The sequence below is a fragment of the Carcharodon carcharias genome, chromosome 14 (assembly GCF_017639515.1).
Source record: "Carcharodon carcharias isolate sCarCar2 chromosome 14, sCarCar2.pri, whole genome shotgun sequence".
Taxonomy (NCBI): domain Eukaryota; kingdom Metazoa; phylum Chordata; class Chondrichthyes; order Lamniformes; family Lamnidae; genus Carcharodon; species Carcharodon carcharias.
This window is the reverse complement of record NC_054480.1, coordinates 125,466,056-125,527,003: the sequence shown is the minus strand read 5'-3', so window position 1 is coordinate 125,527,003 and position 60,948 is coordinate 125,466,056. Positions and strand designations below refer to the sequence as shown.

Below are 60,948 nucleotides of genomic sequence, written 5' to 3'. Positions count from 1 at the left end.
AGGCTGTAATGAGGTCAGGAGCTGAGTGGCCCTGGTGTAACCCAAATTGGGCATCAGTGAGCAGGTTATTGCTGAGTAAGTGCTTCTTGATAGTACCATTGATGACACCTTCCATTACTTTACTGATGTTCAAAAGAAGACTGATGGGGACGATAATTGATTGGTTTGGATTTGTCCTGCTTTTTGTGTGCAGGACATACCTGGGCAATTTTCCACATAGCCGGGTAGATGACAGTGTTGTAGCTGTTATTCAGAGATTACTGATCAAAAAGGAGTGCAACTGATCACAAACCCACTTGAAGAGAATTTACCTCCTGCAGGAGCAAGCTGCTCCTCCGACCTCTCGCTGCTCATCTCCAGAGCCCCAGCTCACAGTGAGGTTTCAGGAGATGGAAGTGACGAGCGGAAAAGTCTAGGATTGGGAGTCATTGAGCAGGTGAGGCACAAGTCAGAAGGCCAGCAGCAAGCGGGTAGGTTAGGGAGCAGGAGCGGCCTCTCCAACATGCCACTGATCAGACCAGCCGGAGATGATGTTAAAATGAATCTCAGGATGATAAACAGGAATACAGGCCCCATTAACCGACCAACATTAAAGTGAAACAACATAAAATGGGACAACGTTAAACTGGAAATTCCTGAACACTGTTTTGTTAAGCTTGTAGTTGACAGCTTTTGCTAAACAGTTGAGAGGTGTGAGTGACAGACAGGGCTGTATCGCTCCCAATGAAGGCTGAAATGTGCAATTGTGGCAAGCTGGGAGCAGTGCAACATCCAAATGTGTTCAATCTTCATCTTCATTAGATCTTTGAAATGGATGATTGAAAGGAATAGGGAGTTAATGGTGTAAAAGGAGAGATTACAGGAGGTTGGCCATGAGCTACAAGATCTATTAAATGTCCAAACACTGTGCTCAGAAATGGCCGGTGATAGAGTATCTGAGTGCAGAAGATAATACATTAAAAATTGTTGACTCTTTTCCCTCTCTGACTTTCTGAATATATCAATTCTGATAAAATATGGACAAGTTACTCTTGAAGAAATGTGTCTTTTAAAATAAACTGAAGTACAGTCAGAAACAGAAATTTTTCCCCAAAAGCACACTTTACTCATAACATTTGTAGAAGTACATTCCAAAACATTTCAAATTGATCGTTACAGAAAGTGCAATGAAATTTAACTTTTCTCCTTGCACTGTGAGTCGTCTCAATACAATTGCAAAACTCTTGATATTTACAATATACATTCCATGTCAGGCATATAGCCTGAAGGGTTCTACGGTTTCCTGCCCCTTGGTGCATGTTATGATCCCAGCTGAAGTTACCACTGGACAAGCTTGATCCCAGGATGGGACCCAGCTTTTTTATTATTCATTCATGGGATGTGGGCTTCGCTGGCTGGGCCAGCATTTATTGCCCATCCCTAGTTGCCCTTCAGAAGGTGCTAGTGAGCTGCCTTCTTGAACCAGTGCAGCTAGGGAGTTCCAGGATTTTGACCCAGCGACAGTGAAGGAATGGTGATATATTTCCAAGTCAGGATGTTGAGTGGTTTGGAAGGGAACTTCCAGGTGGTGGCATTCCCATCTATCTGCTGGCCTTGTCCTTCTAGATGGTAGTGGTTGTGGGTTTGGCAAGGGCTGTCTAAGAAGCCTTGGTGAATTCCTGCAGTGCATCTTGTAGATTGGACACACTGCTGCTACTGTGTGTCGGTGGTGGAGGGAGTGAAAGTTTGTGGATTGGGTGCCAATCAAGTGAGCTGCTTTGTCCTCGACAGTGTCAAGCTTCGAGTGTTTGATCCTAATTTTTATTTTTTGTTTAGAGACGTGGAGAATGGCTACTGAACAGAGTCACAGGAGTCAGCTGATGAACTTTTAACAAAAGAATAAAACATTTATTAAACAAGAGAAAATGAACTATATATAATGCTCTTCACCCACAAGTATACCTTCACAGATATATACAGATTTGTAAGGATAACACAAGTTACAAAAGTTATTTTATGCTCTAATGTTCACAGTAAGTACACAGTCTTTGTAAACCAATAAGCAACCTGTGGTTAGGCACCAGTACACTCTGAAACCAAGTGACAGATAACACCCTAAACAGATGCTATGAATTTCTGATCAACTATATCCCCACACGCCCTCTCCCCGACCCCCGCTCCCCCCCCACCCCCAGACGCTTATCACATCATGAGCCAACTGGTCTCACTGCACTCCCCCTCTCACACCAGGGTTTCCAATCTCCACTTTCGAAAAACTTGCTTTGAAATCTTCTACCAAATGACACTCTCAGACACTTTCCACAAGGGTCCATCTCCAGCATTTCGAACTCTCCTTCCAATGTTCCTCTCCCCTGGATCACCACGTGCATTCAAACTTTCTTCCATGTATTATCTCTCTCTCACTGACTCAGCTGTGCCAACAGAACACCACTGCTTCACATGCCCATAGTAAAGAGTTAGAGACCTCTGGCTGTCTCCTTGGATCTTCCAGCTTCTTGTACACCATATTGCTTTAAATCTGCATCCTGCAGCTTTCTTCTCTTTAAGTTTGAAGCCTTTCTCTCTGCTCCTTACTTTCACTTCCACAAAACAGGACTTTTTCCAGACTCCTGTCCTTGTCCTTTGTCTAGACTGTCCTCCTGGGACCTTTCCTGTTCCACCCCCCTGGATTTGGGGACCTTCTTTTTTAGTCTCTGGAACCTGCTCCTCTGCAGTTCCCTTTCCCGTCCAGCTTCTCTGGAATCCTGGTTTGGGACTTGCTATCTGTCCCTCCCAGGCTGCTTCTGTTGGCAGCTGCTTCCAGCTGAACTGAAACTATTTTCCTGTCTCTGTGGGGCCTCCTGTTGCTGAGCAACAGCACAGTTTTTTTAAACCTTGTGTTTGTTTTAACTTCCCTTCAATAGTTGTAAAACCTTCATTAAAATGCAAGCATCTTTTAAAGTGAAACTAAAACTCAATTTATTTTCTTAACGCACAAATACAGGAATACAAATCAAACTTAAACATTAAAGCTAAAACTCGTTCCTAACACCCACAAATACAAATATAACTTACTTAAACTATCTCTATTTCCTAACAGCGCACTATGCAGACTCTTCAGTTAACAGATTGTCACCACCCTGAGAAGTATTCAGTTGGATTGCAAAACCCTTTTGAAGTTGTCCTCCTGGCTCTGGTAGTGAGTGCATTGGTCTTGATTTCTGACAGTTTAAAATCTCAAAGCTATTTTCAAATATTACACCTTTGTTTTATGAATATTCCATATATTTTGTATCATGCGGCGAATATGGTGACCCGATCGCCACAAGCTGGGCGAGCATCAAGATCCTATTGGACAACAATGGGTTAGAGTGATAGCCACTGAGCCAGGCCTGACACCTGAAAGAAAGTGTCTTTTACACCGCAAATTGAGAAAACCTTTCTTAATCTGTCCATCAGAGCCTGGCTATGCCAGTGAGACCGGTTCCTATTCGCTTCTCCCATTCTGTCGGAATGTCAGTCATCCAGACGACTGCTGCAAACTGCAGAGTCATGCTGATATCTGTGAAAGTGCCGGAACATTCAATTACGTTCCAGGAACCGGCCTCAGGAACTCCCGATTGGACGGAACACGAGCAGCCACGCCCCCTACTTGCTGCGTACCGGCAGATCGACTGTGTGTGGCTGCACGCTGAGCACGTCTTAAAGGAGCAGCAGCCTCCGGTGCTCTGGGAGTGTGGGCGGGAGCTGCAGGTTTGAATAAGTGAATAAGTCATTAAACCAGTTCTTCCAACGTCCTCGTTTCCTCATTTCTGCGGCTGAATGTTTCTCAAAAGGATAAAAAGTTGAGACTCACCGCATTTGGGTAAATTGTTTCGTTTCTTAACGTATCGACGCTACAGTTGAATTATTGAGCTGGAGCCCAGTTTAAAGAGCTGCCCTGTGGCCAGCCGAGGAGCTGAGGGAAAAGTGAGGTTCGCTGGCTAATTTAGTGCAACTCTCCTGCTCCCGGGTGACTCCTGTGGGGTGTCTCCCTGTGCTGAGCGAGGACCAGCTTACTGGCTCGGTTGTGATGCTGCCACAGTCGAAGAAGAGCCCATCAGACACATTAGAAGAACAGACACTGGAGGGCGGGACTGGAGCCATAGAGAGAGAGTCAGCATCCTAAATTCCCAGGTAAGAAGGACTTGCATTTCTATCACACCTGTCACCGCCTGAGGACGTCCCAAAGTGCTTCACAGACATTGAAGTACTTCTGAAGTGTCCTCACTGTTGCGATGTACAAAACGCAATAGGCAAATTGGACACAGCAAGATCCCAAAAACTGGACCATGTTAATGACCTAATCTGTTTTGACTGATGTTGATTAAGAGATGAATATTGGCCCAAGACACCTGGAAGAACTCCCCTGCTCTTACCCCAGTAGGTGGCCATTGGAACTTTTACATCCACCTGAGAGGGCAGATGGGACCTCAGTTTAATGTCTGATCTGAAAGACGGCACTTCCCAATAGTGCAGCATTCCCTCAGTACTGATACTGGGATTGTCAACCTGGATTACATGTTTGAGTCTCTGAAGTGGGATTCAAACTCCACAACTTTCAGGGGGTTATACTCACTGAGGCAAGGCTGACATCTAACAAATTGTCCTAATGCGGGGACGGTGGATGATTCCTCCCTCCCCCAATAGCCAGGGACACTTTTACTGTCCCTACCACCTTCTAACACAGCCAGATGTTATTAGGCGGTGCCTGAGAGGTCAGGTGAATCTTGTGCTGATCCTGAGCCCCATAACAGTGTGACACAGATTTCCCCACAGTGTTGTGTATCCATCTAGACACCTCCTCTACCATACCTCCAACATTTGGATGAGTCTTTAAATTGAGGCTTGTCTGCTCTGAAGTGGTTCTAAAAGATCCCATGGTGACTATTTCAAAGAAGTACTGGGAGAACCCCCTCCCCCCGTGTTCTGAATTTATTTATTGATCAGCCAACATTGCTAAAAGCATGTTAATCAGGTAATGATCACATTTCTGTTAGTGGGGTCTTGCTGTGCGCAGATTGGCTCTACATTTCCTATATCACAACAGTGATTACACTTCAAAAAAGTACTTCATTGACTGTAAAGTGTTGAGGACACTGGAGGTCATGAAAGAATCTACGGATATGCAAATTCTTTCTCTAACTCCCTTTCTCCTCCTTTTTATCCTTTTCCTCCTGTCTTTTTTTCTTTTTCTCCAAATATGTTGATGCAAAATAGCTGAAAATTAAAATTTAAAATCAAAGCATTTTAAAAATGGGGTAATTGTTCTGGACTATTGTACTTACCTTAATTAAAATCCATTCTCTGCTCAAACTGATCACCAACTGCGGATCAGAGATTTTTTTTTATTATTTATTCATTTACGGGATGTGGGCATCACTGGCTGGGCCAGCACTTATTCCCCATCTCTAATTGCCCCTTGAGAAGGTGGTGGTGAGCTGCCTTCTTGAACCACTGCAGTCCATGTGGTGTAGGTACACCCACAGTGCTGTTAGGGAGGGAGTTCCAGGATTTTGACCCAGCAACAGTGAAGGAATGGCTGATATATTTCCAAGTCAGGATGGTGAGTGCCTTGGAGGCGAACTTCCAGGTGGTGGTGTTCCCATCTATCTGCTGCCCTCGTTCTTCTAGACGGTAGTGGTTGTGCATTTCTGTAAATAAAAGCTTGCAAAGTGTACAAAGGCTTAGCTCTAATGTTCAATCCTGGCGATCTGAGTTCCAACAACCACACCCTTGCCCTCTCTGTTCACTGAGCGGGCACTCTCTAATCTAACATCATGTTCCTGACAGTTTCAGGAATGTGAAAATTTAAATTGACCCTGCTCAGGTGTTATTGAAACAAAAGGAACTCTGTCCTTGATCCTGGTTTCACTTCATAGATATCTTTCACAGAACCCTGGGACTGGGAGAGATTGAGTGAATTCACCACTGTAATGGGAACAAGAGAGAGAGAATGGGGATATGGGAGAGACAGGTCTGGGAATGAGAGCGCAAGCGCAGGGAGCTACAATAAAGATCAGAAACCCAAGGCACTGGAATAAGAAAGACTGAGAGTCCAGAATGAAATGTGAAATTGAAAGAACTACCCGGAATTAGCATGAAGCAGAATCTGGCGTGTGTAATTCAAAACAGAAAATGCTGGAAACACTCAGAAGCTCTCGAAAGAGAGAAACAGAGTTAATATTTCAGGTTGATGACCTTTTATCATATACTCAACATCCACAGTATTTTGCTTTTGTCTGTCTTGTTTGTGTTGACTCCCCCAGTGCAGCACTGAGGGAGTCCTGCACTGTTGAAACATCTCTATTGATGGAGATGTTAAACATCTCAGGTAGCCACAAAAGATACTACTACCGCTATGTTGAAAAAGAGCAATGGAGTTATTCTCAGTGTCCTGACCAATAACATCCCTCAATTAATGGCACTAAAACACATTATCTGCTCATTATCACAATACCCAGGCTTAAGCTGACAAGTGGCAAGTAACATTCGCGCCACACAAGTGTCAGGCAATGACCATCCCCAACAAGAGAGAATCCAACCATTTCCTCTTGATGTTCAATAGCATCACCATCACTGAACCCCCATTATTAACATCCTTGGGGTTACCATTGACCAGAAACTGAACTGGGCCAACCATATAAACACTGTAGCTACAAGAGCAGGTCAGAAGCTAGGAATCGTGCAATTAGTAACTCACCTCCTGACTCCTCAAAGTCCATCCACCATCTACAAGGCACAAGTCAGGAACGTGATGGAATACTCCCCACTTGCCTGGATGACTGCAGCTCCCACAACACTGAAGAAGCTGGACACCATCCAGGACAAAGCAGGCTGCTTGATTGGCACCCCATCTACAAACATTCACTCACTCCACCACCGATGCATAGTAGCAGCAGTGTGTACCATCTACAAGATGCACTGCAGGAATTCACCAAGGTTCCTTAGACAGCACCTTCCAAACCCACGACCACTACCACCTAGAAGGACAAGGGCAGCAGATAGATGGGAACACCACCACCTGAAAGTTCCCCTCCAAGTCACTCACCATCCTGGGAAATATATCACTGTTCCTTCACTGTTGCTGGGTCAAAATCCTGGAACTCCCTCCCTAACAGCACTGTGGGTGTACCTACACCACATGGACTGCAGCGGTTCAAGAAGGCAGCTCACCACCACCTTCTCAAGGGCAACTAGGATGGGCAATAAATGCTGGCCCAGCCAGCAAAGCTTGCATCCCATGAATGAATTAAAAAAAAATTGGCTGCTCCATTTCCTACATTACAACAGTGACTACACATCAAAGAAAAGTATTTCATTGGCTGGAAAGTACTTTGGGATGAACTAAGCATGGGCACTGGGGTGTCAGTGTAAATTATGACTCAGATGACCATTCGTTTCAAAGAATTGTTATATTGCTCGAGCTGAGTCCAGACTGACTTACCCAGACTGACTCATTTTTCCCCAACTATTTACTAATTGACAGCAAATCCTAAGTGAACAATAGAATTATTTATTCCCACTGGTTTACAGAAAGGATCATCCAGACACTCCAACAGATTTGAATGCTTGTTTATCTTGAAAAATTACTAATCAATATCAAGACTGTATTTCAAAATTGTTTTTTTTGGGGGAGATTGCTTGTGAATCAGACATTTTTGATGAGTCCAGTTGTGGACTAATTGTTGTAGATATGGTGGGAAAATACAGCCCAGTCATTCAGGGACATGGACTCTAAATGCTGAGGGCTGTTCAGAGTCTCCTCAGAAACATCTACCCACCAACCTTTTCTGAAGGTGTGAAGTAAAAGCCACTCATATGAAGTTAGAAGTTGAGTTTCTCTCTACAACTCTTCCACCAACTGGTTCCAAACTTTTACCAGCTGCCTGTTATTCTTCCATAAGAAAGAAAGACTTGAATTTATGTAGCACTTACAATGTCTTATAGTGTTTCACATCCAATGAAATAAGCTTTGAAGAATGGTCACTGCTATAATGTAGGAAATACAGCAGCCAATTTGCACACAGCAAGATCCCACATACAGCACATGATAATGACTACATAATCTGTCTTACTTATGCTGGCTGTGCAATAAATATTGGCCCCAGGATATTAGGGTGAATTTCACTGCTCTTCTTCCAATATTGGACATGGGATCTTTTACACCAGCCTGGAGGAGGAGCTGAGATCACATCTCATCAGAAAGATATAGCCTCCAACAGCTCTGCACACCCTCAGTACTGCAGTGCAGTGTTAGTCTAGATTGTGTACTGTAGGATCTGGAGTAGAGGAACCCATACCCCAGTGAGAGTCAGTGTGTGTGGAACCCAAACCCCAGTGAGAGTCAGTGTGTGTGGAACCCAAACCCCAGTGAGAGTAAGTGTGTGTGGAACCCACACCCCAGTGAGAGTCAGTGTGTGTGGAACCCACACCCCAGTGAGAGTCAGTGTGTGTGGAACCCACAGCCCAGTGAGAGTCAGTGTGTGTGGAACCCACAGCCCAGTGAGAGTCAGTGTGTGTGGAACCCACAGCCCAGTGAGAGTCAGTGTGTGTGGAACCCACAGCCCAGTGAGAGTCAGTGTGTGTGGAACCCACAGCCCAGTGTGAGTCAGTGTGTGTGGAACCCACAGCCCAGTGTGAGTCAGTGTGTGTGGAACCCACAGCCCAGTGTGAGTCAGTGTGTGTGGAACCCACAGCCCAGTGTGAGTCAGTGTGTGTGGAACCCACAGCCCAGTGAGAGTCAGTGTGTGTGGAACCCACAGCCCAGTGAGAGTCAGTGTGTGTGGAACCCACAGCCCAGTGAGAGTCAGTGTGTGTGGAACCCACAGCCCAGTGAGAGTCAGTGTGTGTGGAACCCACAGCCCAGTGAGAGTCAGTGTGTGTGGAACCCACAGACCAGTGAGAGTCAGTGCGTGTGGAACCCACAGACCAGTGAGAGTCAGTGCGTGTGGAACCCACAGCCCAGTGAGAGTCAGTGCGTGTGGAACCCACAGCCCAGTGAGAGTCAGTGCGTGTGGAACCCACAGCCCAGTGAGAGTCAGTGCGTGTGGAACCCACAGCCCAGTGAGAGTCAGTGCGTGTGGAACCCACAGCCCAGTGAGAGTCAGTGCGTGTGGAACCCACAGCCCAGTGAGAGTCAGTGCGTGTGGAACCCACAGCCCAGTGAGAGTCAGTGCGTGTGGAACCCACAGCCCAGTGAGAGTCAGTGCGTGTGGAACCCACAGCCCAGTGAGAGTCAGTGCGTGTGGAACCCACAGCCCAGTGAGAGTCAGTGCGTGTGGAACCCACAGCCCAGTGAGAGTCAGTGCGTGTGGAACCCACAGCCCAGTGAGAGTCAGTGCGTGTGGAACCCACAGCCCAGTGAGAGTCAGTGCGTGTGGAACCCACAGCCCAGTGAGAGTCAGTGCGTGTGGAACCCACAGCCCAGTGAGAGTCAGTGCGTGTGGAACCCACAGCCCAGTGAGAGTCAGTGCGTGTGGAACCCACAGCCCAGTGAGAGTCAGTGCGTGTGGAACCCACAGCCCAGTGAGAGTCAGTGCGTGTGGAACCCACAGCCCAGTGAGAGTCAGTGCGTGTGGAACCCACAGCCCAGTGAGAGTCAGTGCGTGTGGAACCCACAGCCCAGTGAGAGTCAGTGCGTGTGGAACCCACAGCCCAGTGAGAGTCAGTGCGTGTGGAACCCACAGCCCAGTGAGAGTCAGTGCGTGTGGAACCCACAGCCCAGTGAGAGTCAGTGCGTGTGGAACCCACAGCCCAGTGAGAGTCAGTGCGTGTGGAACCCACAGCCCAGTGAGAGTCAGTGCGTGTGGAACCCACAGCCCAGTGAGAGTCAGTGCGTGTGGAACCCACAGCCCAGTGAGAGTCAGTGCGTGTGGAACCCACAGCCCAGTGAGAGTCAGTGCGTGTGGAACCCACAGCCCAGTGAGAGTCAGTGCGTGTGGAACCCACAGCCCAGTGAGAGTCAGTGTGTGTGGAACCCACAGCCCAGTGAGAGTCAGTGTGTGTGGAACCCACAGCCCAGTGAGAGTCAGTGTGTGTGGAACCCACAGCCCAGTGAGAGTCAGTGTGTGTGGAACCCACAGCCCAGTGAGAGTCAGTGTGTGTGGAACCCACAGCCCAGTGTGAGTCAGTGTGTGTGGAACCCGTACCCTGTGGAACTGTCATGGTTTCAATCTTATTCTGTGATTTCCTATTGGTTTGAACAGCCCCAGCAAGAATGGTCCTGCATTGTTCAATGTCAAGTGTCAGCCTCTGCACACCTTCAGGTGCAGAGTTGAAAGGGTTAACCCCTGTGAGATATATTGTCGCTGACAGGCAATGACTAATCAAAAAAACAGTCACTCGCTTTATTGCATCAGCATGTGACCATGGTAATGTGAATGGATGAATAGGGAGGGAAAGTTCTGTAGTTAAAATAGGGAAAGAATCCTTTCTAAAATATTCATTGCAGAATGTTCCAAGTTGTTTATGTATACATTCAAATTTTGTTGCTTTTAATGCTTGGGCCCCCTTGCTGTGTAAAAATACAAAGCAGGTTCCCAGTCACTTCATTCCAGTCAGCAGACTTACTGAAGGATATGAACCCCTTCGCATGTCTCAACACAGTTTGTGCCAACAGCTAAAGTCTCTTTGACCACTCGCAGGCTGCCCAGTGGTGCCAGCTTGGTCCAGTGAAGGGCACATGTCGCTTCTGTGTGGGAAGGTTGTGCATTCAGATTCCAGCCCAGAAACCTGAGCACATTATCCCAGGCTGATTGTCCCAGGTCAGCACTGATGAAATGCTCTGATAGTCTCTCCCTCTCACTAGCTCTGTAATCGTCTTCAGCTCCACAAGCCTAACATCTCAGTGCTCTTTTAAATCTGGCCTCTTGCACAATCCCAATTTCTATCACCCCACCATTGGTGGCCATACTTTCAGCTGTACAGCTGAACTCTGAAATTACTTCTCAGCCTCTCTCTTCTCCTTGAAGATGCTCTTTAAAACCTATCTTCATGGCCAAAGTCTTGATTTTCAGCCCTCTTATCTCTTTAAGTGGCTCGCTGTCAGAATCTTGTGCTCGTGTGTAGCACTTGAGGCATTTTACTAACCTTAAAGATGCTTTATAAATGCAAGGTGTTGATGTTGCTGCACGGTCACTGTCGGAGATGCCTTTTTTAATATTCATTCATGGAATGTGGGTGTCACTGGCTAGGCCAGTATTTATTGCCCATCCCTAATTGCCCTTGAGAAGGTGGTGATGAGCTGTCTTCTTGAACTGCTGCCGTCCATGTGGTGTAGGTACAGTGCTGTTAGGGAGGGATTTCCAGGATTTTGACCCAGCGACAGTGAAGGAACGACCAATATAAGTCAGGATGGTGAGTGACTTGGAGGGGAAATTCCAGGTGGTGGTGTTCCCATGTGTCTGCTGTCCTTGTCCTTCTGGCTAGTAGAGGCTGCAGGTTTGGAAGGCGCTGTTAAAGGAGTCTTAGTGAGTTGCTGCAGTGCATCTTGTAGGTGGTACACACTGCTGCCACAGCGTATCTGTGGTGGAGTGGGTGAATGTTGAAGGTGGTGGATGGGGTGTCAATCAAGCAGCTGCCTTGTCCTGGATGGTATCGAGGTTCATGGGTGTTGTGGGAGCTACACTCATCCAGGCAAGTGGCAAGTATTCCATCACACTCCTGACTTGTGCCTTGTAGATGGTGGACAGGCTTTGGGGAGTCAGGAGTGAGTTACTCACATCAGGATTCCTAGCTTTTGACTTGCTTTTGTAGCCACAGTATTTATACAGCTAGTCCAGTTCAATTTCTGGTCAATGATAACCCCCAGGATGTTGATAGTAGGGGGTTCAATGATGGTAAGGCCATTGAATGTCATGGGGAGATGGTTGGATTCTCTCTTGCTGATGATGGTCATTACCGGACACTTGTGTGGTGCAAATGTTACTTGCCACTTGTCAGCCCAAGCCTGGATATTGTCCAGGTCTTGCTGCATATGGACACAGACTGCTTCAGTATATGAGGAGTTGCAAATGGTGCTGAACATTATGCAATCATCAGCGAACATCCCCACTTCTGACCTTATGATGGAGGGAAGGTCATTGATGAAGCGGCTGAAGATGGTTGGGCCGAGGACACTACCCTGAGGAACTCCTGCAGTGATGTCCTGGAGCTGAGATGACTGACCTCTAACAACCACATCTATCTTCCTTTGTGCTAGGTTTGACTTCAACCAGTGAAGAGTTTTCCTCCTGATTCCCATTGACTCCAGTTTTGCTAGGGTTTCTTGATGCCACACTTGGTCAAGTACAGCCTTGATGTCAAGGGCAGTCACTCTCACCTCACTCTTGAATTCAGCTCTTTTGTCCATGTTTGGATCAAAGCTGTATTGCTGGGTAGACACCAGCATTGTAGTTGTACTGGAACAGCTTGGCTAGGAGCATGGCTAGTTCTGGAGCCCAAGTCTTCAATACTATTGCCAGAATGTTGTCAGGGCCATTAACCTTTGCAGAATCCAGCGCTTTCAGCCGTTTCTTGGTATCACATGGAGGGAATCGAATTGGCTGAAGATGGCATCTGTGATGCTGGGGACTGCTGAGGTGGATTATCCATTCAGCATTTCTGGCTGAAGATTGTTGCAAATGCTTCAGCCTTGTCTTTTACACTGCTATGCTGGGCTCCCCCATCATTTAGGATGGGGATATTTGTGGAACTTCCTCCTCCAGTGAGTTGTTTAATTTTCCACCACCAATCATGACTGGATGTGGCAGGACTGCAGAGCTAGGTGATCTGACCCCTTAGTTGTGAGATCACCTAGCTCTGTCTGTTGCATGCTGCTTCTGCTGTTTGGCATGTGATGGACAGAGCTAGTCCTGTGTTGTAGCTTCACCAAGTTCACATCTCATTTTTAGGTATGTCTGGTGCTGCTCCTGGCATGCCCTTCTACACTCTTCATTGAACCAGGGTTTATTCCCCAGCTTGATAGTAATGGTAGAGTGGAGAATGTCCTGGCCTAGGAAGTTACACATTGTGATTGAGTACAATTCTGCTGCTGTTGATGGCCCACAGTACCTCAGGGTTGCCCAGTTTTGAGTTGCTAGGTCTATTTGAAACCCACAACATGTTGGAGGGTATTCTCAATGTGAAGACGGGACTTTGTCTCCACAAGGACTGTGTGGTGGTCACTCCTGCTGATACTGATCATGGACAGATACATCTCCGACAGGCAGCTTGGAGAGGATGAGGTCAAGTATGTTTTTCCCTCTTGTTGGTTCCCTCACCACCTGCCGCAGACCCAGTCTAACAGCTATATCCTTTAGCACTTGACCGGCTCGGTCAGTAGTGGCATTACTGAGCCACCCTTGGTGATGGACATTGAAGTCCCCCACCCAGAGAACATTCTGTGCCTTTGCCACCCTTAGTGCTTCCTCCAAGTGATGTTCAACATGGAGGACACTGATTCATCAGCTGAAGGGGATGGTGCGTGGTAATTAGCAGGAGGATTCCTTGTCCATATTTGATGTGTGTCATGCCCAGAAGCCATGAAGGAATAAAAATAAATATGTGTATATCCTCCTGGTATTTGACAATTTTTTTTAAATAATGGACAAAGACTTTACACTGACTCAAGCCTGCCTAGCTATGGCTCACTCAAAAGGAATTTCTAGCCTTCAGAAAACAGCAAGGATCTCATTATCTCTAAAGAGACGCTAATGCCTCCTGTGACTGCAGAAATCAAATTCCAAGGAGACGCACAAAGATCATTTATGTTTCTAAGGCCAGGCTCTGGCCAACGGAGACGCTACGTCTGAGGACAGAAAGGCCCTGAAACCGTTGAAACGTATTAATGGATGCAACATTAACCCTGTCGAGGATCCAGACTGGGAATGTACATCCGTCCAAACCAAGGGGAAGAAGTGGAGTAATGTTACATGATAACAACAACCCCCCCCCCCCCCCCCCCCCCCCCCCCCCCCCCGCCCTCCACCACACACCAACCCACCCAAACCAAGTGACTAGAACCTGTACGATCGTCTTGTGGAGCTGAATCCAGGCCGTCTGCATCTTCCATTGACAAAGCAGCAGCAGAAACCGAGCTCTGTCCAGGTTTAAATTGCCTGGCCCTCATCTGCACCATTTTCTACTGGAGTGTCTGGACTTTGCTACCAGTGTGTACCACAAAACTGATCCGTTTCTACATGCGTCTCCCATCGTGGAAGTCAATGCTACTGGAAAAGTGCGTCACCCTGCATTAGCTTCAGCCTGCTAACCACCCTGAAGGAATACACCATTGGACTTTTGATTCTGGACTCTGGACACATGGGAAACAATAATTCTTATCTTGCCTGTGGCCTTTGCCCTTTACCTCTCTTTTTCCCTTATCCCCCTTTTATAGTGTGAATGTACCAGGGTAGTGACACCCCCCTCCCTGCATTTTTGTGTGTGTGTAAAATAAATTAACCCTCTGATTTTACCCTAGCTCGAGTGGGGTTATTAATAGAGGATTGGATCATTCCAAACACCGAAGGGTGGGGGAAATTACACCACCGCTTATAAAGGGGGAAATCAAAAATACTTTTCCATTTATGGACGGGTAGTGAGAGGAGAAATCAGCGCTGTTTAAATTAAACCCCCTCCTGCCCCTAACCCCTGATGCTATGAGTCTTCATGGGGTCCTGCCCAACTGTATATCACTGTGCCACCGCCTCTGCTGGGCCTGTCCTGCTGGTGGGACAGGACATACCCAGGGATGGTGATGGTGGAGTCTGGGACATTATCTGTAAGGTATGATTCCGTGAGTATGACTATGTCAGGCTATTGCTTCTTGAGTCTGTGAGACAGCTCTCCCAGTTTTGGTCCTAGTCCCCAGATGTTAGCAAGGAGGACTTTGCTGGGTTGACAGGGCTGAGATGGCCATTGTCGCTTCTGGTGCCTGGGTCGATGCCGGGTGGTTAGGCCAGTTTCATTCCTTTTAGGCTTCGTAGTGGTTTGAAATTGCTGAGTAGCCCTGTCTGTTCTCACAGGTGCACATAAAAGACCCTGTCACCATTCTTCAAAGAGCAGGGGAGGGGGGGGTGGGGGGGGTTCTTTACATCGACCTGAGTTGGTGGAAGGGACCTCAACTTAGGTTTCATCCAGTGACAGTGCAGCATTCTCTCAGTACTGCACGGGGAGTGTCAGCCTGAATTATGGGCTCAAGTTTCTGAATGACACTTGAACCTACAACCATGTGATTCAAGAGGTGAGATGTGCCTGCTGAGCTAAAACAAAGTCTGTAAGAATCATTGCTAACCATAAAAATAAAAATAGCTGGAAAAACTCAGCAGGTCTGACAGCATTTGCGCAGAGGAATATAGATAAAGTTTCGAGTCCGTATGACTCTTCAACAGAACTAAAGCAAAATAGAAAAGAGGTGAAATATAAGCTGGTTTAAGTGGGGGGTGGGGGGGGGGTGGTTGGGGATGGGACAGGTAGAGCTCTACTTAACCAACATATGGTTATCATTCATTACTAAGCCAGGGACTCACGGAATAACCTTCATGCTAATGATTAACTCCCATTACCTGGTCTTTCATGAATTTCTCCTTCAATCTGATGTTTACTTATAAACAGACAGAAAGTAAAGCATAAATGGGGCAGGACTCCTGTACATCTAAAGATTGAGGTGCAGTTATAATCAGATATACATCCAGCACTGTAACTGTGTGTGTGTGTGTGTGTGTAACAGGACTGAGTGCCCCAGCACTGACTGTGTGTGTGTGTGTGTGTGTGTGTTTGTAACAGGACTGAGCATGTTTGTATAACAGGACTGAGTGTCCCAGCGCTGTCTGTGTGTGTATAATAGGACTGAGTGTCCCAGCGCTGTCTGTGTGTGTGTATGTATAACAGGACAGTGTGTCCCAGCACTGACTAATCTGACTAATACTATGTTGCCACTGATACTGATTTCCTTGCCTCTATTTGCAGTGCCGGCTATATTTTCCTGCGGAGGATTCTGTGTTGCTGGTGCTCGGTTTGGTGTGGAACACATCCCGGTTAGTGAGTGGTCATCCTGCCTCCAGACTGTGACCATCACATTTGCAGCCAAGGGAGAACAGGAGCAGGGCGGACTGTTCACCCGGACTATCCTTTCAGTGCCACCTCCACTCCTCACACCAAACACTGCCATCATTGTAACTGCTGGACCATTGCACAGACTGCCCAATAAGGTCAGAGGGATTGAGAGTACAAGACTGTCATGTAATGCTGCCCTTGATTGTGACTGAAGTCTGCAACTAGGGTTTTGGTGCTTCAAAGTATCAATCAAGGACCCAGGCGCTGAATCCTGAGGGATTGGTCCTACCATCCCGAAAACATTGTCCATTTTCCGCCCTCTCCTCGATCTCTGGACAGAGAAACTGTTTTGTTCATGAGGGAGATTCTCACACCAGAAAACAGGAAGAAGAACGTTGGAAAAGCAGTGGAATTTGTGATTTTCGGCCTGGGAGAGGGATAAGGATGGAGTGAGCAGAAGTGTGTTTAGTAACTGGACAGTGAGATGAGCTTGTGACCGGTCACCTGTCCTCGGAAACCTCCACAATCGAAAGAAAGCCCAAAAACAGCCACTCTGTAAGGAAGGGGAGAGCAGAAATCCCCGCCCCCTACACACCCCCCCCTCCCACCCCACCACCTCCCTGATATAATAATGTTTTACTCCAAGAGGAAAGATACCAATCTGCCAGTTAACTGTGCAGCAGTCGTTGTTCCATCGCTGAAAGGTCATGGATATTTGGATTATACTGTTGGGAGCCATCCATCCCGAGCTTTGAGTATCATGCAGGAGTTGAGGCGAGACAGGCAGCTTTGTGATGTGAATGTGCGAGTGGCCCATGGCGGGAAGGAACAGACATTTGCTGCTCATCGGATTGTCCTGTCTGCCTGCAGCCCTGTCTTCAAGGCCATGTTCACCAGCAATCTGCGGGAGCGCCAGGCACCTGAAGTCAAGATCCATGGCATCCACCCCAAGGTGATGGAGCGGCTGATTGACTTTGCCTACACCTCCCGGGTCTCAGTGGGTGAGCAGTGTGTACTGCAGCTCCTCCTAGCCAGTACCATGTACCAGGTGGAGGGTGTGGTCAATGCCTGCTGTGACTTCCTGATCAAGAATCTGGACTCTGCCAATGCCATTGGCATCTGCCAGTTTGCCGAACAGATTGGCTGCACCGAGCTTCGGCAGAGAGGGAAGGAATACATCAACATTCACTTCACTGAGGTAAACTGGGAAATCCGCTTTGCATCGTACTTCCTGTAGCCCAATAGGAATCGTGTCAGCGCGGCATGGATGGGGCATGAGCCTCACCCCCTCAGGTAGCTGGCGGTGTGGGTTTGAACCCCACTCCAGACACTTCACTTCACACTTCCCTGTGTTAAACTGCATTGGCCACGTGTCTGCCCATTTCACCAATCTATGTCCTCCTGAAGCCTGGCCTCCTCACTCTTTACTATATTTCAAAGCTTTGTGTCATCTTCAAACTTTGAAATTATGCCCTGAAAACCTAAGTCCAAGTTATTAATGGGAATCAAAAAGAGCTGTGGCCCCAACACAGACCCCCGGGGTTACCACTGTACACCCCACTCTGGTCTAAAAAACAACTGCCGACACCACTCTCTGCTTTCTGTCCCTTAGCCAGTTTTGTATCCCTGCAGTCACCAAAGCTTTAATCACTGCCTTCAATTTTGCCAACGAGTTTATTATGTGTTTATTATACAACACCTTCTGTAAATCCATATACAGTACACCAAAGCAATCTCTCCCTTCGTCTCTGGTCTCTTTCACTGACTCTTTATCCCTCTCTCTCCCTCCCTTCTTTCGCTCACTCTCCATTCCTATCTCTCCCTCCCTTCTCTTTTTCTCACTCTTTTTCTCTTTCTTTCTTTCTCTTTCTCTCTCTCTCTTTCTCTCTCTCTTTCTCTCCTTTCTCTCTCTTTTTGTCTCGCGCTCTCTCTTTTTCTCTCTCTCTCTCTCTCTCTCTCTCTCTCTCCCCCCCCCCCCCCAACCCCTGCCACCCTCTCCACCTCTTGCTTCCTCTGATTTTCTCCCTCTCTCTATCTCTGGTTTGTGCACTCTATTTGCAGTGTCTCCTTCTGACTTTGATCCTGGTCTCTCCTCTCTCTCTCTCTCCCCTGTCTGCCTCTACCCTGCTCTCCCCTTCCCAACTTTCCCCACCCCCAGAACCACCCCATCACCCCGAGTTGCTGTTCCAGACTTGATTCTGAGCTGTAGTTTGTCTCTACTAGGTGATGAAGGAGGAGGAATTCTTTAATCTGACGCACTGCCAACTTCTGGACCTTATCAGTCAGGATGGGCTGAATGTGCTCTGCGAATCGGAGGTTTATAAGGCCTGTGTAGAGTGGGTGCGCTGGGATCTGGAGGGTCGAACCCAGTACTTCCATGCACTCCTTAATGCCCTCCACATCTACGCTCTGCCCCTTCGGTTCCTCAAGCACCAGCTGCAGGAATGCCCGATTCTTGACAAGGCCAACCCGTGTCGGGATTTCCTCTCCAAGATCTTCCAGGAAATGTACCTCCGCAAACCGCTGCCTCCCATCAAACAGCGCGGAAACCAGCTGATCTACATAGCCGGGGGGTACCTGCATCGCTCCCTCCCAAACATGGAAGCCTTCAGCCCCAGGACAGGACAGTGGCTGCGGCTGGCGGACATGCCAGTGCCTCGCAGTGGGACGGGCTCCTGTGTGGTGTTGGGGCTCCTTTATACAGTAGGTGGCAGGAATAACTCGCAGGATGAGAATGTGGACTCGGGCACCCTGGAGTGTTACAACCCAATGACCAACCAGTGGATTCAACGGGCACCAATGAACGTGCCCAGGAACCGGGTGGGAGTCGGGGTGATTGACGGAGCCATTTACGCTGTCGGGGGATCCTGCGGGTCCTCACACCACCACAGTGCCGAGAAGTAAGTGACCACAGGGGGCTGGGAGTGATGGGGTTTAAGTTTCCCAGAACTGGCTGGGCGGGAAAGGGTTACATGTGAAGGCAAGGGTAACGGAGCGAGTGGCACCTTGACCAACTGCATCATTTAGACTTACGTTAGGTGGCAGAAGAAATACTGTGGATGGGAGCAGAAAGTTGGAAAGGGGCATTGATAGACAAGATGAGTGTTCAAAACTCTGGCAGGCGGAGGTCAATGTTGGGAAGTTGAGAGGTCATCCATTTTGTACCAAAGGAAGGAAAAACAGAATAGTTTCTAAAGGATGAGAGTTAGGAAATGTGGAGGAGCAGAGTGATTTAGGGCTCCAAGTAGAAAAACCACTAAAAATAAGTGGACAGGTACAAAAAATAATTGAAAAGGCTAACAGAATGTTGGCTTATATCTGAAGGCGTCTGCAAATCTATTTTACTATTGCTGTACCGAGCTCTAGTCAGAGTCCATCTGGAGGAACTGGGTGCAGTTCTGGGCATCGCTCCTCAGGAAGGTGACATTGGCCTTGGAGGGGGAGCAGCGCAGATTCACCAGAATGAAACCAGGACTAAAAGGGTTAAGGATGAGGACAGGTTGTATAAACTAGACTTGTATTCCCTTGAGTTTAGAAGATTAAGGGGTGATCTAATTGAGCAAGTTTAAGATGATTAAAGGATTTGATAGGATCAATAGAAACTATTTGTTGTGGTGAGGGGAGTACAGATCAAAACCTTAAAATTCGAGTCATGGTAATGTCAGGAAGCACCTCCTTACAAGTGTAATGCAAATCTGAAACTCTCTCCTCTGAAGAGCATTTGAGGCTTGGGATCAATTGGAAATTTCAAGATTGAGATCGATAGATTTTGTTGGATTAAGGGATTAGGGATTATAGATCCAAGGTGGGTAGATGAAGTTAAGATCAGTTGTTACCTAATGGAATATTGGAATAGACTCGGGTGGGGGGGGGGGGGGGGCGGTGCTGAATGGCCTCCTCCTGTTTCTATGTTCCTAAACCAGATAGTCCCTGGTACCATTCAGGATTTGAGGGAGCTGATCTCAGCTGGGGTAGAGTCAGAGCAGAGAGGTTGAGCCGTTCTCGCTACCTTGACTGGAACATATATTTGTATGGATCTCAGGTGAAGACAGCGTGATGCCTCCGCAGTTGACTAGCTCTCTCTGGCAAGACAACATCTGGAGAATGAAGACACTGCCAAGTGTTGCTCAGGTCTCTGCTTCCCCTCCAGGAGCCAAACTCCATTGATGAGCAGGACTTTCAAGAGGGGAAGAGCATTGGACAGAGTGGGGAACTGAGGCTGTGGAGGGCATTGGGAAAGGTTAGAGATGAGAAGATGCTTCCTGGTATGTTTATGTTCCATCGCCATTTTGTTTGCAGATATGATCCAGAAATGAACCAGTGGACATTCATAGCACCAATGAAGGCTCGTCGTATTGGCGCGGGGGTGACAGTGTGGAATGGACTCTTGTATGTGATTGGTGGTTTTGATGGAAGGAACCGTTTGAACAGTGTGGAGTGTTACCGCCCTGAGAAGGATGAGTGGAACTCCATCACTCCAATGGGTTCCCCTCGTAGTGGAGCAGGTGAGGTTTCCCATTGAATAATGGAAGTAAAGGGCAACTTATATTGTGATATCTTTCCTTCAACCCCTCTAGTTAACCCCACCCACCTTTCATGAAGGAGCCGACTTTTTTGATGGGTACAAAAGTCAATCAAAAAGGTTCTTGGAATATTGGCCTTTATCAGAAGGGGATTGGAATGCAAGCGGGGGAGTTATGCTGTCGAACCCATCTGGAGGAACTGTGTTCAATTCTCAAAAAGGAGATATTGACCTTGGAGGGGATGCAACGCAGATTCACCCGAATGATACTGGGGCTAAAAGGGTTAAATTATGTGGTGAGGTTACAAATATTAAACTTGTATTCCCTAGAGATTAGAAGATTAAGGGGTGATCTGATTGAGGGGGTTTAAATGATACTTGCTGCTCCACAGCCATTTAACATTCCAACAAGCGTCAATTGACTGGAGATGGGACTGCCTTAGAGAGCTGCTGGCCAATCGCAGCGCTCCAGTCCCACCAGCGCCAGAAGCTGCAGTGGACAGGACTGGGATTGCAGGCAGTCCCCAGAGTCCAAATCCCAGAGTCCAAATCCCAGGGGTCCAGCACCAGGTCAGTGTGGGGCTGGCCAGGGTGAGGCCTAAGGGGATGGGCAGGGTGGGGTTGGGGTGTTCATGGAGAGGGAGGAAGGGGGGTATCACCCACAGGGTCCAAACCACTTGGCAGGTATGTTGAAATGTTGAAAGGAGGCTGTTAATGGAAATACCACACCTCCCACCCCCTCAGGCTGGGTGGGAAATGGCCTGTAACTGTCATTAATTGGCCACTTAGAGGCCTTAACTGGGGTAAGGACAGATGCTGGGCTGGCCTAGACCTTACCTATCTCACCGTAAAATTTTCAGAGCAGTCGGGGTGTGCAGGAGCCCACGGGAAGGCGATCCAAAGATTTTATGGCCGCCCCTTGCCTACTAACTCGCTGGCTGGGGACCATAAAAATTCTGCCCAAAGATTGTGGAAATCTGGAGCTCTGTCCCCCAAGAAGGCTGCTGAGGCTGAGGGTCAGATGAAAATTTCCTGGCTGTGATCGATAGATCTTTGTTGGGGAAGGAGATTCAGGGAAGTGGAGCAAAGGTGTTTCAATAGAGTTTAAGATAGAGATTAGCCATAATATGATTGCATTGGGAACAGGCTCAAGGGGCTGAATGGCCTCCTCCTGTTCCTATGATTCTAGCTACATTGAACTTTACATTGATAGCTCTTTAATTTAGACACCTTAAACACTAGAAACAGTCTGTTTCTATTTACTCTGTCCTGTGTCTTCATAATTTTAAACCTGTGTTAAATCAACAACAGGTTGCATTTATAAAGCACCTTTAATGTAATAAAACATCCCAAGGTGCTTCACTGGAGTGTTATCAAACAAGATTTGAGGTGTGTGTTATATATAAGGCGAAGGTTTTGGTTATGTTGGTGTAGGGGTTTGCTTATGGACCGTCTCTCTCTCTCTCTCTCTCTCTCTCTTTCACTGATGGTCTGGCCTGTGTTGACTTCTCTTCAGGTGTTGTTGCATTGAACAATTATATCTACGTTGCTGGGGGTTACGATGGAAGGGAACAGTTCTCATCAGTTGAGCGATACAGCATAGAGGCCAATAAATGGGAGAATGTTGCCAGTATGAAGCAGAGTCGGAGTGCAATGGGAGTAACTGCCTATCGGGGCAAAATCTATGCACTGGGTAAGAGTGATGTTCATGAGCACTGGAAGATATTCCTGGATCTCCCTATTCCTTTATTAGGAAAGACACTGCTAAAAATATCCCAGGAAGATCACACATGCAATCCTCAGTATGTGCTGAGTTACACTTCCTCCCTACTCCAGTATCGTGTGCACCCCTACCCTGATACCACCCATACCATGATATCATCCACATCCAGCTATCACCCACAGCCCGATATCACCCCCACCACGATGTCACCCCCACCCCGATATCACCCACAACCATATAATCGTGTGTTTCAGGTGGACAACTTTTCATCAGAACTGAGGCCATATTAGGTCAGCTGGCCAATAGTTTGGTCAGAAAACTAGGAAGGAGGAGAGGCCGAGGGGTTTAGGGAGGGAATTCCAGAGCTGAATACTGAGGCTGCTGAAGGCACAGCCACCAATGGTGGGGTGAAGGGAATCAGAGGTGTGCAAGACGCCAGAATTGGAGGAGAGTGGAGATTTTGGAATATTGTAACAATATAAGTTTAGAGAACATATTGCTTGTTGTAGGTGAAATCAGCAGAGACCAAGGGTGGAAGCTGAGGGGCAGTTTAATGAGAGGTTACAAGAAAAATAGTTCTGTAGACAAGGGTCAATTATACAATTCCCCATGAGAGAGATCACAGGGAGATAAAGCCAGAAATGAAGCAACAGCGCTTGAGAAATTAGTGCAATAAGTGCAACCATTAAACGGAACTGATAAATTTTCAAAAAAACATGAACAATAGTTGGATTATTAAGTGCGCTAATTGGTAACATAGATATAAGGAGAGACTTGAGATACTGAGACTGTTTTCAATGGTTAGAGAAAGATGAAGAGAGATTAATGGAGGATCTTAAAATCCTTAAAACTTTAAAATTTCTACTAAGTGACAAGGGGACATCAGTTTAAAATGGAAGCTGAAAGAGCAGGGGTCATAGGACCAATGTCTTTACACAGATGTTGAAGCATAGAACACTTTGCATCATAGAGGTGTTGAGGCAGGTACCATTATATATAGTGAGTAATAAAACATGAGGCAGAAGAAGATATAGAAGTATAAGGAGGGCATGGCAGCAGGATTAGTTTGGGATTGATACAGGACTATGGGGAGAGCATGGGCAGCAGGATTAGTTTGGGATTGATACAGGTCTATGGGGAGAGAGTGGGACAGTGGGATTAGTTTGGGGTTGATAGAGGGCTATGGAGAGAGAGAGGGGCAGTGGCATTAGTTTGGGATTGATACAGGTCTATGGTGAGAGAGTGAGGTATTGGGGCTAGTTTAGGATTGATACAGGCTATGGGGAGAGAGAGGGACAGTGGACTTAGTTTGGGATTGTTACAGGCCCATGGGGAAAAAGCAGTGTGGTAGGATTAGTTTGGGATTGATACGGGCTATGGGGAGAGAGCGAGCTAGTTGGATTGGTTTGGGATTGTTACAGGGCTATGGGGAGAAAGCAGGGTAATGGGATTGGTTTGGGAGTGTGTTATGATCGATGCAGTCGGTAGAGTTATTTTAAAAATCTCAGAGCCAAACTTTAAACAACTGTCATAACCTATAATTTTAAGTGTTTTGTTTGAGATGTGACTCTAAATTCAGGAATCAGACCACCAGTTCTTGAGGTTTTACATTAAACTAAATGAAACATTTTATTAATTTACACAGGTTAACATATACACATGGCTACAAATTCCCAAACTAATCTCCATTAAGGCAACAGCAACCCATAGACTTAACCAAATGCCAGGCAAAGCATTTTCACCTTACAAATTCAAAATGAGATTCTTTTCACTTTGGTTCCTGTGGAGCCAGTTGGGGGCTTAGAGCTGCCTCTGCTCTGCACACCCAAAATGGTTGTCTTGTTATACTTACCGCTGCCCATTGAATATTAATTCTCATTGTATGAACAACCTCTGAAGTAAACCCCTCTAACAATAAAACCCAAGTCAGAGTACCAATTTTATTAGTAATATAAACATATTGCTTGGTATCTGCTAGATAGGTGTCTGTTTTCCGCACCCCCCCACCATTTCATTCAAAAAATGCAAATGAATTCTACCTCTCTTAAATATCAAAACTAGTACACATCAAAGCGCCCAGTCTAGCTGGTTTCAATCTAGTTTTTTTCTTTTATTCATTCATGTGATATGGGCTTCGCTGGCTGGGCCAGCATTTATTGCCCATCATTAGTTGTGCTTGAGAAGGTGGTGGTGGTGAGCTGCCTTCTTGAACCGCTGCAGCCCATGTGTTGTAGGTACATCCACAGTGCTGTTAAAGAGGGAGTTCCAGGATTTTAACCCAGCGACAATGAAGGAACAGCGATATATTTCCAAATTAGGATGGAGAGTGACTTGGAGGGGAACTTCCAGGTGATGGTGTTCCCATCTATCTGCTGCCCTTGCCCTTCTAGATGGTAGTGGTTGTGGGTTTGGAAGGTGTTGTCTAAGGAGCCTTGGTGAATTCCCACAGTGCATCTTGTAGACGGCACACACTGCTGCCATTGTGTGTCGGTGGTGGAGGGAGTGAGTGTTTGTGGATGTGGCGCTAATCAAGCGGACAGGTTTGTCCTGGACGATGTCCAGCTTCTTGAGTGTTGTGGGAGCTGCACTCGTCCAGGCAAGTGGGGAGTATTCAATCACACTCCTGACATGTGCCTTGTAGATGTTGGACAGGCTTTGCCAGGAGGCAAGTTACTTGTCGCACGATTCCTAGCCTGTGACCTGCTCTTGTAGTCACAGTATTTGTAGGGCTCGTACAATTCAATTTCTGGTCATTGGTAACCCCCAGCATGTTGATAGTGGGGGATTCAGTGATGGTAATGCCAGTGAACATCACGGGGCAGTGGTTGGATTCTCTCTTATTGGAGATGTTCATTGCCTGACACTTGTGTGGCACGTATGTTACTTGCCACTTGTCAGCCCAAGCCTGAATATTGTCCAGATCTTGCTGCATTTGGACATGGGCTGCCTCAGTGTCTGAGGAGTCGTGAATGGTGCTGAACATTGTGCAATCGTCAGTGAACATCCCCACTTCTGACCTTATGGAAGGAAGGTCATTGATGAAGCAGTTGAAGATGGTTGGGCCTAAGGTACCATCCTGAGGAACTCATGCAGTGATGTCCTGGAGCTGAGATGACTGACCTCCAACAACCACAACCATCTTTCCTTGTGCTAGGTATGACTCCAACCAACAGAGAGTTCCCCCGATTCCCTTTGACTCCAGTTTTGCTAGGGCTTCTTGATGCCACACCCAGTCAAATGCTGCCTTGATGTCACTCTCACCTCACCTTGGAAGTTCAGCTCTTTTGTCCATGTTTGAACCAAGGCTATAATGAGGAGAGGAGCTGAGTGATCCTGACGGAACCCAAGCTAGGCATCAGTGAGCAGGTTATTGCTAAGCAAGTGCCGCTTGATAGCACTGTTGATGACCCCTTCCATTACATGACTGATGTTCGAGAGTAGACCAATGGTGTGGTAATTGGCCGGGTTGGATTTGTCCTGCTTTTTGTGTACAGGACATACCTGGGCAATTTTCCATATAGCGGGTAGACACCAGTGTTGTAGCTGTACTGGAACAGCTTGGCTAGGGGTGTGGCAAATTCTGGAGCACCACTTTTCAGTAGTATTGCCGGAATATTGTCAGGGCCCATAGCCTTTGCAGTGTCCAGTGCCTTCAGCCATTTCTTGATATCACATGGAGTGAATCGAATTGGCTGAAGACTGGCATCTGTGACACTTGGGACCTCTGGAGGAGGCCGAGATGGATCATCCACTCGGTACTCCTGGCTGAAGATTGTAGCAAATGCTTCAGCCTTATCTTTTGCACTGCTGTGCTGGGCTCCTCCATCATTGAGGATGGGGATATTTGTGGAGCCTCCTCCTCCAGTGAGTTGTTTAATTGTCCACCACCATTCATGCTTGGATGTGGCAGGACTGCAGAGCTTAGATTTGATCCATTGGTTGTGGGATTGCTTAGCTCTGTCTATCACTTGCTGCTTATGCTGTTTGGCACGCAAGCAGTCCTGTGCTATCGCTTCACCAGGTGACACCTCATTTTTAGCTATGCCTGGTGCTGTTCCTGGCATGTCCTCCTGCACACTTCATTGAACCAGGGTTGATCCCCTGGCTTGGTGGTAATGGTTGAGTGGGGGATATGCTGGGCCATGAGGTTACAGATTGTGTTTTGAGTACAATTCAGCTGCTGCCTCATGGTTGCACAGTCTTGAGTTGCTAGGTCTGTTCGAAATGGCCCATGGTTGCACAGTGGTAGTGCCACACAACATGATGGAGGGTATCCTCAATGTCAAGGCAGGACTTCATCTCCACAATGACTGTGCGGTGGTCACTCCTACCGATACTGTCATGGACAGATGCAGGTTGGTGAGGATGAGGTCAAGTATGTTTTTCTCCACCTGCTGCAGACCCAGTCTGGAAGCTATGTCATTTAAGACTTGGCCAGCTCGGTCAGTAGCGGTGCTACTGAGCCACTCTTGGTGATGGACATTGAAGTCCCCCATCCAGAGTATATTCTGCGCCTTTGCCACCCTCAGTGCTTCCTCCAAGTGGTGTCCAACATGGAGGAGCACTGATTCATCAGCTGAGGGAGGTAATCATCAGGAGGTTTCCCAGCCCATGTTTGACCTGATGCTTTGAGACTTCATATGGCCTGGAGTCGATGTTGAGGACTCCCAGGGCAACTCCCTCCTGACTGTATACCATTGTGCTGCCACCTCTGCTAGGCCTGTCCTGCCATTGGGACATGAAAAACCCAGGGATGGTGATGGGGGAGTACGGGACATTGTCTGTAAGGTATGATTCCGTGAGGATGACTATGTCAGGCTGTTGCTTGACTAGTTTGTGAGACAGCTCTCTCAGCCCCCAGATGTTGGACGGCTGCGATTACCTTTGTCGTTTCCAGTGCCTAGGTTGATGTCTGGTTTCATTCCTTTTTTTGTGTCTTTGTAGTGGCTTGTTACAACTGAGTGAGTGGCTTGCTAGGTCATTTCAGAGGGCATTAAGAGTCAACCACAGAGGGTCTGGAATCAGACCAAGTAAGAACAACAGATTTCTTTCCCTAAAGGGCATTAGTGAACCAGATGGGTTTTTATAACAATCAACAATGGTTTCATAGTCACCATCAGACTTTTAATTCCAGATTTTTATTGATTTCAAATTCCACCATCTGCCGTGGGGGGATTCAAACCCGGGTCCACAGAGCATTACTTTGCGTCTCTGGATTGCTAGTCCAGAGGCAATACCACTATGCCATCGCCTCTCCATAAAGACACATTAAGACACAATCACAGACTTGACCTCTATTTCTTCCAAAATATTATGTACAATTAATAGCTTCATGACCGATTGATACAGGGCTATGGGGAGAGAGTGGGGCAATGGGATTAGTTTGGGGATTGATACATGGCTATGGAGAGAGAGTGGGGCAGTGGGATTAGTTTGGGGATTGATACAGGGCTATGCGGAGAGGACAGGACTGTGGGATTAGTTTGGAATTGATACAGGGCTATGGGGAGAGAGTGGGACAGTGGGATTAGTTTGGGATTGATACAGGGCTATGGGGAGAGAGTGGGACAGTGGGATTAGTTTGGGATTGATACAGGCCTAGGAGGAGAGAGTGGGGCAGTGGGATTAGCTTGGGATTGATACAGGGCTATGGGGAGAGAGTGGGGCAGTGGGATTAGTTTGGGGATTGATACACGGCTATGGGGAGAGAGTTGGGCAGTGGGATTAGTTTGGGGATTGATACATGGCTATGGAGAGAGAGTGGGGCAGTGGGATTAGTTTGGGGATTGATACAGGGCTATGCGGAGAGGACAGGACTGTGGGATTAGTTTGGGATTGATACAGGGCTATGGGGAGAGAGTGGGACAGTGGGATTAGTTTGGGATTGATACAGGGCTATGGGGAGAGAGTGGGGCAGTGGGATTAGTTTGGGATTGATACAGGACTATGGGGAGACAGTAGGACAGTGGGATTAGTTTGGATTACTTAATCAAAGAGCTGCACAGACACAATAGGCTGAATGGCCTTTTGTCTGCTGGTAATAAAACCCGCCACAGACTGTGTGCCTCAGGACCAAATTCATTGGTGTTCTTGCCATGCGAGCCTTTGGGTTTGCATCAACCTGAGCTTCTAAACGTTAACAATTGAAATAATTTCTTCTTTCTTCATTTGTTTAGGAGGCTTTAATCAGAAAGGTTTTCTTGACAGTGTGGAATGTTACGACCCAGAGAAAGATGAATGGACGGAGGTGACTGTCATGCCCTCTGGACGCAGTGGGATGGGAGTTGCAGTCAATATGGAGCCATGTCCACGGAACCTGTGCCCTGCTGACCGAGATAGCTGACTACTCCACTCGCTTGCAGTTAATGTCGGAGGGATTGGCGGAGCCGCTTTCTCTCCTCACTGCTTCTACCCATCAGAAATAAATCTGGGAAATCAGACTGTCCAGCACCCATTACATTTAATGCTGGTTGCTACAGCATGGAATGTGCCGTAAGTTCTGCGGAGAATGGAGAGAGAAGTGAAAAAGGGATATTATAGCTGGCACTCTGCAGCGTAATTATAAATGGGACATTTAACAAAGGCTCCATGTCAAATGAAGCATGGAGGTTTGGAGCTGTAAAACCAGGAATGGAATTGACTCCAAGTGAAAAAGCGGATTGGTTCATCTTTACTTTTAAAAAGGAGCTGAATGGCAATCTGTCCAGAATTGGAGAGAGGAGGTTATTGGGGAATGTGTAGACTGAAGCAGTCTCTCATTCTGGGAACGAAGATAGTTCCTGTGCTGTTGACTCAGAAGATTCCCAGACTGTGTAAGGAGTGGGACAAGAGCAGCAGGAACAGAAATAAATCCTGGAATTTTCTCCCTAACAGTACAGCGGGAGCATCATCACACACACACTGCAATGGTTCAAGAAGGCAGCTTTCCACTGAGTGGAGGGGAGACAAGGTGATGGACGATAAATGCTGGCCTGGCCACTGATGTTCACATCACAAAAACTATTTTTTTAAAAAATGCAGTCATTCCAAGAGCAAAAGTAACAAAACCTGCACCTGCACCTTCACCTCCCCTGTGGGTATTAACTGTCACTCAGGACAGTTCCTTGGGTACTGGTCAGCCCCCAGTAACTTGTCAGGTGGTTATTCTTCAGGTGTGAGCCTTGGGAGAAAGGCTATTCAACTGGGGGTGACAGTGCAGTGAGTTCAGTTCCGCCCTGAACTATGCTCCTAACTACACAAGAAACGAGACAGAGAGCCTCCATTACCTGACACCACACTGCCTCATAACAAAAACAAAGGGAGATGGCTTGAGGGGTCGGGGAAGAGGGTGAGGGTGGGTAACGGGGAAGTTACTGGTCAGCAGACACTCTGACCAGATTGCTGAGCACTTCCTGCTGATGAACCTGGTATGTAATTATTGTGGATATTGTACATAGTTACAGACATAAATTATGATTTTTTTGAAAATTCTTCAACGTAACCTAATGAAAATAAACCACGTCAAAAAAAGTCTCGATTCCTTGCAGTTATCCATGATCAACCTTTACAAAAACACTGACTCTCACTGGGTGTACGGGTTCCACACACACTGACTCTCACCTGGGTGTACGGTTTCCACACACACTGACTCTCACTGGGGCATGGGTTCCACACACACTGACTCTCACTGGGGTACGGGTTCCACACACACTGACTCTCACTGGGGTACGGGTCCCACACACACTGACTCACCGGAGTATGGGTTCCACACACACTAACTCTCACTGGAGTACTAGATACAGCAGTAATGAAAAATTAAGAAATTTTGAATGCACAATAGTGGCACTGGTGTTCATTCATTATATAACTCTTGACTATTGTAAATATAGTTCACATTTATCCCTTTCCAAGACTCAGGTATTCAATGGCTAATCGATGTGATGCAAGGTTCCGCATTCATTCAAGGGTCCAAAACCAAGGGTACCCCACCAATTAGCTCCCACCCAGACCCTCAGTTCCACTAACTCTCACTCAATCTCATTTCCTTTATTTGTACATCAGCGACATGAACAAAGTCACTTCATATGTGAGAATGAGGACTGGACAATTCCTGTGACCCTTGGATCTTAGGCAGATATTATTTGGCCTCATGAGAATTGCTTGTCAAGTGTAGGAATTATCATGATGCTGTTGCACTGAAGTCTGGGTTATGTGAATGTAACAAGTGTTGGTTGTGACCAACTTCAGAATCTTTTCACCCAAGTGTATTTTGCAGTGGAATTTATTTTATGACAGTTTTTGGAAAAAGTGGTATTCATTGTTGAGCACCATAAGTTTCGTGCCTCCCTGCAGTGTTATTTCATCTCAGAGTTCGAGTCTGAACATTATTCATTTCTTTAAGATAAAAGCAAAAAACTGTGGATGCTGGAAATCCAAAACAAAAATAAAAATACCTGGAAAAACTCAGCAGGTCTGGCAGCATCTACGGAGAGGAGCACAGTTAACGTCAATTTAGTCTACTGCATTCGTTGCTCCCAATGCGGTCTCCTCTACATTGGAGAGACCAAACGCAGATTGGGTGACCGCTTTGCAGAACACCTTTGGTCTGTCTGCAAGCATGACCCAGACCTCCCTGTCACTTGCCATTTCAACACTCCACCCTGCTCTCATGCCCACATGTCCATCCTTGGCCTGCTGCAATGTTCCAGTGAAGCTCAGCACAAACTGGAGGAACAGCACCTCATCTTCCGACTAGGCACTTTACAGCCTTCCGGACTGAATATTGAGTTCAACGATTTTAGATCATGAACTCTCTCCTCCATCCCCACCCCCTTTCCAATTCCCTCCCCCACCACCTTTTTTTCCAATAATTTATATAGATTTTTCTTTTCCCACCTACTTCCATTGTTTTTAAATGTATTTCCATCCATTATTTTATCTCTACCTTTTAGCCTTTTATGATTCCTTCACCCCACCCCACCCCCACTAGGGCTATCTGTACCTTGCTTGTCCTGCTTTCTACCCTTAATTAGCACATTCCTTAGATAATATCACTACCTTCAACACCTCCTTGTCCTTTTGTCTGTGACATCTTTTGGTTATCTCCACCTATCACTGGCCCTCTATCCAGCTCTACTTGTCCCACCCACCCTTAAACTAGTTTATATTTCACCTCTCTTCTATTTTTACTTAGTTCTGTTGAAGGGTCATTCGGACTCGAAACGTTAACTGTGTTCCTCTCCGCAGATGCGGCCAGACCTGCTGAGTTTTTCCAGGTATTTTTGTTTTTGTTTGTTATTCATTTCTTATTAACCTTAGTCTTCCCATACATGATGCTGAACGATGGAAGTAGTTTCCACTCGGTGACATTTGAAATGTCTGCTGGATGGGAATGAATGGATGATGTCAGAGGTGTGCGCTCATCCTGATGAAGCTGTCTACTTACCTGTGAGGATTTTACTTTGCTCCTGAATGGCTGCCTAGTGGTTATCTACTGAATCCTCCTGTAAAGGCAAAATACAACTCAATATGGAGTTTATTGCAATGACAGTTTTCATTGACTCAGGGTAGATCAAAAGAATTGGCCTTTGTGAGATGGACAATGTCGAGGACTGTATGAAAAGATGCTCCAGCACATCTCCTGAGTGCTCAACAGGACCTATGAAGGGAAGAAGTTGTCACTGGCTGCTGTGTCAATACTGACTGGGCCACATCTCTCCCAAATGTCAGGGCAATGCAGGACGTAGAGTTGGCAGGCTTCTGACAAATGAATATGAAGTATTTGTAAACAATCAAATGATGGTCCCGCTAAGCCACTCTCTGTGAGGAGAATGTGAACATAACTCGCAGCTTTGGGTGTATGCTGTCGAGTAACAGGTCACTGTGCCCTGATGCCCAAAGGCATATTGGGGCTCAGAGGTAAGATAAGGCTCTGTGTTATTCATCCATGAGAGCTGGCATTTAGAAAGATGGTGCTGTTTGGATGTTGCTCCCTCTTGAGACAGCCAACGCTCACCGTTGATGAGTGTTTTTCCTGTTAGAGCAGCCTTGTTAAGCTGCTGTCACGCTGGCATGAGGGCATCCATGTGTGCAATGGCATTTCAGTCACTTGCGAAGGTACCTGCAGCACTGTCTTTCACTCATCTCCATGTACGAGCTCTGTCTTCTGTAGATCCTTGGCCACGCCAAGTGCCTTAATGGATTTAGATCCTCCTCATCAGCATCTGGGACTTCCTGGGGCCTGGCTGCCTCTTTATCCTCAGGGTAATGGTCTTCCCAGAGATGTGCCAATCGGCAATGGACCCTACTTTTCCTCATTCTAATCAAAGCTATCAACAAGACAGTGTTGCCTGAAGCCTGCACACTCCACTCCTCTTCATATCTGTGAATGGATACAATTAAGCAATCAATGCTGTGCTCCCTCCATAAGATGGCCTCCCTCCATTACAAGGCAGGAATCCAGTCTCTAACCCTTGACTTGCCCTCAGTCTGCACATGGCATACCAAGGCCACCCCTTGCGGGACACAATTTAAGAATAAGAGGTCTACCGTTTAAGACAGAGATAGGGAGGATTTTTTTTCTCTCAAAGGGTCATTACTATGTGGAATTCTCTTCCCCAGAGAGCAGTGGAGGCTGGGCCATTGAATATATTCAAGGCAGAGTTAGAGAGGTTTTTGATAGACCAGGGAGTCAAAGGTTATGGGGGGCAGACAGCAAAGTGGAGTTGAGACACAACCGGATCTGTAATGATCTTATTGAATGGTGGAGCAGGCTTGAAGGGCTGAATGGCCTACTCCTGCTCCTAAGTCCTATGTTCCTATGTTCATATTCCCATTCCTTCTGTCACTATCTGGCCTCCACATGTCGCCCTTGACCCCACAATTGTTCATGTGGATATTCCTGCTCTCTCCCCCGAACCCTTTAATGTTGATGTCTCCATGCGCTTTGCTGACCTGAACCCACCCCTTCTGGAGGCCACATGCGCCCCTACTTTTCGGGACCCATTACCCTATGAGACCATCCAATACTGCTTCATGACTTTCCGGCTACCGACTTACAGGATCCAGGTGCCTCTCCTGAACGTTACTGTGCCTCTGACTCAGTACCACAACTCGAACCGCCAGGACCAAATGCCTTAGTTGACTGACCATGCCCTGAACACCATATTGTGCATGACCGTCACCGCCCAGAGAAGCCTGTCCCTGCCAAAGACCGGGCCCAAGACATGCGCACCATGCAGAGTCCTTTAACGTGACCCACACAGCGCCAGGACAGTCCCTTCAATATGCCCCCGGCAGCGTAGCCTCAGCTCCAAGACAGTTGGACAGCTTTAAAACTCTTGCCCCAGGACAGTCTTTCACTATTCCACTCTGTTCCTTGAACCTCTCTCTCGCTGACCTTGCCTCCTGTGCCCAGCCTTGGTGCAGATTGTGTTACTGGCACCTGATGTTTCACAGCTACAATCTTAAAGGAAAGCGAAAGAAGCATCCACTGACCTCCAAGTCGTGGGTGATCTGAAGCCCGACAGGTGTGCCCCACTTAGACACAGACTATTCTAACTACCCACTGGCGGGGCACTGAATTTGGAGGGGGAGTGTAATTTTAGTGAGTTGACCTTCTAATGAGCATTCACAAGATGCAAGTCAATACAAATGTGGTTCCCAACATAGATCATTGGAAATCATGTCAAGCCCTTAACCCATCATCCAAGTCAGGAGCCAAAATTCTAAACTAATTTTCCATCATGGCAGATTTAGTGGCCCCGCCCACCACAATTCCCACAACTGGCGGGAGCAGAGCATTCTACCCACTGCATGGCCAGAACTATTCGGTCGGCGTGCAGGTGCGTGCCCGACACGCTCAAGCGTACGATAGCGCGTGATGATGTTGGGCGAGCGTCCCGATATCATTGCGCGATATTTTGTGCGGCGGGTGTGAGCAGCAGTGGGAGCCATGCCCACCATCGATTCCGAGGCCAGTTAAGATTATTAAAAAGGCAATTAAGCTGTATTTTCCGTTACCTGTGTGATTTCAAGCTCATTGCACGGGCAAAATGGGTAGGCAGGCAGCTGACAATTTCAAAAACCTCATTCAAGGGCGGGATAAAAAGGGTTCAGCAACATTGCCAATGTGAGTAGTGAGGAGCTTAGGAGATAGTTTGCTGCTTATTTGTACTTGACAGCTTCATCTCCATTCTGAGCTTCATTCTTAGCATTTCCAGGGTTCATTTCAGGACTCATTGGCGTATGCAAGGCCCTGGAGGATTCAGACCATGTGGACCTTTCCAGGTATCAGACAGCCTTCCCTTACCCTGGTAATGGGAATTGTGGTCTCCGCTGGTGGCACCTCTTAGGAAGTGAGGGGCAGAAGGGAGAAGGGGGCAGGTGCCCCAATGCAGTGTCCAGGGGAGCGATTTGCGGGAGGAGAGGTACAGGCACAAGGGGCACAGGGCCAGCAGGTAGTCTAAGGCAGAAGGGGTCACAGAAGACACCACTATCCTGCTGCCAGGGTTTACATGCAGCGATGCAGCTACCTCAATATGTCCGAGGTGCAATGCCGAAGGAGGCTCCATCTATCCAGGGAGACAGTGACCTCCATTTGTCAGATGATTGGGCCTGAGGTCAGCTCTGACTGTGTGGGTGGACACCTCATACCAGTGGCTCAAAAGGTCACAGTGGCCCTCAACATCTATGCCTCCAGCTCTTTCCAGGGCTCAGTGAGGGATCTGTGTGGAGTCTCCCAATCAGCTGTCCACAGTTGTGTCAAGCTGGTGACAGAAGCTCTGTTCAGGTGGGTAGTGACCTTTAATTTTTACCATATGGACCAGGCCAGCCAGGCTGCGCAAGCCAGAGGCTTTGCAGCGATTGCTGGGTTCCGCTGCGTCCAGGGTGACACCAACTGCACACATATGGCCATCAAGGTGCCAGCGGGTCAACCAGGTGCCTTTGACAACAGGAAGGGATTCCACGTCATGAATGTGCAGAGAGTGTGTGATCACAGGATGCATATTCTGCAAGTCTGTGCAAGGTACCCTGGCAGCTCCCATGATGCATACATCCTGAGACACTCCCAGGTGCCGAGGCTCTTCAGTGCTCCAGCCCAAATGGATGGATGGCTGGTGGGTGACAAAGGCTATCCCTTGAAAAGGTGGCTTATGACACCTCTCCGCCACCCAAGAACAGAGGCAGAGCAGCATTACAATAGGAGCCATGGATCCACAAGGGCGGTGGTAGACAGGGCCATTGGTCTTCTCAGGATGCGCTCCCAATACCTGGACCATTCAGGGGGAGCACTACAATACCCCCCCAGAGCGGGTATCACTGATAGTGGTTGAAAGCTGCTTTCTCCACAATCTGGCACTGGCAAGAGGGGACCCACTGGAGGAAGAGGATCTTGACGTAGCTGCACAGGCCACAGATGATGAATCCAGTGGTGAGTCAGAAGAGGAGCATGGTGAGGAGAATGATGAGGATGTAGAGGCAGAACTTGGTAACCTCCAGGGAGGTATGGATGCTTTGATCCAACGCTCCTTCAGCTAGGCTAACAAGGATCTGCTTCCACCTCATGCCAGGGCTGCTGCCTCCAGTCCAGATGTCTGAAATGACCCTTTCATTTCCACCCAAAGTCCACTCAGTGCCTGTGCAATAAAGTTTAGAGCCACTCGCATCCAGCATTACATACTGGTGTACCCTGCACCATGAAGAAAAAATGTGAAGCATACTCAGGCCTTCAGAACGAAAGCAAAGTTAGTATTTTCATCACGTTGAAATCATTATGACATTACCATTACTGGTGTTGATGTCCACACCAGCAGACATATAAACCTAACATAAATGAACAGAAAATCATCTGTGAACTGTCCCACTTGTGCTCATGGTGCCTTTAACTTATGTTTCCGGGTGCTATATCCTGCTGCCCCCCACACCGCGCCCCCCACCCCCTCGCTGGCACTGGCATTGGAGACAGCCTGCTCACTCTGCTGTCCTGTTGGCCTTCATAACCTTGGAGCCCGTGCTGGCCCCGCCTGGGAGGGAGCGGGCAGTGCCACGGCTGGCATCTCCCCAGTCATCGCAGCCTCATCAGATACCACGGTCACTGGCAGAGGGGTGGAGGAGTTGCTGGCAGAATTCGGAGTGCCTTAAGAGGAGCCCGCAGAGATGACGAGCAGCTCATGCACCAATGTGAGGTCACTCTGGACCTGCCTACTCTACACTGATGGACGGGCACCTAGCTGGGATTCTGGATGCCTCGTCCATCGCCCACACTGGCACTGACCACCTGAGCTTAGTGCCTGTCTGAGGGCTTGTGGGTCCAATCACAACCCCGGGAACCCCTGATTCTGTCCCTGGAGCTGCCTCTCCATGAAAGTCACCACTGTCTCAATGGAGGAGGCATTGTGCTTGCCCATGAGGGTCAACGCAGTACTGATGCGCCGCATGGACTCCTCCACAACAGAGACCATGGCACACTGACCCTCATGGATCTCCACCAAGTCCTCCCGCACATCTCACTGGACATCCAACATCTGCCACCTAATGGACGACTCCAGAGGCTCATCATCTGCTTTTGCCTGAGCATCGTCCTGGTCTCCAGCAGCCCTCCAACTGCCGGTGCCCTGGGCATTCTCCACCTCCGCCTGCAGCTCAAGTGTGTGTGAAGTACCCCCATCAATGTGCACTGGTATCTGCGCTGGTACCTGGTTCAGAGAGAGGGTGTGACACAGGTGAAAATGAAGCCTGGGTGTCCTCTGGTGTCAGAGGTGGCTCCTCGGGGTCCAGAGAACAAGTGCGTGCTGGTGAGTCTAAGAGAGAACAAGGACAAATCATTAGTTTAAGTCATCACACTGTCACTGTTCATGCCAAGCACCGTGGTGAGACAATGGTGATCTGCATCATGGTGCCATCATCTTCCAATGATCAATGAGGGCTCCAGGTTTGAGGCTCCCATCAATGAGGAGGCTATGCTGGAATGGTTGCACAATCCGAAAGTTTCACCTCTGTGCACTGCGCTCTTATCTTCACCTGACACCCTCACCTCTCCACGCCCGGTCCTCCAGCTCCAGGGCATCCTGCTCGAACTGGGAGAGAAGCAGCAGGTTGGGGGGTGCCTCTGCCTGTATGTGACCTCTCTGATTGGTTATGGCTCATCTTCACCTGAAAGGACAGAGAAGCATTGATTACTCCACTCTCTACCTGCAGAGCCATAGCAGCCTGGCCAAGCCCAGCTGAGGAAAACCTCACAGGGCACATCCGAGTCACGGCCCTTGAGCTGCAAGACACTCAGTCCAAGCAGCCAGGGATCACCCCCTTGGCCAGCTCTGGTGTGAATAACAGTTGGCACTCAGACTCTAGCACCCTTGAGGTCCACGGGGGATGACCAGACCTTAACATTTCTGCACGCTGACACATGCCAACACGGTACTCACCCTTCCTAAGCGCAGTAGGTCATTGAACATCTTCCGGCACTATATCCAGGTGTGCTGCACCACGTCACAGCTGCTCAGCAGTGCTGCCACCTCCTCCCATGCCCTCTTGGTAAGGTGCGGTGGCCTCCTCATCCCATCTCAAGGGGTCCCTCCTGGCAGCTACCCCCTCCAGGATGAGCACAAGGCACTCATCAGAAAAGCAGGGGGCTGAGTGCCCACCCGACCTGCCCTCCCGCCTGGCGTCTCCGGCCACACTCGACTCCATCTCTTGAATGTTGAAGACGCAGAGGAGACGTTCTTCCGCGTCAGCCTTCCAGGGGCAGCCTGGGCCGGTTTTAAACCAGCCACTGAGTCGCCATTGGACCTGGCAGCCAATGGGCACCAGCCCACACCCGCCCCTTCCCGACCGGTCAGGAGGCGCGTTTCACGGTTGGAGGCCGAACACAGGTGGTGGGCCATTTCCCAGCTGCTCCCGAGCCCACCAACCATGCCCGCCTGCTGGCCTCAAAATCCTGCCCCATACGTGTGTGGGACCCGTACCCCAGTGAGAGTCAGTATGTGTGGGACCCGTATCCCAGTGAGAGTCAGTGTGTGTGGGACCCGTACCCCAGTGAGTCAGTGTGTGTGGAACCCATACCCCAGTGAGAGTCAGTGTGTGTGGAACCCGTACCCCAGTGAGAGTCAGTGTGTGTGGGACCCATACCCCAGTGAGAGTCATTGTGTGTAGGACCTGTACCCCAGTGAGAGTCAGTGTGTGTGGAACCCGTACCCCAGTGAGAGTCAGTGTGTGTGGAACCCGTACCCCAGTGAGAGTCAGTGTGTGTGGAACCTGTACCCCAGTGAGTCAGTGTGTGTGGAACCCGTACCCCAATGAGAGTCAGTGTGTGTGGAACCTGTAGCCCAGTGAGAGTCAGTGTGTCTGGAACCTGTACCCCAATGAGAGTCAGTGTGTGTAGGACCTGTACCCCAGTGAGATCAGTGTGTGTGGAACTCCTACCCAGTGAGAGTTAGTGTGTGTGGAACCCTTATCCCAGTGAGTGTCAGTGTGTGTGCGATCCTTACCCCAGTGATAATCAGTGTGTATGGGACCCATACCCCAGTGAGAGTCAGTGCGTGTGGAACCCATAACCCAATGAGAGTCAATGTCTTTGGGACCCGTACCCCAGTGAGAGTCAGTGTGTGTGGAACCCGTACCCCAGTGAGAGCCAGTGTGTGTGGAACCCATATCCCAATGAGAGTCAGTGTGAGTGGAACCCATACCCCAGTGAAAGTCAGTGTGTGTAGAACCCATACCCCAGTGAGAGTCAGTGTGTGTGGAACCCGTACCCCAGTGAGAGTCAGTTTGTGTGGAACCCGTACCCCAATGAGAGTCAGTGTGTGTGGAACCCACACCCCAGTGAGAGTCAGTGTGTGTGGAACCTGTACCCCAGTAAGAGTTAGTGTGGGTAACATGTACCCCAATAAGAGTCAGTGTGTGTGGAACCCATACGCTTGTGAGAGTCATTGATTGTGGAACCCGTACCCTAGTGAGAGTCAGTGTGTGTGGAACCTGTACCCCAGTGAGAGTCAGTGTGTGTGGAACCTGTACCCCAGTGAGAGTCAGTGTGTGTGGAACCCATACCCCAATGAGAGTTAGTGTGAGTGGAACCTGTACCCCAGTGTGTTATTGTGTGTGTTATCCTTACCCCAGTGAGAGTCAATGTGTGTGGAACCCGTACCCCAGTGAGCGCCAGTGTGTGTGGAACCCGTATCCCAGTGAGTGTCAGCACTTCATTTGAATAAAAGGATATATTGTGCATCATAAATATAAATTCAAGGGGCAAATGCAGATCAGATGTTAACCCTGGGAGTGAAAGTAACAATTCCCATTTAAGATGTGTTAGCTCTTTCAGAACGATGTGATAAGCAGCCTAGCCTGGTCTTGTTGCCACATTAAACAATAAGGGTGCCTGGTGACTGCCAAGAGACTGATCCTGGCAATAGCAATGTGAGGGTCAGTTTCAAGGATCCCCACACAATGTTACAGCTCTTGCTGCCTGAGGTGAGGGACAATTAAAGTGGCCCCAGACACCCCTGGGTCAGGACTAGCACTGTAATACTTGGCTCTCTCACTGTGTACATGTTTGTGGAGTGTCTACCCTCCTCAGTGTGGGAGCTATATATTGCAGCCTGGCCTATGATTTTTAACCTTTAAAAATTCTTTTCTTAAAGTGAGAAGTGTTCAATCGGAGTCCCTGATTTGGGTAATTTATTTGATTGGGATTCTGAAGGATACAGTTCTTCTAGCACTGGACTTTTCAAACAACCTGTCCCATAAACACTGCAGGGTATTTAAATATCCCATCGCAGACTGTGCAGGGAGCCCCAGATGTTGCTTTACAGTGTCTTGTAAATCTCTGCTGCCTGTATCCTAACTCACACCAAAACTCGTTCACCCATCATTCCTCTGCTCACATTGGCTCCCAGTCCAACAATGCCTCAGTTCAAAATTCTCATCCTTGTTTTCAAATCCCTCCATGGCCTTGACCCTCCCTATCTCAGTAATCTGCACCAGCCCCACAAACCTCCAAGATCTCCGCACTCCTCCAATTCCAGCCTCATGAGCATCCCTGACTTTAATCACTGCACCATTGGTGGCTGTGCCTTCAACTGCCTGGGCCCTAAACTCTCTCAAAAACTCTCCACGACTCTGCCTCTCTTTCCTCCTTTAGGATGCCCCTTAATAAAGACCTCTTTGACCAAGCTTTTGCTCACCTGTCCTAACATCTCCTTATATGGCTCATTGTCAGTTCTTGTCACATAATGTTCCTGTGAAGCATTATGGGGGGGCTTCACTACATTAAATCAGAACACAGCAAAGCAGCTGCTGAAACAAAACGTCTGTTCTGGGATCCCATCCTCTCTCGCTGTGGGATCATTGCTCTTAGGATGGAGGCTGAGCTGATGAGCTGAAGAACTTCAGGGGACACTGGGAATGCTCCCATTAACATTAATAGGCTACGATTATAGCTAATTTGCATGTGTAAAACCAACCCTGCAAAAATATAACAGATGAAAGCAGCAGAGCAAGGCTAGAGAAGCTTGGCATGTGTGTGAGGCGTCTATAAGGAGCACGAGTGTAGCGTGTACAGCGTCAGACACACCACAGGACGAAAGTATTTATCACTCAGGGTTGTGGAGTACAATCTATACGTGTCAGTGGGCACGCTCCCCTCTAAGTCAGAATGTTGCAGCTTTGACGGCCCTCCAGAGACTTCAGCACAAAATCCAGGTCGACAGTCACAATGCTGCACCAAGGGAATGTCTCCATGGGGAGATGACTCCAGGACATCATCGCCCTCAGGAGATGAGGGGGAAAAGGGTAGGGTTTGTGGTCGGAGGTGGGGGGTTGGGCAGAGAGCGGGAGCTCTGGCTGATGGAGGTGATGGGAGCTTTCAGATGAGATTGTTAAACCAAGGCCCCATCTGCCCTGTACTATTATGAAGAAAAGCAGGAGGTGGGAGGAAGATGTGGGAGGGAATTCTTGGTCTGCAGTATCCTGGGGTTGAGGATATCATCTCTTAACCTACATCACAAAAAACAGATGATCTGGTCATTATCACATTGCTGTGTGTGGGACCTTGCTGCGTGCAAATTGGCTGCTGTGTTTCCTGCTTGACAACAGTGACTACGCTACAAAAAGGATGTCATTGGCACTTTGGAACATCCTGTTCTTGTGAAAAGTGCTGAGTGGATTTGTTCACTGACAGCCATCGCTTCGAAACTCAGATCAAATCCTCATGGAATTATAAACACCCCCACCCCCAACCCTCACTCCCACCCCCCAGCCTCATTCCCACCCTCACCCCCAGCCCCACTCCCACACCCACACCCACCCTCACTCCCACCCCCACCACAACCCCCACCCTTACCCCCACCCTACCCACCCTCATTCCCACCCCCACCACAACTCCCACCACAAGATCCACCACAATCCGTAGCCTCACTCCCACTCTTACCCCCATCCTCACCCCCAACCTCTTTCCCACCCTCACTCCCACTCCCACCCCCACCCCCACTCTCACCCCCACACCCACCCTCGCTCTCACCCGCACTCCCACCCGCACAACACCCACCCTCACTCCCACCCCTACCACAACCCCCACAATTACCCCCACCCTACCCCACCCTCACTCCCACCCCCACCACAAGATCCACCACAACCCTCAGCCTCACTCCCACTCTTACCCCCCACCCTCACCCCCACCCTCTTTCCCACCCTCACTCCCACCCTCACTCCCACCCTCACTCTCACCCCCACCCCCACCTTCACTCCCACCCCCACCCCCACTCTCACCTCCACACCCACCCTCACACACCCGCACAACAACACCCACCCTCACTCCCACCCCCATCCTCTTTCCCAACCTCACTCCCATTCCCACCCCCACACTCACTCCCACCCCCACCCCCAAACTCACACCCACTCCCAGCCCCACCCTCAACCGTCACCCCACCCCAAGGCCCACCCTCATCCTCACCCTCACCCTCACCCACACAACCAGCCCAACCCTCACCCACACCCTCAGCTCCACCCTCATCCCACTCTCACCCACACCTCAGCCTCAGCAAAATCCGTACCCCCACCCTCATTCCCCTCAGTCTCAACCTCACTCTAACCCTCACCCTCATCTCAACCTCACCCACACCCTCACTATCACCCCGACCCACATTACCTTCACCCCCTTCAGCCCCATGACACCAAGCCACAGCCCCACCCTCACCCCTACCATGTGCAGCCCCCATACCTCCCCTTCCCCACAATCTCCAACTCCATGTCCCTCAATTTCTGAAGATGCTGATTACCTGGGGTAATTTCTCCCATGGAGGCTCTCCTTCTCCATTGCCCCCACTCCACTCTACCCTTCCCATGCCTCACCTGTTGTCTCGACAGCCAACGTGTTCATGGGGAGCATCATGCCAGATTGAATCCGGTCCTTAATTCATTTCCACTGCAATTCACTTAGCACTTCCTCAGGAGGGCTCACTGGTCGTTCTAGCCTTGCTCTCTCACAAACACTCTGACCAATTGTTGCTCCTGCCAGGTCAGCTCTCTCTTCACTGAGAGACCTGTTAGCTCTCATGGGGATGGGGGTTGGGGTGGAGGTGGGAGTGGGGGTGGTGGTTGATGGGTGGGGTGGCTGTGGTAGTGGGAGAGGGGTGGGGTGGTGGGGGGTCGGTGGTGGGGGGGTGGGGTTGCTCTGTGATTAATTACCGAGGGTTTTGTTTTCCTCCTGGATATAGTCTAATTAACCAGAGTGGCACTTGGCTTATTCATCAATGGTTTGGCTCCCCTGAGGGTCAGGATGATGTTACTTATTTCAAAGCATCCCCCTATAGACCCTTCCCACCATTCGATTCAATGTTTAGGCCCCTGAACTCATATTGGAGAAGGTCCTGATGCTATAACTATTTCTCAAATTAACACTCTAGATGCAGGAGAGCCTTCTAATCATTCCCCTTTTTTCTGTTCTCATTTTTCAAGTAAATTTGTCTCTTTATCTCTCTCTGTGCTCCCCTTCCAGGTTGAAAACTCCAAATTTGTCATTCATGGTGTCAGCTGGGACTCAGTGGGGTACCCAGTACAGGTGGGGACAGGCCTGTCACTGTATAACACTGGGGTACAGTACTGGTGGGGACAGGTCTGTCACTGTATAACACTGGGGTACAGTACTGGTGGGGACAAGTCTCACTGTATAACACTGGGGTACAGTACTTGTGGGGACAGGTATGGCACTGTATAACACTGGGGTACAGTACTGGTGGGGACAGGTCTGTCACTATATAACACTGGGGTACAGTACTGGTGGGGACAGTCTGTCACTGTATAACACTGGGGTACAGTACTGGTGGGGACAGGTCTGTCACCTTATAACTCTGGGGTACAGTACTGGTGGTAAAGGTCTGACACTGTATAACACTGGGGTACAGTACTGGTGGGGACAGGTCTGTCACTATGTAACACTGGGGTACAGTACTGGTGGGGACAGGTCTGTCACTGTATAACACTGGGGTACAGTACTGATGGAGACTGATCTGTCACTGTATAACACTGGGGTACAGTACTGGTGGGGACAGGTCTGTCACCTTGTTACACTGGGGTACAGTAATTGTGGGGACAGGTCTGTCACTGTATAATACTGGGGTACAGTACTGATGGAGACAGGTCTGTCACTGTATAACACTGAGGTACAATATTGGTGGTAAAGGTCTGACACTGTACAACACTTGGGTAGAGTACTGGTTGGGACAGGTCTGTCACTGTATAGCACTGGGGTACAGCACAGTGACTCAGTAGGTAGCACTCTCATTTCTCTATCAGGGTCTGTGAGTTCATGACCCCTGTCCGAAATGTGAGCTATCGTCTCGGCTGACACTTGCAGTGCAGTATTGAGGGAATGCTGCACTGTTGGGAATGTTAAATTGTGGCCCTGCATTCTCTCTCAGGTGTTTGTAAAAAATCCCATGGCCACTATTTTGAAGAAGAGCAGGGCTGTTCACCCCAGTGACCTGATCAATGTTTATCTCGAAAAACATCACTAAAAAAGATGATTTGGTTCCACCCTGTTTAAATTAGAAACTTTGAGCTCATCTAACCCTCTGTTCCTGCGCTTGCTGGAGTAAACTGGCTTCTGGTCTGGAAGCACCTCAATTTTAAAAATTTTCATCCTAAAACATAATTTCTCCATTTACCTCTCTGCCTCTCTACCTCTCTCACCTCACAACACCGTTAAGATAATCCTTAATACCTCCCTTTTTGACTAAACTTCTGGTCACCTGCCCAAACGTGACTCAATGTCAATGTTTGCAAACACTCCTGAGAAACACCCTGGGACATTTAGCTAAACTAAAGGTGCTACATGAATGCAACTTGTTGTTGTATTGTGTTGCTGCTTGTGGGATCTTACTGTGAGCAAATTGGCTCTTGCACTTCCCCAGTGATAACACTGTGAAGCGGTAAGGGTCCTGAGGTTATGAAGTGGTCAGCTTGGATTGTGAGGTCACAGGCGTGGGACCTGGACCCCTGACCATCTGAGTCCAAGGTGGGGATGGGTGGAATGTGCCTTCCCACTGAGCCTAAGGCAGACACCCCAATTGGGCTCAGTGGGTGGGTTACCCCTTTGTGAGAAGGTTCCCACGTTGCAAATGGATTAACTGTTGCTGAGTGGGGAGCATTTTTGATTCGGAGTCACAAGTTTGCGGATTCAAGTCTCACATCCGAAATTTGAGCACGTTATCCAGGTCTACGTCCCAGTTCAGCACTGAATGAGTGCTGCCCTGTCAGAGGTGCTGCCTCTCAGGAGGATGTGAATGATCCCGTGGCCACTATTTTAAAAAATAATAGGGGATTTCTCCCCTGTGTCCAGACCAATATTTATCCCACAATCAATATCATTAACCAGATGATCAGGTTATTAACACATTGCTGTGTGGGGGAACTTGCTTTTGCAAATTAGCTGCTGTGTTTGCAACATTACAACAGTGGCTAAACTTCATAAGAGTCATACGGACTCGAAACGTTAACTCTTGTTTCTCTCTCCATAGATGCTGCCAGACCTGCTGAGTTTTCCCAGCATTTTCTGGGTTTTTTTTCTGGCTTCAAAAGTGCTTAATGGGCTGCCACGCACTTTGGGACCTCTGAGGACGTGAAAAGCGCTATATAAATGCAAGCCTCTCTTTTAAGAAACCACGATGTGTTTCTCCCGGCAGAGGGAGCCTGTAATCCATTAAAACCAAAAAAAAAATTATATACACAGAGGGAGAGCAATCCTCCAGCTCGAGTCGGTTTCAAGTTCCCCTTCGGAAAATGTGGCTGGTTGGTGCCCAATGGTCTGGGAGCTTTGCTCGGATGTAGCTATGGAGATGGCGAGTGGCTGGTTGCTTTGACAGGTGTGTGTTTCAGCTTTAAGAGGCAGACAGCGGCTATGTACAACAAGGGGAAAGGATGTACGGTTCCCTCGGACGGTCAGGCAAGGGAAAAGTAAGTGGCAGCGAGAGACAGGAGGAGAAAGGGGAGGGGAGGAAAAAAGACAAGAAACATTTGTGGCTTTTGCAAGAATTAAAAGAAAACCCCGATCCTGCGGGAGCAGGCATGTTTTTTGGAAGCGCTGTATTTGCTGGGTTCTCGGGGGGGGGGGGGGGGGGGGGAGATGCTGAACGGAATGAAGAGAGAGGGATTTTGCTGTAAACTTTTGTTAATTTTCGTGGCATTTTAATTTTTTTAAGTTTTTTTAAAAAAAAAACCCGCGCGTTTCCAAAGTGTGACCTTGTTACCTGCGATTTTACAAGTTTTCATTCTGAATTTTACATTTTAACAGGAAAAAGGCATCAGTTGAATTACATTGTGAATTTCACAGCCCTGTCCCCAGGAAAGAGGTAGAGAAAATCTCTCTCTAGCCTGGGGAATGTTTTGTACCCACACATATATTTACTCTGGGTTTGTGTGTGTGTGTGTGTGTGTTCCAGCCTTTCTCTACAGCATTTTTTTTAAATTGTAAGATTAATAAAAGTATTTATTGCAAAAGAGAAAAAGTTTTCCCTCGTTTACTTTTAAAGAACCCTGTGTTTGTTCTCTCTCTAGGTTAGCGCTGTATGTTTACGAATATTTGCTGCATGTAGGAGCACAGAAGTCTGCACAGACTTTCTTGTCCGAGGTAAGAGTCTCTCACTCTCTCTTCCTCGTGTGCTTTTAAAGTTCCCAGTGTTGAAATTTGGCTTTTTAATGCCTCCTTTCCCTCCTCCGTCCTGATCCATTTCGCCCTCCTGATTTTCAGATCCGTTGGGAGAAAAATATCACTTTGGGAGAACCCCCAGGCTTCTTGCATTCCTGGTGGTGGTAAGTTTTTGTCTCTTTGTGTTGTCTGCATAGTTTTATTTTAAAGTGTTTGATGTTTTCCAGGAGACTAACTCCTTAAACAAAGGAAATGTGATTCCAGATGGTGAGGGGGAGCTCCTCACCTCTCTGCATCCTGATTGTTTATTGCAGCCCTCTCTCTCTCTCTCTTTCTGTACCTTCTCAAACTTACTTGGATTGTCCGGACTCTTAAAGGGGCATTGAACATACTCGGGATCTGCAGAAATTACCTGTGGAATGGGTTGGTCCTGTGCTGTGCAGATCCACAAATGCCCCCAGACTCTATCCTCAGCCTGTGTTGATCTGGCCCCCAAGTTAGTTCATTAATCCCAGCATTCAAGAGCTAGACAGGGATGAAAGAGAGCCAGGCAAGGGTTCCAGTTGCCAGTCCCTGTTGGGAAGTGGCTGCAGGTGTTCATCAGGTGAAGGACAAGGTCAATAATGTACCCCCATCTCCAAATCCCTGCCTAGGCTCACTTCATCACCACCTTGAGCGGCGTTGAAGTGGGACAGTTTTTTTTACAATTGCAGCCTGGTGCCTTCAGGAGAGGCCCAGAGAAGATTTTGGGCAAAGCAGGGAAGAGGCGCCCAATTAGACCCACACTGCCACAGCTCTTTCTCCATAGCCGGGCAGATTCCATTTCAAGTCAATAAATTGAATAAATACTTGAAAGGGGGAAGGTTGACAGGGCTATAGGGAGACAGCAGGAGGAGTGGACCTAATCAAAAAGACATGAATGATGGGCCGAATGGCTTCCTATGTTATATTGTTGCATGATTCTGGGTATCCAATTCTCTTTAGAAAGTTCCAATAAACCTGCTTCCACTGCCCTTTCAGGCAATGCATTCCAGATCACAAAAACTCACCGTGTTCCCCTCATCTCCCCTTCGTTCTTTTACTAATCACCTGAAACCTGTGTCCCTCTGGTTACTAACCCGCCTGTCACTGGAAACTGTTTCTCCTTATTTAGTCTATCAAAACCCTTTGTGATATTGAATGCCTCAATTAAATCTTTCCATATCTTTCCTTAACCACCTCTGCATTAAGGAGATTAACCCCAGGGATTCCAAACTCTCTTTACCACTAAGTCCCTCATCAGGACATCTGATTGGTCAGCATTGATTTTTGACCATTGAAAGTGCGTTGGACTAAAATGGAACTGGATTAATCTTTGGGAAAAGGAACCTGGTGCCCAGGACAGTGGGTCCACTCCTATACTGAAGGATAAAATTGCTTGATGCTGCAGACTGTTGTACCTGTTATATAACAACAAACCCAACCCCCCCCCCCCAAACCCCCCCACCATGCTGGTCAGTGGCACTTGAAAGCTATGGAACATTCCATGTAGCTGGATCCTGGAGATGTGTTACATTGGGACTGGAGTACCTGGAAATGGGTAATGGGCCAGAACATGCTGTATCCTGGTAGGTTGCCAGTGCTGGGATTTGAGCTGTGTCTGGATGCTAGTTTCAGGATTCCCAGGTTGGAACTGGGATCAGAATTGGATTCAAGTGCCAAGGCTGTGATTCAGATTGGGATTGGCTTGGTTCTAGAGCCTGTGAAATGGGTTGAGTTTGCAATCGGATTGGAATCCTGTATAGCTGGGATGTGGGATGGGATTGGAATGGAGTACTGGAGACTGTATCTCCTCTGTGGATATCAGGTCAGAGGAGTCAGGGAGGTGGTTTTGGGTGGGGGGGAGGGGTCTAGGTTTTGTCGTGCTGTTTTCCTGCTTGCCGATATTGACAAATGAATGATGATTTTTGATTTAAGAACAAGGTTGTTGGAGAGTTTAGTGACAATCTCTTTCTCCTCTTTCTAGTGTATTTTGGGATCTGTACTGTGCAGCTCCTGACAGACGGGAAACCTGCGAGCACTCGAGTGAAGCCAAGGCCTTTCACGATTATGTGAGTTTTATGCTAATTTTATTCATTGTAGAAAGTGCTTCTGTGCCTTGTTGGAGGCAAATATCAATTCTGGCAGGAGAGAGATTGTGCCTCTGTCTGTGTCTGCGCTTCTGCATGTCTCTGTCACTGTGTGAGAGAGAGAAACCGTGACTCCATTCTTGTCAAAGGACAGATGGATTTTAACCAAGATTCAGTTGTGCCTGTGTTGACCATAATTGGAATATTCTGAACCCTGATTTCCACGTTTCCCAAATACTCTGGGTGGGTTGTAGATGATCAGTGTTGCTTCAGTTTTTACAGTTTGCTGATCAAGCAGCAGAGGTGGGGTGGGATCGCACTGTGACAACTTGGTGATGAGGACAATTGTACCTGGTAACTGATCTCCTCTACACTCCAACAGTCTCAGCTTTTCAATTGTATTGGGTGCTGTGTATAAAGTCACTGTTTATTCAGCAGGGTAAGGATCAGTCATTGTGTAACTGTACAGAGTCACTCTTTATTCGGGGTAAGGGTCACTCACTGTGTAACTGTACAGAATCACTGTTTATTCAGGGTAAGGTTCACTCACAGTGTACCTGTACAGAGTCACTGTTTATTCAGGGTAAGGTTCACTCACTGTGTAACTGTACAGAGTCACTGTTTATTCATGGTAAGGGTCACTCACTGTGTAACTGTACAGAGTCACTGTTTACTCAGGGTAAGGATCAGTCATTGTGTAACTGTACAGAGCCACTGTTTATTCCGGGTAAGGTTCACTCACTGTGTAACTGTACAGAGTCACTGTTTATTCAGGGTAAGGGTCACTCACTGTGTACCTGTACAGAGTCACTGTTTATTCAACAGGGTTAAGATTGCTCACTGAGTGCTGTAGTTAGTTTGGAATGCAGGGCCTTTTATGTTATACAGTAACACCTTAAGACACATCTTAAACCGTTCCTCTCTGACCAAGCTGCTGGTCAGCTCTCTTAATATCTCCTTACATGGTTTGGTGTCAAGTTCTGAATGTTAATTTTATGCTGAAATGCCCCGGGGTGTTAACTATGTTAAAATACTATATAAATGGAATTTGTTGTTGTTCCCTCCATATATTTGACCATGTGGTAACTTAAATCAAACTGTAACATTGTTTACAAACACATCGAGCAAAATTATGCCAGCGGGTGAAATGCAGCTCAACATTTAATGTTAAATTATCCATTTCCCACCATTGATACCCAAATGGAACCATGAAGTTACTAGCTTCCATTCTAGCTTTCAAGTCACCCTAAAACTTCCTGAAGGTGCTGGTAATCACTGTATAGGGGTCCCAGACACACTGACTCTCACTGGGGTACAGGTCCCATACACACTGACTCTCACTGGGGTACGGGTCCCTCACACAGTGACTCTCACTGGGGTACGGGTCCCTCACACGGTGACTGTCACTGGGGTACGGGTCCCTCACACGGTGACTGTCACTGGGGTATGGGTCCCTCACACGGTGACTGTCACTGGGGTATGGGTCCCTCACACGGTGACTGTCACTGGGGTATGGGTCCCTCACACGGTGACTGTCACTGGGGTATGGGTCCCTCACACAGTGACTGTCACTGGGGTATGGGTCCCTCACACGGTGACTGTCACTGGGGTATGGGTCCCTCACACGGTGACTGTCACTGGGGTATGGGTCTCTCACACACTGACTCTCACTGGGGTACTGGTCCCACACACACTGACTCTCACTGGGGCACGGGTTCCACACACACTGACTCTCACTGGGGCAGGAGTTTTCCAGCTACGTGAACCATTCAGTTGTTTTGATTCACTATAAAAATATAACAAGAACATTTTACTACAGGGACTGTAGCAATTCATGAAGAACCAGAACGACAAGGGTTGGGCAATAACTGCCAGTGAAGTCCGAACCCCAGGAATGAATGAACCTTGTGATGAGAAGCCCAGCCTTCCCCTGCAAAGGATATTCAGGAGTATCGATGGCTCTCAGCCAGGGTTAATGATCAAGTATCTCTGAAGGTGGTTTATAGTGGAGTGGGGGAGGGCATCTTATTCAAGGACAGGGATGAACTAACTGAACAAAATACTTGAATTTTTATAGCACCTTTCACATTCACCAGAAATCTGAAGCACTTTAGAGGCGGTGAAATACTTTCTCAAAGTGTTGTCACTGTTGTAATATAGTAAATGCAGCAGCCAATTGTGCACAGCAAGCTCCCACAAACAGCAATGTGATAACACCAGATTATTTGTTTTAGTGATGTTGGTTGAGGGATAAATATTGGCTCAGAACACAGCCCCGGTCATCCTTATTAAAGAGTGACATGGTTTTTTTTCACACCATCCTGAGAGAGTAGACAGGGCTTTAGTTTAACATCTTATCTGAGAAAGAGAGCCTCCGAGAGAGCTGCGTCAGAGTGCAATGAGGTCTTTGGAGTGGGACTTGAACCCACAACCTTCTGAATCCGAGTAGCAAATGTTGTCCACTGAGCCACTGCTGACACTCTGCAGGCATGTGCTTGTCTGGAGGCAGACTGATAGGCAAAGAGGATTCAAGTACAATCAGATGTGTTAATCCGGACAATGTTTCACTCTGTCTCTCTTTTTGTGAATGGCCTTATTTGCCTTCATGTTTGCTCCCTTCTTGCTCATATGTCTCAACAACACAATGTGCCAGGCATTTGACCACTCTGCTGGGTGGGAAGGAGCAAGTATGTCCCCTTAAGGGAGGCTGGAGGGCCAAACAAGGGCAGGATTGAGTTCCAAAGCTTTGTTTCTTTTGATGGATATCAGTTGACTGGTCAGAGCCTTTCTGGAGGAACATGTGTTCAGTTGTGGACATTGCACCTCCGGAAGGAGATATTGGCCTTGGAGGGGGAGCAGCACAGATTACGTAGACTAGGCTTGTCTTCCCTTGAGTTTAGAACATTAGGGGGTGATCAAATTGAATGAGTTGCATTAATATAACGCTTTTCATAACTTCAAGAAATTATCTTATTGAGGTGTGTAAGATGATTAAAGGAGTTGATAGGGCCAGTAGAGAGAAACTATCATCTCTGGTGGGGGGAAGAGTCCAGAACAAGGGGAAAGAACCTTAAAATGAGAGCCAGGCCATTCAGGGGTGATATCAGAAAGCACTTCTTTACACAAAGGGGAGAGGAAATCTGGAATCCTCTCCCCAAAAAAGCTGAGGATGCTGGGGGTCATTTGGAGCTTTCAAGACTGAGATAGATTTTTGCTGAATAACAAGGGATACAGAGAGGCAGGTAAATGATGTTGAGGCATCAGTCAGCATTAATCTCTAGAATGGCAGAACAAACTTGATTGGCCTATTTTCCATACAATGTTTTTGCACCTTCCCACTAAAAGTGTTTGTGTGCAGCAGGTTGTGCACTCAGTCCTAATCGACATTTGGGGCTTTGAGATTCGGACACTATTCACAGGTCGTGTACTGTAATTGGTGAGTGGTGATTTCTTCACTCTTTCTGCCCCCACCCCTGCTTGAAAGGCGGTCAGCGGTAAAGTGACAGGCCGAGCCCCTGGGGAGGTGCCATGGGGCTATTGGCCGAGGATTGATGCTCTGTTCATCTGACCTTCGACCCTGATGTTGGGTCTGATGCAGCAGATGGAAGGGTTGTTGTTGATGAACTGTCCTGTGAAATGGGTCCCTGGATTCCTGTGAAGTGTGGACACGGGGCGCAGCAGCCTTATTGAGCAACACGCTGTTTCCATGGCAAAGTAAACCTTGCTGTTCGCAGGAACTAGAATCTTTGGTGGGGAATGCAAATATGATTATCTGCACTTTTCAAACTGTTGCTTTCTTTTGTTTCTTTGTCTGATATGTGCTCTAAAAGGAGAGACCTTTTTGTTTTCTCCACGTGTTAACTATGGGGCAAATCGATGTCTCCTTATAGTTAATTAATTATAATCGTTGATGATTAGAGATTACACAATTCACTTGAATTTAGGGCCAGCGATGCCCACATCCCATGAAAGAATGAAAATAAGAATTCAGCAGGATAAGTGTTACCCAGGTAGAGAGAGGTGATTGTTTCCCACTCTGAATGAATATTCATTTCCTTTAATCTTGTTTTGTTTGCTCCCCTTCCACCATCTCTCACTCATTAAAGTCCTGACATCAAACTTAAGATGGAGGAGGCCATTCAGTTCCATGAGACTGTCCTGCTATTCAATCATATCATGGCTGATCAGATGCCTCAAGTCCATTTATCTATTCACCCACAATGCTTGATATCCTTTACCACCCCCCACCGCACCCACCACCCCCCCCAGAAAAAAAATCTATCAATCTCAGCCTTGAAAGCTCCAATTGCTCACCAGCATCCATCATTTTTTGGGAGAGAAAGTTCCAGGTTTTCAAGACTCTTTGTGTGAAGAAGTGCTCCCTGACATCGTCCCTGAACAGCCTAGTTCTGATTTTAAGGTTTTACCCCTTGTTCTGGACTCCCCCTACCCGCCTCCCCATAATCGCCAGATATTGACCCTATTGAATCCTTTAATCATCTTAAACACCTTAAATAGATCATCCCTTAATCTTCTATCTGAAAGGGAATAAAAGTCAACTTGATATCATTTATGAACCTGCCAGAGAAACTGTTCCTACTTGTTTCACTAAACCCCATCTCATTCTGAATGCCTCTATTAAATCTCCTCTTAACCTTCTCTTCTCTAAAGAGAACAATTCCAGTGTCTCCACATAAATAAATAAAGTCCCTCAAACTTGACTTCTTCTTGGCAAACCTCCTCTGCAACCTCTCTAAGGCTTTGACATCCATCGTATGGTGCAGCTGAGGTCTAGCCAAAGATTTGTAAAGGCTTGGTCAAACTTACTTGATCTTTGTATGCATTGCCCAGTAAGAAGCACCAGAGAAATCAGGAACTCTCTCTGGGATGATACCAAGCTTGAGTTTTAAAATCTGCGTGTCATGGAGGGAGTTTGACATGAGGATGTCTTATTTTCCCAACTGGCCCTTGTCCTTCAGTCTGAGCTCAGCGAAGCCTGATGCAGCCTGTTGTGTTGTGTGTGTCACGGAATCAGCTTCTGAGTACCAGTATGAGACTGCATGAGACAGGTGCTCGATATCTAAGTCTATTCACCCATCGGGTGGCTGAGGATGATAGGACAGTTGAGGATGCTAAGAGTTTAGTTTAATTTCCATCAATTGCAGAATCACTGGATTGTTACAGTGCAGAGGGAGGCCATTCGACCCACCATGTCCACACGAACTCTCCAATTGAGCAATTCACTTAGTGCCATTTCCCTGCCTCCTCCCTGTAATCTTGCACATTGTTCTTTTTCAAATAACAGTCTAATTCCCTTTTGAATGCCTCGATTGAACCTGCCTCCACCACACACTCGGGCAGCGCATTCCAGACCTTAACCACTCGCCACGTAAAAAAGTTTTTTCTTGTATCGTTTTGGCTTCTTATGCAAATTACATCTCGTCCTTGACTCTTTCACGAGTGGGACACAGTTTCTCCTTATCTACTCTGACCAGACCCCTCATGATTTTGAAAACCACTATCAAATCTCCTCTCAACCTCTTTCGTGAAAGAAAACAGTCCAAACTTCTCCAATCTAACTGAAGCTTCTCGTTCCTGGAACCATTCTTGTGAGTCTTTTCTGTACTCTCTCCAATGCCTTGACACACCTCCTAAAGTACATATCCTAGTGTTAATTTATATTGTTAGGATACACAGGTGAAGGACCTTGTTTAATTAACTACTTTGAGCACATATAAATAGGGGACATGTTTCCTCAGCCCCCAAAATGACATTTTATTTAATTCAATAAGATTCCTTTAAAATTTTTCTCCTTTTTTACAGTGTGCCTTTAAGGGGCTATCACTTTAATTTAATCTGTTTATTTGTTAGTTTGCCAATTAGTTACAGCTGTACTCAGAAGAGTATAAATAGGGGACAGCTGGGGCACTGGGTATGCATATGGAGAACTGCAAGATTGAACAAAGTCAATAACCTCTGTCTATAAAGAAAAACTCTGTGTCTTGGTTTTTGACTTCATCAGCCAGCTTGGATCCTGTTAACGCCCAGAACTGGATGCAATACTCTAGCTGAGGCCTAACTACTGTCTTATGCAAGCTCAACAAAACCTCCTTGCCCTTGTAGCTTATGCCCCTGTTACGGACTTGGGGTGCTACATTTAAACAACCCTGATTTCTCCTCCCACCACCTGTCTGTAAACAGAACTGCTGATTAAGTATCCTCAAAAGAGTCTGGGGGTTTTACAGGGTGATTAACACAAAGGGTGGGGGTGGTGGGGTAGCGGGGTGGTGTTGGGGGAGCAGTGAGTAATAGTCAAGCTGCTCTGGGCTATCCACAGGGGAATGCTGGGTATCTCTGTGAGTGCCAGGTCTTTTGATCATAGGGTTGAGCTGCTTTTGTCCAGCTTACCTCCTGACCGTCCACTTTGGTAACCAGTTGGTTCAGCTGTTCAGGGGACTGTGGTTAGGTTGATTTGTCAAGAGATTGGGGTGGTTTAAAGGGACTTTGTCCTCTTTCAGGGATCCCAGTTCAGGCTTTAGCACAACTGGAGAATTCCAGCTTCTGTCGCTAGGTGCTTTGGGTTGGCATAGCAGCAGGCAGGCAATTGGCTCCTGAACTTGAACCAGCTTCTCTGGGCCTGGATGATAGAAAGATAGTCTCTCCCGCATCCATACCAGGTAAGGCTACAGTGCTGTAGCCTGGTGGGTTGTTATGGATCATTCTAATTGCAGAGGGCAACTTAGTCAGGTCGCCTTGTGAATCTGCATCAAGGGGGTGAGTCTGGGGTCAAATCTGGTTGCGATCCCTCTGCTGCTCAGTGGCATGGTAGGCACCATGTTTTTTGGAACACTACTGTGCCCTCTGGTGCATGGCCAGTTCTTGCTGGACCTCCTGGTAGCTTTTCAACTAAGTTGGGCATCACCCTCATTCTTTCTGGGCCAATCTGAACCGCCCTGGTCCCTGTTTAATGTCTGAAGGAAGGTTCCTGCTAGCTATACTTCAGGCAAGTCCTTAACCTTTTCCTTTCTGGGCTTAAAAGTTTGCCTTCCTTTAGGCTTTTTGACTACGTAGGGCATCTCCCTCACTATATTTTTCGCTGCTCTGGGACTTCTCTGGTTCCTCTTTAATTCTGGGATGCTCTGTGGCTCCATTTTAGATTCATGTGGCTTTCCTGGACCTCTTTTAACTTTGCTGGCCTGACTCTGGCCTTGTTACATTTGGGCAGCCCTGCTCAATGTTTAAGCATGCTATTTCATCTTTTTGGGTCTCTTTCACTTTAGTACCAGCCAAATTGTTCCCAAGGAAGAAATGGATTCCTGCTTCTGGTAGTTCAGGGACAATCCCTATGGTAACAGGGCCTGAAATGAGGTCACACTCTAGGTGAACCTTATGGAGGGATTCAAACACAGATCCTCCTCCCACGCCGCTGATCAGGGCTCAGGACTTCAGGGAGGACTTAACTGATAGGTTTAAGTTTTCCTCCAGTCCTCTTAAAGACTGAGGTGTGTCCCAGAACAGTACAATGGACATGCTCACATTTTGGGGCAGGTAGGGGGACACTGTTCCTGAGAGGCCAAAACTCTGGAAGCTCTCTGAGAGTTGGTCTGGCTCAGGCACACATAGTGCCATACCCACCAAAGGGTAGGTTTCTGTAGCGAGAGTCTCTGCCTGCTCTGCTGCACTACCCATTGGGGCATCCTTTGAGGCGCTACTCATGTGAAGCCTATTAGGCCAATGGGCTTGCCGTGCAATCTCCAGCACTCAGGTCTGGAATGGCCTATTTTATTTCAATGAGAACATACCGGCCCCTGGGAATTCTCCTTTCAGACTGTAGGGGTCTTCCCGCACCCTCCTTTGTGTTTTCTTTACTGGGTGGGGGGCCTTTCCTGCCCAGATCGCCCTGTTTTTCTTTCCAATGCTCATGGGTATAATTTGGAAAGGGTCTGCCTGAGTTTACAGGTCTGTGGGTGAGGTTATAGTTGTCTGTGGTGATTGCTGCACCCCTGGATGTGGGGATTCTCTGCTTCTCCCAGTGTATTTGCAGGTTGGATGGGAGGCTATTTTTGAATTCCTCTAACAATACCAACTCAGGCAACCCCACATAGATTTGTGGGATTTTTTGAGATTCTAGCCATTGGCTGAATGCCTTTGTATAATTCCCTTTGAATTTGACCTCTGCAGCCTCAGGAGTCATTAGTGTCTCTTCAGAGGTAACGATGTGTCAGCTTCTTGGACATTGTCTAGAAAATTCCCTTTGTTCAGGGTTACAGGCAGACATAGCTACAGCCTTTTTAAAGTCATTGTCCAGTTTTAAACATCTTAGCTCCCTATTAATAAAGCCCAGGATGCTGTATGCTTTATTAACTACTCCCACAATCTGTCCTGCCATCTTCAATGACTTATGCACATATATACCCAGGTCCCTCTGCTCCTGCAACCCCTTTAGAATTGTCCCCTTTATTTTATGTTGTCTCCCTATGTTCTTCCTACAAAAATGAATCACTTCACATTTCTCCACATTGAACTTCATCTGCCACCTATCCATCCATTACACCAGCTTATCTAGGTCCTTTTGAAGTTCTACACTGCCCTCCTCACAGTTCACAATGCTTCCATATTTCATATCACGCGCAATCTTTGAAATTGTTCCCTGTCCATGAAGGCCTAGATCATTAATATATCAGAAAAAGCAAGGGTCCCAACACCGACCCCTGGGGAACTCCACTACAAACCTTCGTCCAATCTGAAAAACAACCAATACTTGCTATTTCCAGTCACTCAGCCAATTCTGTATCCATGTTGCTACTTTCCCTTTTACCCCATGAGCTATAACTTTGCTCACAAGTCTGCTGTGTGGCACTGTATCAAATGCTTTTGGAAGTCCATGTACATCACATCAACAGCATTACCCTCATCAACACTCTCTGTTACCTCTTCTAAAAACTCCAGCAAGTTAGTTAAACATGATTTTCTTTGAGAAATCCATGCTGGCTTTCCTTAATTAACCTTTAATTAATTTGTCCATATGACTATTAATTTTGTGCCTAATTATTGTTTCTTGAAGTTTCCCCACCACCAAAGTTAAACTGACTGGCCTGTAATTGCTGGGCTTATCTTTACGCCCTTTTTTGAACAAGGCTGTCACATTGACAATTCTCCAATCCTCTGGCACAACCCCTGAGTCTAAGGAACACTGAAAATTTATGGCCAGTGTCTCTGCAATTTCAACTCTCGTTTCCTTCAGTATCCTTGGATGGATCTCATCTAGTCCTGGTACTTTATCAACTTTAAGTACAGACAGCCTATCTGATACCTTCACGTCTCTGAACTTCCACCTCTTTCACCATGACCCGTGCAGCATCTTCTTCCTTGGTAGAGACAGATGCAAAGTATTCATTTAATACCTTAGCCATGTCCCCGCCTCCATGTGTAAATCCCCCTTTTTGGTCCCTAAGTGGTCCCACTCCTCCTTTCCCCACCATTTTACTCTTTTTATATGCCTACACTAGGCTTTGGGATTCCCTTTTATGTTAGCTGCCTGTGTCTTTTCATGCTTCTTATTTGCTTCTCTTATTTGCTTTTTCACCTTACCCCTGAACTTTATGCATTCAGCCTGGTTCTCAACTGTATTTTCTACCTGACGTCTGTCATAAGCTTCCCACTGGTGGAAAGTTTGTAGTGGAATTCCCCAGGGATCAGTGTTAGGACCCTTGCTTTTCCTAAAGTATATTAATAACTTAGACCTTTGCGTATGGGGCATAATTTCAAAGTTTGCAGCTGATATGAAATTTGAAAGTGTTGTGAACTGTGAGGAGGATAGTGTAGAATTTCTTCCTTTTCTTAATTTCTATTATCATCCAGGGAGCTCTGGATTTGTTTACCCTTCCTTTCCCTTTTGAGGGAATATACCTTGATTGTGCCTGGACTGTTGTTTCTTGTGTTCAGGGTCCGGAGGGGGTTTCTTTAGGGTTTGCCTTATACCCCAATAATGCTACCATAGACTGTCATATATTTAAAAAAAATATTCTTGTTTATTTACAGATCTGTGCACATCTCAGTACTCTACACGAGGTGGTACCTTCTGTTTCCCATCAGATCTCAGTTACTTAATCATGTGACATTGCATCATAGTTACATCAGCAATTACATCAGAATCAGGTGCTCCTGATGTGAACCTTTTACTCCTCATCTCCCTCCAAGTCCTTATCCCAACTGTATACATCCTCCTACATCTCTCCCCAGAGTCTCAGATTTCACAGGTTAGTCTCTGTGACCAATCCCCCTGATCTGGTCCTGATTTCACTTCGAAGTTGATGATGAACTGTACTCTCTCGTTGTTCAATAGGAGTGTCTTCCACCTGGGTGGCTGTAGAGTTTCTACTTGTTTCTGGTTACTTGACATCTTCCAGGTCTAAACAGCATGTCCAAGGTTCCATTGGTTTTCTTCCCAATGAGACCAAGGCTCTTTGGTTCCTTCTGATATTTCCCTGGCCTGCCTCAATTCTAAAAGATCTTGGTTGTGGAGCTCTTTCTATCACAATGCCTTCTTGCTGCTGATCTCATATCCACAATCTCTCCCTGGGCTGTAGCACTTTCAGGTCTCGCGCTATATGCCTGAAGTTGAAATTATGAGCTTGACTGTCACTTTGTTGCTCCTCACACTTCCTAACTTTCTCATGATCATCTGAGGTAACGTTAGTTGTAGTGTTTGTTGTAGAGTGGGGAGTTGCATTCGCAGCCACCTTCCCATCAATAGTTCTGATGGCGAGAACTCATTTTTTAGCGATAAGGTTCTGTAGTTAAGAAGGGCTAAGTTAATATCTTTGTTCTTTTCTATCAATTCCTTGATTGTTTGAATTCCTTTTCTGCTTCTCTGTTCGACTGAGGATATTTAGGCAAGCTGGTCACATGCACAAAACCAAAGTCCTGCACAAAGCTATAGGACTGTTCATTAGCAAACTGAGGACCATTGTCTGACACCACAACATCCGGGATGCCATGTGTCACAAAGATTCTTTTTAGTGATTTAATGACTGCCTCTGCCATGATACGAGCGTATGAATTAGGAGCAGGAGTAGGCCATTCGATCCCTCAAGCCTGCTCCACATTCAATGAGATCATGGCTGATCTGAGTGTGGCTTCAATTCCACATTCTGCCTCCCGCACCCCCCAAATAACCTTTGACTCCCTTGTTAGTCAAGAATCTATCTATCTCTGCCTTAAAAATATTCACTGATCCTGCCTCCACTGCTCCCAGGGGAGGAGAGTTCCAAAGATTCACGGCCCTCTGAGAGAAAAAAATTTCTTCTCATCTGTGTCTTAACTGGGAAACGCCTTATTTTTAAACCTGTGTCCCCCAGTTCTAGTCTCTCCACAAGGGGAAACATCCTTTCAGCATCCACCCCGTCAAGTCCTCTCAGGGTCTTATATGTTTCAATAAGATCACCTTTCATTCAACCTTTCCTCATAAGATAACCCCCATCCCACTGTCAGTCGAGTGAACGCTCTCTGAACTGCTTCTAATACATTTAGATTCTTTCTTAAATAAGGGGACCAAAGATACACAGTACTCCAGATGTGAACGCGGAAGGACTCATCCAGGATTTGATCCCAGGACCTCTCACACGCTGTTGCGCTGTCCTACTCACTTCAAACCATCTAGAGTAGGAATCAATGACGAAGATGAAAACTTTCCCTTTGCACGCAAATAAATCTATTCCCAGGCACAGCCATGGATTTGAAGGAAAAGTGGAGGGTGCCAGTGGTTGGCTCTGCTGTTGGCTACTCACTGCACATGTAAGGCAATTTGTGAATAACTCTTCAATGGAGTGACAGGTGCCTGGCCACCAGACTGACTGCTGGGCTATTGCTCGACATTTCGCTATTCCCAAGTGACCTTGATGTAATTTTTGGAGAATGTCAAGTCAATGTTTTAGGGATAACTAGTCTGTCATTTTAAAAAAAAAAGAGAAATCATTGACAGTTGTCAGGTGTTTTGTCTGTTTGAACTATTGGTGAAGCACTAGGTTGTTAGCAGCATAATCTGGCTATCCATTCTGGAAATGCTCTATTATCTGGGTGCATTTGTCGCTGTGTGCAAGCCTGTAGATGATGTGTCTGCTGCTACAATTGTTGGCAGCTCTGGATTGTAGTGCATTAGAGTTTGTGATGAAATTAGGGGCTGAATTCTCCGGTCGCTGCTCGCCGATGCGTAAAATGACACGCGGTGATGTCACCGGGTGTCCTGACGTCACCGTGCGTCATTTAGATTTCCGGTTCGGCGGGCACACAGCCGACTCCGGTGCCGAACTGTCAAAGGCCTATAAAGGCCTGTTTAAAAACTAATTAAAGCAATTAAATGAGCTGCCCGTCCAACCTGAAGGCTGGCGGGCGGGCGAAGAGCCCAGGTGGCCTTCGCATTTTTCAT

At 47.5% G+C, this 60,948-nt stretch overlaps 2 protein-coding genes and 1 long non-coding RNA gene across 3 annotated transcripts; all 3 read left to right on the top strand.

Moving 5' to 3' along the window:
* The first annotated feature begins 3,667 nt into the window (after positions 1–3,667).
* LOC121286737 lies at positions 3,668–16,579 on the top strand. Its single transcript, XR_005945041.1, has 2 exons — positions 3,668–4,155; positions 15,967–16,579. It is a non-coding gene; the product is annotated as an uncharacterized LOC121286737 (long non-coding RNA).
* Positions 16,580–16,675: 96 nt separating this feature from the next.
* LOC121286736 (kelch-like ECH-associated protein 1A) lies at positions 16,676–29,661 on the top strand. Its single transcript, XM_041203755.1, has 5 exons — positions 16,676–17,251; positions 18,277–18,953; positions 20,353–20,558; positions 22,092–22,268; positions 28,475–29,661. The coding sequence occupies exons 1-5, from the start codon at positions 16,685–16,687 to the stop codon at positions 28,639–28,641; spliced, it is 1,794 nt and encodes a 597-aa protein (XP_041059689.1). The 5' UTR covers positions 16,676–16,684; the 3' UTR covers positions 28,642–29,661.
* Positions 29,662–45,589: 15,928 nt separating this feature from the next.
* On the top strand, positions 45,590–50,514 carry ssbp4 (single stranded DNA binding protein 4). Its single transcript, XM_041205536.1, has 5 exons — positions 45,590–45,722; positions 46,323–46,395; positions 46,516–46,577; positions 48,419–48,503; positions 50,350–50,514. Exons 1-5 carry the CDS (start codon positions 45,667–45,669, stop codon positions 50,512–50,514), a joined length of 441 nt encoding a protein of 146 aa, XP_041061470.1. The 5' UTR covers positions 45,590–45,666.
* Positions 50,515–60,948: the final 10,434 nt, after the last annotated feature.

Coding starts and splice junctions, on each gene's coding strand:
- LOC121286736 (XM_041203755.1), top strand. CDS start 16,685: ATGTTTTACTCCAAGAGGAAAGATACCAATCTGCCAGTTAACTGTGCA. Junction 17,252..18,276: donor TCAACATTCACTTCACTGAG/GTAAACTGGGAA, acceptor TGTCTCTACTAG/GTGATGAAGGAGGAGGAATT. Junction 22,269..28,474: donor GGGCAAAATCTATGCACTGG/GTAAGAGTGATG, acceptor TCATTTGTTTAG/GAGGCTTTAATCAGAAAGGT.
- ssbp4 (XM_041205536.1), top strand. CDS start 45,667: ATGTACAACAAGGGGAAAGGATGTACGGTTCCCTCGGACGGTCAGGCA. Junction 46,578..48,418: donor TTCTTGCATTCCTGGTGGTG/GTAAGTTTTTGT, acceptor TCCTCTTTCTAG/TGTATTTTGGGATCTGTACT. Junction 48,504..50,349: donor CCAAGGCCTTTCACGATTAT/GTGAGTTTTATG, acceptor CAGGGACTGTAG/CAATTCATGAAGAACCAGAA.